The 72,089-nt window shown below is 34.1% G+C and overlaps 4 protein-coding genes and 2 pseudogenes across 4 annotated transcripts; 5 read left to right on the top strand and 1 right to left on the bottom strand.

Annotated features, from left to right (window-relative positions):
* Positions 1 to 6,732: 6,732 nt before the first annotated feature.
* LOC116556813 (olfactory receptor 6C6-like) lies at positions 6,733 to 7,677 on the bottom strand. The gene is given in 1 exon segment (XM_032286198.1): positions 6,733 to 7,677. A coding segment is annotated over 1 exon segment (945 nt).
* A 10,473-nt stretch (positions 7,678 to 18,150) lies between these two features.
* On the top strand, positions 18,151 to 19,222 carry LOC116527538 (annotated as a pseudogene).
* Positions 19,223 to 27,446: 8,224 nt separating this feature from the next.
* LOC116556806 (olfactory receptor 6C1) lies at positions 27,447 to 28,433 on the top strand. The gene has a single exon (XM_032286194.1). It carries the CDS (start codon positions 27,478 to 27,480, stop codon positions 28,414 to 28,416), a length of 939 nt encoding a protein of 312 aa, XP_032142085.1. The 5' UTR covers positions 27,447 to 27,477; the 3' UTR covers positions 28,417 to 28,433.
* Positions 28,434 to 34,433: 6,000 nt separating this feature from the next.
* On the top strand, positions 34,434 to 35,369 carry LOC116556804 (olfactory receptor 6C3). The gene has a single exon (XM_032286179.1). It carries the CDS (start codon positions 34,434 to 34,436, stop codon positions 35,367 to 35,369), a length of 936 nt encoding a protein of 311 aa, XP_032142070.1.
* Positions 35,370 to 50,360: 14,991 nt separating this feature from the next.
* On the top strand, positions 50,361 to 51,590 carry LOC116527528 (annotated as a pseudogene).
* A 16,710-nt stretch (positions 51,591 to 68,300) lies between these two features.
* On the top strand, positions 68,301 to 69,239 carry LOC116556792 (olfactory receptor 6C75). The gene has a single exon (XM_032286170.1). The coding sequence runs from the start codon at positions 68,301 to 68,303 to the stop codon at positions 69,237 to 69,239; it is 939 nt and encodes a 312-aa protein (XP_032142061.1).
* The last annotated feature ends 2,850 nt before the right edge of the window (positions 69,240 to 72,089 follow it).

Genomic DNA, 72,089 nt, shown 5'->3' with positions numbered 1-72,089 from the left:
GCCTTACAACTATGAGCCATGGTACCCAGCCTGGAATTTCTTATAAAAGAGAGCATATTGTGTGAACTTTATGTATGGCTGCTTTGCTCCACATAATGTTTTTTTTAGTTTCATTCATGCTATTGCATGCATACATAGTTAATTCCTTTTTGCTGATATAATTTAGCAGAATATCTAGCTTCCCTTTGTGATAGCTAGCATTTTCTCCCTTATTCCAATACTTTGGTATTTTTATTCTCTGAAGAATATCTTCACATGACTGAACCATGTAGTTTGATCAGTGTGAAAACTAATTACATTCCATATTTTGGATTGCCAATCCCTGAAGACCTTTATCCTCCTATAATGTCTTTTAGAAATAAGCTGATCCAACCAATTGGAATTAATGGAAGGAGTCTTTGCCCCATGTCTTGGTGACTCCTCAATCCCTATTCTCCAAGGCAGTGGAGCTTCAAAAGTTGTTTCTAAAAAAAAAAGAAAGAAAAGAAAAAGGATACACATGGAGGATCTCCATTTCTCATTTCAGTGGCCCATTTCAGCTCCAAATTAACTTATACTCTTTTGTATACAGTAGGCTCCAAGATTCAACCTTCTTCTGAAGATCAGGAGGGAAGCAAAATTCTGAGCACCAGAGATAGAGAAGTAGGAAACTAAAACTAGAGATTTCAGGTCAAAGCTTTACAGAGAATGATTCAGGAAAGCTCAGTGGGAAATGGCAGTGACTTTCAGTAATTTCTGAGAAAGTTCTAATCAGTAGTCTTAGCAGTAAATTATGAAGTTTTTAAACAGTGAGAAGTTACTGAGGCTCTCACCTTGCTCTCCAGTTTGACTATAATACCTCTGAAAAATAATGGCCTCTGCTTCTCTTACAACTTCCAAATTTTAAGCAAAGTACTCTCACTGAAAAACTTTACGTTAGAACTAGACTGATAAGCGGCTTCTGGAAAATGGCCTCCCAGTATCTCTCCTGCATTTACAGAACACTTAATAAGGTAAAATATGGGAATACTATGCAATCATTAAAAAAAGAATTAAATCATGTCTTTTGCAGCCACACAGACTCAGCTGGAGGCTGTTATCCTAAATAAACTAATGCAGGAACAGAAAACCAAATACTGTATGTTATCACCTACAAGTGAGAGGTAAACATTGGGTACACATGGACCTAAAGATGAGGACAATAGCCACTGGGGACTACTAGAGAGGGAAGGGGGAAAAAGGAGTGAGGGTTGAAAAATGACCCCTGAGATACTATGCTCTCTACCTGAGTGATATGATTATTTGTACCCCAAACCTCAGCAACATGCAATTTACTCAGGTAACAAACCTGCACATATACCCCCTAAAACTAAAATTAAAGTTGAAAGAAAAAGGCATATGTGGTATTGAGTTGGCAATACACAATTCAAAGCAGGTTCTTTGAAAAGAACCAAGGTCATAGTCTCAGAAATTGTATTCCATGGTATATATGAACCACGTTTTCTTTATCCAGTCTATCACTGATGGGCATTTAGATTGGTTCCATGCCTTTGCTATTGTGAATAGTGCTTCAGTGAACATACACGTGCATGTATCTTTACAATAGAATGATTTGTATTTTGGGGGGTATATACCCAGTGATGAGATTGCTGGGTCAACTGGTATTTCTGCCTCTAGGTATTCGAGGAATCACCACACTGTCTTCCACAATGGTTGAACTAATTTACACTCCCACCAACTGTGTATAAGTGTTCCTTTTTTCTCCACAACCTTGCCAGCATCTGTTATTTTTTGACTTTTTAGTAATAGCCATTCTGACTGGTGAAAGATGGTGTCTCATTGTGGTTTTTATTTGCATTTTTCTAATGCTTGTTGGCTGCATATATTCTTCTTCTGAGAAGTGTCTATTCATGTCCTTTGCCCACTTTTGCTTCTTTTCCATTTGATATTTTATTTGGTAAATTTACTACTTAAATATTTGCCCATGTTTATGTTTTTAAAAATGGTTACTGTTTTTTGACACTTTTTTTTTTTTTTTTTTTTTTGGAGACGGAGTTTCACTCTTGTTACCCAGGCTGGAGTGCAATGGCGCGATCTCGGCTCACCGCAACCTCCGCCTCCTGGGTTCAGGCAATTCTCCCGCCTCAGCCTCCTGAGTAGCCGGGACTACAGGCACGCGCCACCATGCCCAGCTAATTTTTTGTATTTTTAGTAGAGACGGGGTTTCACCATGTTGACCAGGATGGTCTTGATCTCTTGACCTTGTGATCCACCCGCCTCGGCCTCCCAAAGTGCTGGGATTACAGGCTTGAGCCACCGCGCCCGGCGGAGCAGATGGATTTTTATAAATCATGCTTTTCACCTTGCCCAAGGTCAGAAGTACTGTGTTATTTCTTTTTCTGGGTTATTTATACCTGTATGTTTATTTGAATATCTATGACTCACTTGGGTTATGTTTTATATCTAGTATGGGATATGAATGGTGCTTGATAATTTTGTACACAGTCTTTTTTTTTGTCAGCATCACTAGTTGAAAGACAGCAAATAAAACAAGGAAACACCCATACCATTAGGATGAGAAACTTCAATCTACACACTAGGTTTTTCAGCTAAAAGCATTTTCAAACTTATACAAGCATGTAATCTGTAGAGCCCCTAAAGCCTTGGTTGTCTTTCAACTAGAATATTCTATCTGAGCATTTGCAAGGTCTAATATAAATCAAAACTACCTCATGCATCACCAAGGATAGAGAGACAGAGTTACAGATCTGCTATTAACGCTTTCATTCTCAGCAATTATGATATTGTACAATGATCATTCCCTTTCAAAACTGATAATTTGTTATATGGAAAAGTTATATTTGGAATCATTAGAAACATTGCAATTGAACATTTAATTTTTTCTTTAATTTTCAAGATGCCAGTTTGATTCTGTAATTGAAACAGAACCATAAAAATACTGTATTAAATGTCATCATCTATATGATAAAGATGTTATCATAACTATCCCTTCATAATTTGATAGCAATGCATTATTAAATCTGAGTGGTAGAATAAATGAATTGAACATAAATTAAGATTTAATATAGTATTGTGGTAAACAGGAATAGCTTTTGTTTGCTTTTGTCTACATACATGAAACCAAAGAATGAATAAACATGATAACAACATTTTTATGTCAATAAGAAACATAAATCAGTTCTGTTCACACATTTGAATGTCTTAGTTATGAGATCACAGCAATGATGACAATGACAAAGAAGATGAAGATGGTGATGAAAATGAAGACACAATGATGGTCCTGGGGATGAAAGTCTTACGTCATTAACCAATTACATCATCTGAGGAAAGTGATCTGAGATCATGAGGGCTGAGTTTCCTTGGAGATAAATGAATACACGAAAGGATATTTTCATACTGAAAATCAAAGATACTATGATTTTATATTATGAAGATATAGGGTTTCAGAAAGTGGAGATGAGATTTGTTTAAAGAATGAGAAGAATTAATGCCTGTTAGAATTAGGCTGTTTCAGAATTTCTGGAAAAAATCTCATTTAGCTGGGATCAAATTTCTCTCTCTCTCTCCCTCAGTGTGTGTCTCTCTCTCACTATCTTCCTCTTTCTCTCCCTCCTTATCTCTCCCTACACTTTTTTATCCAGATACATGAATGTAATAATAAGATTAAAACTTGTGGGCAAATTGTTTCTCTGGAGGACATGAAAGGATTCTCTCAATTCAAAAGCAAAATGCAATTGTCAGAATTTCTATATACTGTGGAGTGAAATGACAAAGGTCAAAGTTATGATTGATCTGAGATCTCATGCAATTCTCTTTTGATATTTGGAATATGGTGTTGCTAAGTCCACTTGAAAATGTACAGTGGTGAGCAAATTTATGGAGAACATGAAAATATAACTCTCCTAATCAATTTAACCAGGGAATACTCCTTGATAGAGTTACTGGGAACGTAAGTGGATGAAATCCTAGGGCCTGAGATATGAGAACAACAGCATTCAAGGTTCTCACTTAAACAGAGTAAAGGTTCTATGTTGCAGAGAAAGACTTTAAAGATTTGAGGACTGAGAGGCAGGAAGCTCTGATTATTATGTTACAGTAGTCAATAAAATGTTTTAAAATAAAAATCTGGAACATTTATAATTAATTACTAGTTACAGACCTGTGGCACAATTCCCAATGCTTATATAAAATAACATGTGAAATAAAATATGAAATCAGGTAAATATTTTAAAGGCTTGCATCCATATAGATTTTTTTTAACATTAAACCAGCACCCCAGAAAACTTCACTGATAGGAGGGGAGAAAGTCTGTAAGGAAGAGGGAATATGAGAGGTTGAGGGGAAAATATGACATTGGAACATCTTCCTATGGGATAAGTGGATGACTTAAGAAACTGTAAAAAATAAAAAAGAAATTAAATTAAATCTAAGCCATATCGGTCAAGCCAGACATGCAGCAGATAATAATTACAACAATAATAAATCGTCCTAAAATATCTGTGTCTTGTTTCATCTTGATTCAACTAGACTCTCTATTTGTTTGTGAAATCTTGTTCTTTGGATAACTATTCATTTCAGTGATTTCTGTGTGCCTGAAAATTTTTATTAGATGATTATAGAACACTTCCTTAAAATCATTTACCGTATATGTGCTGGGAGTAAAGCTGGAAAATTAAGCCCAATCTCACGCATTCAATTATTCTTACAACTCAAAAATTTATTATAATCTCTTCTTTCTTCTAAATATCTTTGACTCTTTACCTGTATTCTAGACCCACTGCCACATTTATACACTAAGATTTAAAATTTATAAATAGTTTAAAGCAAAGAGTCCCCTCACCTGCACCCTGATAATAACACAGCCTATATTCCTTATCATTTCCAAGAGTAATCTCCCTAAAGACAAAATGTTAACATTAAATTTTTCATCTTAAATACATTTTCAATGATTTCTCTCTAGTTGGAAATGTCAATGAGATTGTAGTCTTTGCTTGACATTTAACAGAGAGATTATCTACAATAACCTGGGATTCATATTAAACATGGGCTACATTAACTCTATCTCAAAAATATTGACTCAGAAGCAGTAAGAATGATAACTCAAAATTACATTTACAAAACTATCTAGGTCAAACTTGTCCAACACACAGCCATGGGCCATATTTGGCACAGGACAGCTTTGAATGTGGCCCTACACCAATTCGTAAACTTTCTTAGAATATTATGAGATGGTTTTGCGATTTTTTTAAACTTCATCAGCTATCATTAGTGTCAGTGTGTTTTATGTGTGGCCCAAGACAATTCTTCTTCTTCTAGTGTGGCCCAGGGATGTCAAGAGATTGGACACCCCTGATCTGGGTGATTCTTGAAAAACCGTACCTTTGAAAATTACTGATATGATAGATTTAAGTCCAAAATACTATTCTGGCAAATAGGGCCCTTTATGCTTTCACCCTTCAACCTCCCCAAACTTATTATTGACTTTACTTTCATCAGCACATCAAAAATATTAGTTGTACCATATTCTTGAATTGTTCAAAAATGTAAGTGCTATCTTTTATTGAATGGTAAATAGTTCTAATAGCATATATTCACTGAGCAATGAAGTATGGGCTTCATTTTTCCCACTTTACATATGAAGAAACTAAGGCATAAAAAGTGTGCATGATCTGCACAGTGTTCCAGAGTGTGTAGCAAAGCTTTTACTGAACTTAAATGAATAACTTGAGGTATTTTCTAATAATGAGATATACTAATTCTCCAAATGCATGTGGTTATCTAATACTTCTGTGTTATTTACATATATTTGTTTCTCAGTCATCTTTCCTTATGCATATTTTTAGTCTTAGAATAATTATTACTTTCTCCTGAAAGGCCTCCCTTATCTCCAAATTCCATGGAAGGCATCCTTTCTGTCCCATAAATGCTTTTGTAGCCCTTTATTACAACACTAATTCCACGCTGTATGTCAATACAGTCATGTGCCACATAATAACATTTTGGTCAATGACAGACCGCATGTACAACGATGGCCCCATAATATTATAATACCATATTTTTACTGTACCTTTTCTGTATTTAGGTATGTTTAAATGTATAAATACCATTGTGTTCAATTGCCTACAGTATTTAATACAGTAACATGCTGTACAGATTTGCAGCCTAGAAACAATGTGCTATAATATATGGCATAGGTGTGTAGTAAGCTACACCACCTAGGTTTCTGTAAGTACCCTTGGATGTTTGTACAACAGAATTGCCTAGCGATACATTTCTCAAAGTATCCCCATTGTTAAGCAATGCATGATTGTATTTTGTTTATGTGTTTGTGTCCTTTAAAACATCAAAACTTCTTAAAGGTAATGACTGAACCCTTCTCAATGTCTGTAATAACATAGATTACAATAAATATATGGTGAATAGTTATCGAATTACATATGCCAAATCACATTTATACAAGTCATATTTTATTCAAAATCATGGTTTCTGGAAACTGATATGCTATAAAGAGATGTTATTTAAAAGTTGGATTAAAGAATGAAAGAAAGTTATTGTAGTAATGTGAAGCATTTCATGAGAAAGAATATAATGTAAGAGTGGAACTGAGCTATCAAGTTCTTCAAAAGACTATCCTATATGAGATAACTGATAAGGCAGGAAAACATGATCAAAATAAATGTATAAAACATGTTTTCCAGTTTTTATGGTAAAGTTGTAACTTGTAGCAGATTCTTAAAATGGTCTTTTAGAAAAACACAAATTCTTTTGTAATGTATCCCAGAAGACGTCTTTTACCTGCTGGTTTCTGAGAGTATAAATGAAGGGATTTAGTAAAGGGGTAATTGAGGTATACAACAAAGCTATGCCTTTGGATACGGTCACTCTTTCTTTTGCAGATGGTTTAATATACATAAAGATACAGCTACCATATGTCATGGAGACAACAATCATGTGGGAAGTGCAGGTGGAAAACGCTTTGCTCCTTTGCTGCGCAGAAGAGAATTTCAGAATGGTCTTAATGATGCAAGTGTAAGAGAGAATCACTAATACCAACGTGATCACAAGTGTCACCACAGCTAAGATAAAAGACATCAATTCTAGGACATGTGTATCTGTGCAGGAGATCTGAAGAATAGGAGAAGTTTCACACATAAAATGGTCAATAGTTTTGGAAGCACAGAAATCCAGCTTGAGTCCCATGACCAATGGGGGAAATATGATTAAGAATCAAGTTATCCAACAGCTGAGTACAAGTTGGTAGCACACTTTGCTGCTCATAATGATTGGATAATGCAGTGGTTTGCAGATGGCAACATAGCGGTCATAGGACATGGCAGCCAGGAGGTAAAACTCAGTAACTCCTGGTAAAAGAATAAAAAATAATTGAGTTGCACAATTATTATAAGAAATGGTTTTGTCTCTAGTCACAATGGTTATCAAGAATCTAGGAATGCACACTGTTGTGAATATTATTTCCAAAAAGGAGAAATTACGAAGAAAGAAATACATTGGAGTCTTGAGCCGAGGATCCAGCAGGGTGAGGATGATGATGACTAAGTTCCCTATCAGGCTCAAGGTGTAGTTGAGAAATAGAAACAGGAAGATCACAATTTGCAACTGTGGGTTATCTGTCAGTCCTAAAAGAACGAACTCTATTTCCATCGATTGGTTCTTCATTTCTTTATTGTAATCCTTATCAAATCTTCATAGAAAGGGAAAAACAAAATTTATACATATAGATACATATATGTATTCCTAAAGCAAAATTATATATATATATATTTAATTTATCCATGTGCAAATGGTTTCTCCAGCCTGAAGTTGCAGATGACATACATGCCATAGGTAAATTAAAAATTTGTTGTAATCTACTAGATCTCTTTATAATATTCCTCACAAATTTTCTTCCATAACTTGAATAATATATCCTTTTGGTAAATATGAATTTTAGCTTGTTACTGTCAGACAAACTCTACTCACCATGTGTAATTTAAACAACATCGTATTAACATTTTAAAATTTATTTCTCTGTCTATCATATCTGTACAAGTTATAGTAAGTTGGTTTGTATTTTTATAATGAGTATGAGGGTAATGAATCAAAACCGAAATTTATGCTTACATTACAATTCGTGTGCTGATCAATGATCCAATAAATAGTTAAAGATCCTCATTTCATTAGTTTTGAAATTTTCTTCGCCCTGAGAATATACCATATTATTAACAGTTTTTTTAATTGGCCCTTTTCTACATTCAAATGAACAGTTGTTTACCAGCTTATGGGACAAATAAGTAAAAACATGATAAAAATAAACAAGTTATATATTTTAATTAAAAAATTGTGTTTTCTTTTCAATTACCCTTTTTGAAATGTCATTTTATTAGTGTGGCTGCATAGTTTTGGCTATTTTTTTTACTCCCTCCATATTCTTTATAAAATCCCTTTCTATCATTTCTATATATAAGAATTCTATTTAGTCCCAGTTTGTACTATTTTTCTGTTATCTTAAATGTATCAGTCTACTTCATTATACTGATGCAACAGTATATGAATAAAATAGATTATTACTAGTATATAACTATGAAATTAATGTACTATTAAAACACATTTATAAAGCCTGAAATTTCAGTAGCCAAATTTAATTACCTGAATTGTACTTACTGTGCATTTGCCTTAATTTCTGATATTAGGCTAAGTTAAAATTACAGTTGACTTACCTTTTCGGATCTATCATTTATTTCTTTCTGTGTGCATGGAACAGATACCTGCTAGCATAATTAATGACAATTTTACTCATTTATGACAATATTTTATTATCCAATAGGCAGATTTATTGCCAATGATTTTTGTGGGGAGAGGCAATGTGTACACATTGCGTTTCTGTAGAGAATTTCCACATTTCCTCAAGTTCATCCTCACTATGAAGATTGAGACTTAGGTATTAATAATTTTAATGGACTTCTGTCTTTCATTCCATATAAGTTAAACTTGCAAAATTGTGCCATTGCAATTGAGATTGCCATCACTTGAAGCCTCAAACTAGTTAGATATATATTCTTTAAAATAAAATAAAATTGGGAAATGAAAATAAAAATCAAGAAATTATTTGATGAAAGATAACTCTTATAAGAAATAGATATTGTATTACCAATTGTACATTTATAAAATGCTGCAGTTTTATTGTTTTTTACTTACTACAGACTCAAGGGCATCTACTGAAATAAAACAAAGACAAATTTTTCTCTAGGGATCAGTGTTACAAAAGCACTAATTATTGGCAATAAAAGGCACCACTCTCGGCTACTTTAAATAAAAACTGAAGAGAAGGTATCCCAGAGGAGTATTGTAAGTGATTTCGGAAAATCAATGAGATATTTAACAGTAAGATCAGCAATTCACTGTCCAGGGCAATATCAGACAATCTCAAACTGATTTACACATATAATGAAATAAACTACTGTTACATAAAAAACACAAATCTTAAAAATGGTATGCTAAGTGGAAGAAGCAGATACAAATGATTTATAATCATACAAAAGTACTATATGGTTTCATTTATATGATTCTGGAAGAGACTAAACTACAGGAACAGATATTTGATCAGTAGTTCCAGAGGCAGAAAATACAAAGAGATTAGCTGTAAAAGTGTCCTAAGGGATCTTTTTAAGATAACGAAAATTTTTTATATCTTGATTGTGGTAGAATTGCATGACTGTATATATTTGGCAAAGTGCATCAAATGATGTACTCACAAAAGATGAACTTTTTCATTAAATCCAACCTCAATCATTAACCATTAAAATTATTTTGATATTATTTGTCTCTTTTTTAACAGGCTATTTAGAAGACTACTTAGGTCTACGCTGGCCCGTAAGATAGATATAGATTAGGTATAAATATGTAGATATAGCTATATGGAGAGACAGAGAAAGAAGAGAGTGAATTTTATACATGCTATATAAACAATGATGCAATGAACATGAGAGTGCAGCTATCAATTTGAGATCCTGGTTTCAATTCTTTTGGATGTATACCTAGAAGTGGGACTGCTGGATCTTATGATAGCTCCATTTTATTGTTTTTCCCCATGGCTGCACTGTTTTACAGTCCTACCAAGAGTGTACAAGAGTTCTAATATCTACACATTCTCATGAACAATATGTTTTATTTTATTAAAAATTTTATTTAGGTTCAGAGGTACATCTGCAGGTTTGTTATACAGGCAAATTGCATATTATGGAAGTTTGGTGTACAGACTCTTTTGTCACCCAGGTAATAAACACAATACTCAGTAGGCAGTTTCTCAATTCTCACTCTGCTCCCACCCTTCACCCTCCAGTAGGCCTTGGCGTCTGTTGTTCCCCTCTTTGTGTCCATGTGTACTCAATGTTTAACTACCACTTATAAGTGAGAACATATGGTATTTGGTTTTCTGTTCCTGCATTAGTTCGCTTAGGATAATGACCTCCACCCGTATTGCTGTAAAGGACATGATCTTGCTATGTTTTTATGGCTGCGTAGTATACCATGGTGTATATGTACCACGTTTTCTTCATCCAGTCTACGTTAATGGGAATTTGGATTGATTCTGATATTTGCTATCAGAAATAATGCTACAATGAGCATGCACATGCATATGTCTTTATGGTTAAAAAAAAAAAAAAAAAAAAAAAAAAAACAGTTTGTATTCCTTTGGGTATTTACCCAATAATGGGAATGTTGGATCGGTGCTGGGATAACTGGCTAGTCATATGCAGATGGAAACCAGATCCCTTCCTTACATTGTATACTAAAAACAACTCAAGATGGATTAAAGACTTAAATGTAAAACCTAAAACTATAAAAATCTGGAGGATAACCAAGGAAATAACGCTTTGGACATAGACCCTGGCAAAGAATTAATGATGAAAACACCAAAAGCAATTGCAACAAAAACAAAAGTTGACAAGTGGGACATAATGAAATTAAACAGCTTTTGCATAGCAAAAAAAAAAAAAAAAAAAAAAAAAAAACCTCTCTTGCTCTTTAATAATAGCCATTCTAACAGATGTGAGGTGATTATCTCATTGTTGCTTGGATCTGCATTTCCTGATGACTATGATGCTGAAGATACTTTCAAATATTTCTTGGTTATTTGCGTGTTTTCTTTGGAGAAATGTACAGTCAAGACCTTTGCCCATTTTTAATTGAGTTTTTTTTTGTTTGTTTTCTACTATTCAATTGTAGAAGTTTCATATATTTTTTGAAGATTAATCTTTTATCAGGGTTTTACAATTCACAAATAGTTTCTCCAATTCCATAGGTTGCCTTTCCACCTTGTAGATTATTTTGCTGCTCAGAAGATTTTTATTTTGGTGTAATTCCACTTGTCTATTTTTTTATTTTAGTACCTGTGCTTTTGGTGTCATATCTAAGAAATTATTACCAAGACCAATATCACAAGCTGTCTTCCATGTTTTCTTCTAAAAGTTTCTTCTAAAAGATTCAGGTTTTATGTTTACATATTTAATTTATTTTGAGATGATTTTTGTGTATGGTGTAATATATAACTAAGTTCATTTATTTCTATGTGGATATTCACTTTTCCTAACACAATTTTTTGAAGAAGCTATCCTTTCCACATTGTGTGTTTTTGGCACACTTGTCAAACATTGACTGTATTGTGTGGATTTAGATCTGGGCTCTCTATTCTGTTCCATTGTCTACATGTCTCATGTCTGTTTTTATGCCAGTCCAGTACTCTTTTAATCACTGTAACTTTGTAACATATTTTAAAATCAAGAAGTGTGATGTCTTCAGCTTTGTTTCTTTTTCTCAACAGTGTCATGACTATTTGGGGTCCTTTGTGGTTCTATATAAATTTGAGAATTGTTTTTCCTATTTCTGCAAAAACTGTCCTTGAAACTTTGATAGAATTTGTTTAAAATGTATAAATAATTTTGCATTAGTATAAATCATTTGATGAAATTGTCCAGTGAAGTTATCAGGCCCTGACTTTTTTTCATTGGAAGGGTTTTGAATACTGATTGGATCTCCTCAATCATTACTGTTCTGGTCAGGTTTTCAATTTACACTAAAAACTATGATGAAATTTACATGGGCAATAAGCACCTGAAAAGATGCTCAAAATCATTAGTCATTAGGGAAATGCAAATCAAAACCACAATAACATACATACCACTTTACAGCTACTAGAATGGCTACTACACACACACACACACACACACACACACACACACCCAAACACACACACTCATATATATATATATAATGTCTTGTGTGTGTACATATATATATATACAATTTCTCCACCAACAATGTATTTCTCTACATCACAAATGCATGCACACACACAAATCTATTTCTCTACATCACCAATGCATGCACACACACAAATATATCCAAATATTTATTACATAGATGATTATATATATATGTTTAGCCATATAATATATGAACATATATATATGATTATATGTACCTGTGTGTGTGCATGCATTTGTGATGTAGAGAAATTGGGACCCTCATACATTGCTGGTGGGAATGTAAAATGGTGTCAATGTTATGGAAAACTGTTTGACACCTTCTTAAAAAGTTAAATATAAGGGTCGGGCATAGTGACTCACACCTGTATTCGCAGCACTTTAGGAGGACAAGGCAGGAGGACTACTTGAGCACAGGATCTCAAGACTGGCCTGGGCAACATAGCAAGACCCCCATCTCTACAAAAAATAAAAATAATTAGCCAGGAACAGTAACACGAACCTGTAGACTGTTACTCAGAAGGCTGGAATGGGAAGATCCCTTGAGCCAAAAAGCTTGAAGTTGCCAGGAGCTGTGATCACTGCACTCCAGCCTGGGTGACAAAGTGAGACTCTGTCTCAAAACAGAAAAACAAACAAAAAGTTAAATGTAAACTTACCTATATCCCACAAATTATATTTCTAGAAATTGAAAACATAACGTAGGTTCACACAAACATTTGTACATAAGTATCAATATTAGTATTGTACATAATGGCCAGAAAGTGGGAACACATATCAAGTGATGAATGAATAAAAATTCTGGTGTGTGTATATGTATAGATATATATTCATGCATATACGCACAATGGAATAGTTTTTACCCATCAAAGGAAATGAAGTACTCATACATGCTATACACATGCTTCATGTAGGAATAAGGTTCATACATACATGAACCTTGAAAATATAATGCTAATGAAGAAAGATGGAGGTAAAAATTCATATATTGTGTAATTTCATTTCTGTGAAATGTCCATAAAAGGCGAGTCTGTGGAGATAGGCAACAGATTAGTGGGCCTGAGCTGGGAAGAGAAGAATGGTTGTTTACTGGGCATGGGGTTGCTTTTTGAAGTGATGGAAATGTTCCGGATTTATATAGTAGTAATGATTACACAATATTGTGAATATACTAAAAACCACATATTTTACATTTGAAAATAATCAAATGCTGAATTTTATGTCACATAAATTTTATCTCAGTTAAAACAAAAAGCACTGCCAAAGGGAAATAATCAAGCTTCCTCTATACTATGGTATTTCCAAGCAAGTATTTCAGGACATTGATACAAAACAACAAACAGAAGAATATACATTAAAAATATTTCTTGCTTCGTTCAGGAGAATTTTTAGCCATAAATGGGTTTTCAGTGTACAACTTTCTTGTTTATTACACTCTACAAAACTCATCTCATTCTCTCTTTTAATGGTGTTAAGTTTAGCCTAGATTTAAATCCTTAATACATCTTGAGTTGGCTTTTGTATAAGGTGAGAGATGAGGATTCAGTTTCATTTTCCTACATGTGGCTAGCCAATTATCTCAGCACCATTTGTTGAAAAGGGTGTCCTTTTCCCACTTTTTTTTGTTTGCTTTGTCAAAAATCAGTTGGCTGTATTTGGGTTTATTTCTGGGTTCTCTATTCTGTTCCATTGGTCTATGTGCCTGTTTTTATACCAGTCCCACACTGTTTTGGTGACTATGGCCTTACAGTACAGTTTGAAATCAGGTAGTGTGATGCCACCAGATTTGATCTTTTTGCTTAGTCTTGCTTTGGCTATGTGGGCTCTTTTTTGGTTCCACGTGATTTTAGAATTGTTTTTTCTAATTCTGTGAATAATGATGGTGATATTTTGATGGAGATTGCATTGAATTCGTAGAATGCTTTTTGGCAATATGGCCATTTTCACAATATTGATTCTACCCAACCATGATCATGGCATGTATTTTCATTTGTTTGTGTCATCTATGATTTCCTTCAGCAGTTTTTGTAGTTTTCCTTGTAGAGGTCTTTTGACTCCTTGGTTAGCCATCTTCCTAAGTATTTTTTGCAGCTATTATAAAAGGGATAAAGTTCCTGACTTGATTCTCTGCTTGGTTGCTCTCGGTGCATAGGAGAGCTACTGGTTTGTGTATGTTAACCTTGTATCCAGAAACTTTGCTGAATTCTCTTATTAATTCTAGGAGCTTTCTGGAGGAGTCTCTAGGGTTTTCAAGGTAAACAATCATATCGTCAGCAAACAGTGACAGTTTGACTTACTCTTTTCCTATTTGGATGCCCTTTATTTCTTTCTCTTGTCTGATTTCCCTGGCTAGAACTTCCAGTACTATGTTGAAGAGGATTTGAGAGTGGGCATCCTTGTCTTGTTCCAGTTCTCAGAGAAAATGCTTTCAACTTAAATCTAAGGCCTGAAACTATAAAAATTCTAGATGATAACAGAGGAATGGTGAGAATGGGCATCCTTGTCTTGTTCCAGTTCTCAGAGGAAATGCTTTCAACTTAAATCTAAGACCTGAAACTATAAAAATTCTAGACGGTAACATTGGAAAAATCCTTCTAGACATTGGCTTAGGCAAGGATTTCATGACCAAGAACCCAAAAGCAAATGCAATAAAAACAAAGATAAATAGTTGGAACTTAATTAAACTAAAGAGATTTAGTTTAATTAAGCAAAAGGACCAGTCAGCAGAGTGAGCAGACAACCCACAGAGTTGGAGAAAATCTTCACAATCTGGACATGTAACAAAAGACTAATAGCCAGAATCTACAACAAACTCAAACAGTAAGAAAAAAATCCAATCAAAAAGTAGGTTAAGGACATGAATAGACAATTCTCAAAAGAAGATATACAAATGGCCAACAAACATGAAAAAAATGCCCATCAATGATGGACTGGATAAAGAAAATGTGGCGCATACCCACCATGGAATATCATGCAGCTATAAAAAAGGATGAGTTCATGCCCTTTGCAGGGACATGGATGAAAATGGGAACCATCATTCTCAGCAAACTGACACACGAACAGAAAACTAAATACCATATGTTCTGACTCATAAGTGGGTGTTGAACAATGAGAACACATGGACACAGGGAGGGGAATATCACATACTAGGTCCTGAGGGGTGGCGGGCCAGGGGAGGAATAGCAGGGGGTCAGGGAATTGGGAAGGGCTGGCATTAGGAGAAATACCTAATGTAGATAATGGGGTGATGGATGCAGCAAACCACCACCATAGTACATGTATACCTGTGTAACAAACCTGCATGATCTGCACATGTGCCCCAGAACTTAAAGTATAATAAATAATTTTTAAAAAACACTGTGCTCAAATAAGGCAAAAGTTGACTGTAACCAATCCAGCTGTTTCTGTACCCTGCTTCTATTTTCTGTGCATCACTTTCCTTTTTCTGTCCATTAATTTTATTTGACCACCCAGAAGTGCTCTGAACTTATTCTCATTCTGGGGTCTACCAAATATTCAAGTTGTTCTTTGCTTAATAAATGCTGTTAAATTCAATTAATGTAAAGGTTGTTTTAAAAATACTAGAAACCATTGGCCATTTTAAGCCATGCCATTTTTTCCTTCACTAAATGTTGCTATACATTTGGACATGGTCACCTTAGCTCCTTCCTTGCTTGATGACCCAAATAAAACTAATTTTTTTCATATTTTGGTCATAGTAATTAATGGATAAAGTCACAAGGAAGTTATAAAGTTTAGAAAGTATATTTCATTTGTTATGAGAAATATCTGTCAGGTCATCCTGAGATTGCCAGTTAAAATCTCTGTGCCTCTTTTTCTTCATCTCTTTAGTGGGAATAAGTGATAAAATTACCAAGTTCATGGGGTTTTATTCATGTCACTTAGAAAAGTGCCTGGTGCATATAAATATGAAGAAAATATGTAGAATATAAATATAGTTTTCACAATGTTTGGCACATTGTCAGTGGTTACTAAATGGGAGAAACATATGTTGCTATAATCTATCTCTTTCTTAATTGACATAAATCTTGAAATGTCTTCTCTCATGAAGAAAGTAACAGAAATTTAAAAATAATTTTATTTGACCATTTTTTATTATTCCCCATGATACGATGATTCTCTATAATGATTTGTATGTATGAAAATAATAATCTTCGCTTTTTATTAAAAATAGCATTCAGGGTGGATTATTTTTATCTGAAATATAATTTCCCGTGTTCTTACTCTGGTAAATACTTAATTTTCTTTTAAACCTGTATGACACTCTAAAACACAGTAACTAAATCCTTCCCCTGGTGTCTAATTAATTATATACCATATCTGTATATAAATGTCAAATGTAATTTATTTACTGTAAAATTAAGTGATCTATACAATTGTTAAGATGATCTTCTTACTTGTATTTACCCCATTGTACACTTGGGCATCTTGCAGAGTATATATATTATTTATCATTTAATAATTCAGCATAGTTTATTATCATATTAATAAAGTAATAAAATGAAACCACAAATCTATGAATACACTTACTACCAAATAAAAATATAGTGGAATTAATCAATGATTAAATGAATCTTTACTACCTTTTAGTCTATCAGCCTAAACATTTCCACTGATGTGACATAGGTAATGTTCCCAGAAAATAATTTAGTTAAAATACATATGGAGATAATTAATAATAAATTATAATACCCAATTATCATAAAATATTATAATTAAGTAATATTACAATTACTTATCATAAAAATATGTTATAATTAATGTAATATTACTTAATTATATGATATCATAGTTAAGCAACCAGTAACACGTGCTTCAGTGTTTAAATTAGTTTGAAATAAGGTGCTATTAAAGTTGTTTAACACTTTTAGGCAAAATGACCAAGAAATTAGTGAAATTTGGGATTAATTAAAATGCTTAGCCATTACCAGTAGAATAGAATAAAATCAGAGTGAAGGGAAAGTAACAAAGTTCTTTATTCATTTCATGCACTATATGACTTTATGATAAAAAATGTATATGTGTTTTTACATGTGTATATAAGAGATACTGATGTTAAGTTTATTATATAGTGAATGGGGATCAAATAAGTTTGAAATTAGAGACTATCAAGATTTGCATGATTTTACATGTTATATTTTGAATAAAGTTGGAACTCTTCATAAGGGCAAAAAAATAAATTATCTTAGTCAATAATTCCTATGCAAAACAGGAAAGGGGCTGGTCAAAGAAGAAAAGTATTTTCTATTTTGTATAAAGACGGCTATATATACTAAATTCTTATGGGTTTTGATAGTAAATAAATAATCAAGGATGAAATATTTGATAATGAAATTGTAATGATAAGAAGAATGTGTCAGCTGTCTCTGTGTATTTTGAGAAATTTTAGAACTTTAGTCATTGTGGGACGGGCGCGGTGGCTCAAGCCTGTAATCCCAGCACTTTGGGAGGCCGAGGCGGGTGGATCACGAGGTCAAGAGATCGAGACCATCCTGGTCAACATGGTGAAACCCCGTCTCTACTAAAAATACAAAAAATCAGCTGAGCATGGTGGCGCGTGCCTGTAATCCCAGCTACTCAGGAGGTTGAGGCAGGAGAATTGCCTGAACCCAGGAGGCGGAGGTTGCGGTGAGCCGAGATCGTGCCATTGCACCCCAGCCTGGGCAACATGAGTGAAACTCCGTCTCAAAAAAAAAAAAAAAAAAAAAAAAAAAGAACTTTAGTCATTGTGAATTTAGGAATATGATTCTACACAATTCCATCATGAACAGATAACCCTGTTGTGAACAATACAAAGAGAAATGTACATCTTCCCATTTCACTAAAATGTTTGATTGTAATAAAAACAACCCTAGACTTTCAGTCAATGAACTCGGTTAAACATGTTGATTCCCAAAATTCTGGGGGGCAATTATTACTAAAGTTAAGACCATTTCCTAACAATTATTTAGCTCAATTATTTTTCTTCATCTTCGTGGGTGCATCGGAATTTTTTCTTCTAGCTTCCATGTCTTATGATCGTTATGTGGCCATCTGCAATCCTCTCCATTACACCACCATCATGAACCAGAAAATTTTCACCCTGACTGTCTTTAGTTCGTGGCTGGGAGGATTTCTGACCATTTTCCCATCACTCATGCTTATCCTCAGATTAGGTTTTTGTGTTTCCAGTGTCATTGATCACTTCTCTGGTGGTGACTATTTCCCCATTTTGTTAATTTATTTTTTATATATATTTTATTGCATGTTAGGTTTTGGGGTACATATGAAGAACATGCAAAATTGTTGCATAGATATATACATGGCAATGTGGTTTGCTGCCTTCCTCCCCGTCACCTATATCTGGCATTTCTCCCCATGTTATTTCTTCCCAACTCACCACCCCATGCTGTCCCTCCCCTAGTTCACCCCCACAGACACCAGTGTGTGATGCTCCCCTCCCTGTGTCCATGTGTTCTCATTGTTTAACACCTGCCTATGAGTGAAAACATGCGGTGTTTGATTTTCTGTTCTTGTGTCAGTTTGCTGAGAATGATGGTCCCCATTTTACAACTCTCATGCTCAGACACGTGGCTTTTAGAGATTACTGTTTTTTACTTTGCCTTTGTTACTCTGCTGTTCACCTTGGCATTAGTAATTCTGTCCTATGTATGCATCGTTTGAGCCATTGTGAGAATCCGGTCTGCCAGGCAGAGAAAAAGGGCTTTCTCCACTTGCTCCTCTCATATGACTGTCATCTCCATCTCTTAAGGGAGCTGCATATTCATGTATGCCAAGCCTTCAGCAAAAGAAAGAGCATCATTGACCAAGGAGTAGCTATTCTCAACACTTCAATCACCCCCATGCTGAACCCTTTTATTTACACCCTGAGAAACCAGCAAGTAAAAAAAGCTTTTAAAGATTTGGCCCACAAAGTAGCGTTCTATAGAAACAAATGAAAGTATTTACTAACATGAATGAATGTCATCATGAAGATACAATAAAGGAAAAATAAAATTTTAACTTGTCCACTATCCTCCTATACCCATCTCACAAGTACCTGCAATGCTGAGTTCATTTGCCTCAGTTTTCTTTCTTACTTGAAAGTGACTATGTTGTGTCTTCCTCTAAAACTCTATAGGTTTCTTGTAATCATTGATTTCCAATTTTGGTTAAAAAACCAGTGGCTATAGAACATAAATCACCTTGTTGATTATTCTGAATAATAAAAATGGTTTATACCTTAATGACTTAAAGAAGTAAACAGTTTTAATCAACTTACTCTTAAAATTTCTCTTCTTGGTTACTAATATAACAGTTTCTATATATATGATACATGAAATGATATGTGAAATAAATTAAATATCTGCAAGAAACTTTTTTTGCATGCAGTATCTGTCCAATTCTTCCCACTCATCTGATGGACTTAAGTACATATTTTCCTACTCACAAATAATTTGAGGTTCATAATATTTTCTGTTTTCTAATTATGCTGAAGGTATGCACTATGTCTAGTTTATATGTTCTCCTTATTCATCATGTTTTTGTTTTTGAAAATGTATAAAAAGATAAATATTTAGGCAGCCATCATTGCTCTTAGGCACTCTGAGAGTCTGATAGAAATTTCCTAAATAGTAATAGCTCCTCTATAGAGAGTACTTATTCTGTTCCATATGCTGGGGTAGGTATGTTCTATCCTGTATCTTATTTAATCTTTATAGCTACCTGGCAAAATAGACATTGTTATCTGCTTTGTACAATTGTATAAATTGATGCTCAGAAAAGTTGTATAATTTGCCTAAGGTAACAGTTACAGTAGATAACATAGTAGCCTATTTTAAGAAACAAACCAAAAAACTAGTCTTTGCTCTATATTTACACATAATGGAAACTCCACTAGGGTCTGAAAATTTTGCATAGCTTTTCCTAAGAATATACACAATTTTATTTCCTTTTTCAGTAGCATTATCTCATCTGGGCATGATTATACTATTATAGTCTAGAAAGACACCAACTTCTAAAAACATATTTGGTATATAAATTGTAATATTAATCAATCAGTGCAGGAAACTCTTCAACTGCCCTTGCTGGTGAGCAATACAGTGAGCAGAGGAAAAATAGTGTAAAGCATGAGCAGTATTACAGTAGTAAACGTTATTAGAAGACAGATTAAAAATAATGCGGGTAATGAACGTGTTTAGGACAATGTAGTAGTTTCCCAGTTTTAAAAATGGCATAGACTATTGAGTAGAGATCTGCATTAGGAATTAAAAGATATTTGATTGCTATCTCTATATGACAAATAATGTCAAGGGGAAAAATCTTCAAACTTAGTATTATTTGTTTGTTGTTATTTTCTTTTCTGTCTCATTGGACACTGTCCCCCAAGCTTCTTTTTCCACTTCAAATACTAATGTGTATTATGTTTCATATTCCTTAGTGTTTTGCGTGTATTTTTCTTCCAACAATTTCGATTCATGGAATTGGTCCCCTTGAGCCAGTGGCAGAGAGACTAGATAAAACATAAAGTACCTTGTGCCATCTAACATCAACGTAGAAACCATCCAGACAGTCCTAAAACACTTTCAGATACTTTCTCTATTTTATATTTTTGCTCCTTTCTCACCCTCTACTATCAAAGAAACATATCCCCTCTGGATAAAATGGGAAAATGAAGGCAAAAACATTGAAAATAGGAAGAAAATATGTTCAGTGAGAAAGTTAATGTTTTCAGACATCCTGGTTTTAGTGGATAGCAATGGCATTTGCTAACATTTTTACTAATCCAGCCATTCTGAATGTTAGTGAAACTATATGAAAATCAGAGGTAAGTAAAATTTTCATGGAAGTCTCTCAAATCATAGCACTGAATCATTACTTAACAGCTCAACTTTTAATAAAGGTAAATAGGTGTTATGCTTTGAAGTTTGACATATTAAAATGTCTAAAAAGGATTAGCACGTCCTATTATATCAGTTTATTCGTTCTCTAATAATTAAAAGCAGGATATTACTATCTCTGTCTCTGTGTGTGTGTGGTTTTTTTTGTTTTTTTGAGACGGAGTTTCGCTTTTGTTACCCAGGCTGGAGTGCAATGGCGCGATCTCGGCTCACCGCAACCTCCGCCTCCTGGGTTCAGGCAATTCTCCTGCCTCAGCCTCCTGAGTAGCTGGGATTACAGGCACGCGCCACCATGCCCAGCTAATTTTTTGTAGTTTTAGTAGAGACGGGGTTTCACCATGTTGACCAGGATGGTCTCAATCTCTTGACCTCATGATCCACCCGCCTCGGCCTCCCAAAGTGCTGGGATTACAAGCGTGAGCCACCGCACCCGGCCTTGTCTCTGTGTTTTTAATCAAATATAGCTATATAGTACTGTGCTTAAGAGAACAGATTTTAAGCCTAAGTAGTCTGAGATTATATTTAATGTTTGCTAGCCACGTGTATTAAGTTACATAATTTCTTTGAGCCTCAGCTCTTCATTTGGGAAGAAGGATAAAAACTTAACAAGTATGTTACAAAGGCTAAATGAAATAAAGAAAAGAAGTCTCTAGTTTAGAATAGACAGTGCCTGTAATAAATCACAACTACTATGAATATTTTCCCCAAATTAATTTCTAGTAAAGGAAAAATAAATAATATAGCTATTCCTAGAGACTACTAAATGATGCATGATTTATGGAACACTTATTTATAGTATTTCAATTAATTCTCAAAAACACTCTTGAAATTTCAACTCTGTTTTAAACAGAGAAAGCTGAAGTTTAAAGAAATTAAGTAGCTAATCCAAAGCCACAAATCCATTAAATGTCTCATTTGTGTCTGTCTAATGTTAAAGCCAATATTCTTTCTGTGATAATAAATTGGCTTTATATGTCATAAATAAGAAATTAATAGTGTGTTAATATCACAATTTTCTGTTAATTTATTTCCTTTTCCTAGCTTGTTTAAATTATAAATGGGCTAGTTAATGAACTGAAGGCATGAGCTTTTATTTTTTTTTATGTTTATTTTCCAGAAACCTTTGCAGAAATCAGTGTTACTATTTATGAATTATTATTAAGTGTGATTTGGCGACATCTCTTTTCCTTTAATTTGCTTCTATACACACTTGTATGAAGGTTGAAAATTAAAGCTGTCCATCATTATTGAAATGAAGAAATATAAATTATTCATATTTCTCCAAGGAAACGGTTGTCTATACTTATTATAAAAACAGTAAAAAACAAATCTAATAAAATAATTATTTTAGCCACTCGATGAATTTTCCTGAAGAACTTCTGTTTTATTCAGGCCTAGAGAAGTTCTCAAAGTAACCCTTGTGCCATGGCCCACAGGCTGGAATGACTGAATAGTACCAAAGTGTATTTTAGTATAATTATAAAACTGAGCTATATATTGCCCACAACATTGAACTAGACAATTTTCTTTTTCATTAGTATATAAACCTAAACTCTAAAAAAATCTTAAAATTTATAAAGTTTAAAAAAACCAGGATAATACTATTAATATAGTTTTTGATGATACACTGGGAAATTTTTGCAGTTATCTCTATTAAGGTGAAGAAGAAAGAACTGAGTAAACATAGAAAATTCTAAAAAATAGATTTTCAAAGTATTTGCATTACTAAGGGAGGTCTGAACTCGGTGTAACAATACATTATTAAAAAGTACACAGACACGCAGACACGCACGCACACACACACACGTACACACAGAGAGAGAAATAAAATGGAACCAGTCAGTCTCTTATCTCAGTCTCTTAAAGGCATATTCCTAGATTCTTCAAACTGATTTACTCTCTAATAGTCCCTTTCTTACCAGGTACATCAAATAATTGCCAATATTTAACCTAGTTTATTTAAAGGGTCATCATTAATATTTACTTGATGGCAGGGCAAGTTATGTGGTTATTTTAAAAAGCTCTGAAGATGCTTTGTAGCCATTTTATTTAATAAATATTAAACATCACTGTCAATTTTCATTTTAAATGGCTCAAAGAATCTGTTGCAGGAATCTTTAGAAGACAAATAAGTAATTTTGTTGAAATGGTGGAAGGAAATAAAAACTTAACAACCTAAGCCATATTCTCCCAGGAGAAAATATGGATTTGTATTCAGATATAAAAGTCCAAGATGAGTTAAATGCTTGGAGCTATTCCTCATTATCTGTATAATATGTCCTGAGATCTTTAGATTCTCTAGGATCGATTGCAACTGGTTAAACATTGAGGTTCAATCCTCTCAAAGGACTATGGATACTGATAAATTTTACCAAGCTTATTTTATGTTGGCAAATGAATACAATTCATTAAAGTTTCATAACATTTCTACATAAAAGCATAATATACCACACCCAGTTCTTATTATTGAATCACATACTACTAGAGTTTCTTTAAGCCTATTTCCATTGTCTTTGAAGACCAGCAATAGAAGTGTCTATTTTTTTGTGAAGTCCCTCATGAACCCTTTAAGTAACAAATTATACCCTCCCTCACAGCTTTTCCTACGTTTCCTCACAGCTTTCATCTGAAGCAAAAGACTGAGTCATCGTATTGTTATTGACTAAAGAGTTAAAAATTAGCAGAGAATTTAAGAGAAAAAATAGATATACAAAAAAAGTTGAAATAAGGTGAATAACACAGTGCATTGATACATCATTCACTGTGTACCAGTAAAAATATAATACATATTTTTAAAAGCCTGAGTCTCTCATGTCAGTAAGTTGCTGAATAAACTTCAATCTTCAGATTGAATCCAAATCTTGTATATTTGATATGAATGTATTTTGTGACTTCAAAGTATTACAAAAAACTCATATTTTTAATAAAAAATAAACCCTGATGAAATAAGAGTGATGTTGCTGGAGCTGGAGTAAAGTAAATTGAAATGATTAATAGTAAAAAAATTTAAAGACGGAAATACAGAAATACTGATTCATGAAGTTTTCTTTAAACTTATGTATCAATGAAGTGTTGTTCCCTTGACATATCTTAGGTTTAAAATTTAGTCAATACAGGAAATTTAATCCAAATATGTAAACGGTAAAATATGAAAGAAAATACATCTTGTAAAACAAAGATAAAAAACTAAGTAACATCCAGGCTAGAATATCAGCATAAAATAGCAAACTGCACTGACGGCAGCATATGTTGCAATAACAAACTCAATATTAATTAATTAACTGGGTGAGTATTTCCTTTAAACCTACAAAACTATACTAAATACTGGATTATGTTGAAGTAGCTTTGAAGATAAGATACTCTTCTAACTCTCAAGAATGCATAGAGTAATGGAGGACTTAACAGGAGATTTCAGCCTGTTGTAACTGTGATGAGTAGGGAAGAATGAGCATAGATTCTCATGGAATGCAACAATGGGTATTAAACCTAGTGTTGTAGAAATAAGGACGGAGGTAATTTGGGATGTCATTACAATATATTACCCACAATGCTAGTGTGCTAGTATGTTTATTTATGTAAATATGTATATATATACACACACACATACACACATAAATACACATGCACATTTATACATAATATATATGCACATATAATTAACTGCAGGCTCCAATCACTTTCAGGAGGGTTATTACTAATGAAGAGCAGGGAAAATAACTGGCTATGAGTAGCAACGTTGACAAGCGATGAACATCACAATGATCAAATCCTGGTTGAAGATAAGGGAAGTGGAGCGTGTGTGTATATGTGTTTGTGTGCATGTGCAATGTGTGTGTTTGGTGGTGGTTATGTGGTAGAAGAGGCAGATACACCATGGTGGGAGAGGTCAGCACCATGTAGACAAAGAAGAGCAAAGATTTACTTGCCTAGAATGCCTGACAGGTACTGTGCAACCCAGTGACTTTTTTCCTTTTTTTGTTGTTGTTGTTGTTATTGTTCTTATGTGACTCTCTTGGTGCCAAATATAATTATTACTATATATTTTAGACATAACCTTTTGGACAGGACACCATCCCATTCCCAAGGATTTTCAGCTCAATGGTTAGGAAATACTTTCTCCATAGAACAAAGCCTCACACTGCTTTCACCTTAGCATTTAGAAAAATTATAAGTAAGTTTATATATTAAATTACATAAAAGTTATTAAGTTAATATCTATGAACTTAATGCTCAAAATAACTCTATGAGATAGACTTGTATACAGTGGAAGAAACTATTTATAGGTGAGGGTACTGAGACACAGCAGCATTAAGTGGTTTTCAGACGTAGTAAATAGATTGGATTCAAAACTAGATAACCTCACTCTTTTCTATAGAAATGTTTATGATAATGTCATTTGAGCTTTATTTTTAAAAAGAAATAATTAAAACTTACTATTTCAAAGTATGAATAAATAAATCTTCTTGGAGAATACTTATCTATCATCTCTTTAACTGATGGCATCCTTCTCAAGTTAATATTATTTTATTATTTATTTATTTCAACTAGAAAGCAAAATGGCTTCTACAGAAATAAAAGTCATAAAATGACACATAGATAGGCTGAAGTATCGTGAAATATTGCAAGGGATTCACATGCAATAAACTTCAGTTTTGGGCTCTTTCAGCTTACATTATTCTATATTTCTTCCTTTCCTCTATTCCAAACATCTGAAGTTGTTCATGGCAACGGCTTAAGTATTTCTGACTTCTAATAAATTGGACATGGAAGTTGGAAAATCTGAAAATTGACAGAAGTTAATTGATGGCATTAAGGTTAAATAAAATATGAAGACAAATCTCTAAAATTTTAAAACATCTTAGTTGGTAAGCAAAATCTTCAACTCAAGGCATACACACAGGCCGAGTGGTTTTTCAGTATTTCCAAAGAACAAATAGAAGGTTAGAAGTTGTTTACGGGAGCTGGCAAGTTTTGACTTGTAAGTGAAGGCATGAGTAAAACTATCCGTAGGATCACAGCAGGTGATTTCAGCAGCTATTAGATAACACTGATTTCAGGTTATAGCAGGCAACTTCAGCAGTCAGGCTTACACAGAATTACATTCTTAGGGCAATATTGTGTGCTCTGTGTGCTTTTTTGCCCCTGGCATCTTGACCCTGTGTTAGTTGGGTATGACAAAAATGACTCAACCCAATCCATACAATCAACTTTCACATTGGCTAAGGACAAAGCACTCATTTTAAAAAAGAAAACTAGTCCAGGCTTGGGGGCTCACACCTGTAATTCCAGCACTTCGGGATGGGTGGATCACCCGAGGTCAAGAGTTTGAGACCATCCAGGCCAACATGGCGACACCCCGTCTCCACTAAAAATACAAAATTTAGCCAGGCATGGTGGAAGACACATGTAATCCCAGCTACTCAGGAGACTGAGGCAAGAGAATAGCTTGAACCCACGAGATGGAGGTTGCAGTAAGCCAAGATTGTGCCACTGCACTCCAGCCTGGACGACAGACTCCACCTCAAAAAAAATAAAACAACTAAAGTATCTTCCCCACATTGAGAACTATCAAGGTAATCAAACTTTTACATAAACAGAAACCTTATATAGGGATTGGTGTAAGGACACAAAGGTGGTTCTGATTAGGAAGGAAACTTGTAGGCATGTCTCTGAAAGATAGCAGGTATTACATGGAGTCAGAAAAGTCTGGCGTCAGACTCCTCCTTACCACTTCCAACTGTGACAGCAAGTTTTTTTTTATTTTTTTATTTTATTTATTTATTTATTTATTTTGAGAAGGAGTTCCACTCTTGTTACCCAGGCTGGAGTGCAATGGCGGGATCTCGGCTCACCGCAACCTTCGCCTCCTGGGTTCAAGCAATTCTCCTGCCTCAGCCTCCCAAGTAGCTGGGACTACAGGCACGTGCCACCAAGGCCAGCTAATTTTTGTATTTTTAGTAGAGACGGGGTTTTATCATGTTGACCAGGATGGTCTCGATCTCTTGACCTTGTGATCCACCCACCTCGGCCTCCCAAAGTGCTGGGATTATAGGCATGAGCCACCGTGCCCAACCTCAAGCTTTTATTTTTAATCTGCCTAATGTGAAGAGTTTTCACCTGTATAAGGGTGGAAATTAAAGGACCACTGTTATCATCAGGTGGCATTAAATTTCCCCTTGAAGTAGAAAGGGCATACTATATCAGCCAAACTCCAGCTCCGTATTTGGATATTTGTTCATCCACAACTCTTCAAGTTTGTTCTTTGTGCTTTCTCCTATAGGTCTGGTAGGAAAGAAGTAATAAGCATCTGAAGAATGAGAAACCATACAGAAATAACAGAGTTCATTCTTCTGGGGTTGACAGATGACCCAAAGTTCCAGGTTGTGATCTTTGTCTTTCTGTTCATCACCTATATGCTCAGCATCACTGGGAACCTGACCATTATCACACTCACCCTGCTGGATTCCCACCTGCAGACCCCCATGTATTTCTTCCTCAGAAATTTCTCCATATTAGAAATTTCATTCACGACTGTCAGTATACCCAAGTTTCTGGGTAACATTATTTCAGGAGATAAAACCATTTCCTTCAATAATTGCATAGCTCAGTTATTTTTTTTCATTCTCTTGGGAGTCACAGAGTTTTATCTTCTGGCTGCCATGTCCTATGACCGCTATGTGGCCATCTGTAAACCTCTGTATTACTTGAACATCATGAATCAAAGAGTCTGCACACTGCTTGTTTTTACTTCTTGGCTGGTTTCATTCTTAATCATATTCCCAGCACTCATGTTGCTTTTAAAGCTTGATTACTGTCGGTCTAATATTATTGACCATTTTACCTGTGATTATTTTCCCATGCTGCAACTTGCTTGTTCAGACACAAAATTCCTAGAGGTGATGGGATTTTCTTGTGCTGTGTTTACTCTAATGTTCACATTGGCATTAATATTTCTGTCCTACATATACATCATCAGAACAATTTTGAGAATTCCTTCTACTAGTCAGAGGACAAAGGCCTTTTCCACATGTTCTTCCCACATGATTGTCATCTCCATCTCCTATGGCAGCTGCATTTTTATGTACATCAAATCCTCAGCAAAAGATAGAGTGTCCTTGAGCAAGGGAGTGGCGATACTAAACACCTCAGTAGCCCCCATGCTGAATCCCTTTATTTACAGCCTGAGAAATCAGCAAGTCAAGCAAGCTTTCATTAACATGGCAAGGAAGACTGTATTTTTCATAAGCACATGAAATGGTATGTAGTGATGAATTAGTCAATAAAAAACTGAAAATTATTATTTTTAAAAATCCAGTTACATTTCAAGATGTGTAATTAGTTTTGATTATTTGACTTTGGGCAAATATTGGTATTTCATCATTACCAATGCATTAATTGTTTTAAAATTCCTGAAAAATGAAACGTAAGTGAATTTAATATAATAAACTGTGTGTTAAGTTGGTGAAGTAGCCACCTGAACAGAATTATTCCAATTGGTTTTAAATACATCAATTGGTCTGTACTTCCATGTGGGATTTAATCTAAGGGCACAAAGAGAAGAGCTGAAAAAAAATCTGAAACTGTTCTCAGGAATGACATTATGGGTGGCAGTGGCATCACTGTTATTCTAATACTGTTGTGTGTGCGATGTGAGGAAAAGAAAAAAATGAAAATTTATGTGATAGCCAGGATTCTCACTATGAGAGAAAGAAGACACAAATGGATGAAAGATAGAAGGGATTATGTAAAAATCATGTAGTCCTAAATTTGAAAATATTAACATGTTTTTGTGACACAGGACCTAGAAAGAAATTATTTAGGTAGTAGGGGTAAAAGAGTCCCTGGCAAGGTTTCCCTTTTAATAAAAAGCAGCCCCCGAGTCATTTCTTTTCTCACAAAGAGCAGCCTGAAAGATCAAGCTGCAGACATAGAAACTCAGGCTCCATGCCTGAACAGTTGAATGCCAGCCACTGTGCCAATGGGAAAAGGCTACCTGGGGACCAGGCATATTCAACATGGCAGCCCCATCTTCCCTTTTGTTTGTCAACCACATGTACAGTAAAGAAGCAGGCAACATGGCCAGATAGAGAAGCCATCTGCATAATAAAAGATTAGGGTGAGGAGACCAGCTTCTTTGTGTGCTATGCAAATGACACGTGTGGTCTGACCAATTTCTCATCCTCTATGTAAATCAGACACTGCTTCCTCAGGCTCATCTGTAAAACCCTGTGCATTTCACCATGAGGCCAGAAGATGCATTCAGGAGCCCCTCTCTCTGCAGGAGGGGGAGATTTTCTCTTTCACCTATTAAACCTCCACTCTTAATCTCATGCCTTGTGTGTCCACATCCTTGATTTCCTTGATATGAGGCAGCAAACCTCTGGTATTACCCCAGACAAATAATGTTGTTTCATTAGTATGCACTTGTAAAGATTTTTTAAACAACCTGTTGTCCAAAGAATATTGTATGTTAAAAAAATAAGTGTGCTTGTCCTTTCCACTGAAAATACCTAGAAAAGATGATCAACTTCATGGCAGTTATTATAACTAGTGCTCAGATTCTTATCTTGATTTAATATTTTCCAATCAATGCAAAGAGGACTTTTTGGAGAAATGGTTGATTCCAGATGTAATACAGGAACATATAAGTAACATGAGCCTGTAAAAATATATTGCTTAAGAAGGAAGCAATCTAAAAGTATAATGTCCATTAGAGTCAGAAGCCAACTTGAAGACTTTCTCCCTGGCTAAATAACTCCAAAGAGGTAGGGATGTTAATTTAAATCTTCCTTGAAATGCATATGTCAAACACTAACATGACCTAAAGCTAATACAAAATTGTGATTCTGACCGGGTGCGGTGGCTCATTCTGGTAATCCCAGAACTTTGGGAGGCTGAGGCGGGTGGATTGTGAGGTCAGGAGATCGAGACCATCCTGGCCAACATGGTGAAACTCCACCTTTACTAAAAAAAAAAAAAAAATACAAAAATTAGGTGAGTGTAGTGGTGCATGCCTATAACCCCAGCTACCCGGGAGGCTGAGGTAGGAGAATTGTTTGAACCTGGGAGATGGAGATTGAAGTGAACCAAGATTGTGCCACTGCACTCCAGCCTGGTGACAGAGTGAGGTTCCTTCTCAATAATAATAATAATAATGATTCTATGAGTTTATAATGATATCAACAAAAAGATACTAGAGAATCAATTTGGAATACTGAATGAAGAGCAAAGTAAGCTTTTATCTGAGATTTTCTATACAATTGTAACAATGTACAAGGAAATGGTAAATGTTAGATTAAGAAGATAATCATTTTGTAGCACATAGTGAACAAATGAATCCAGCCATTGGTCACCAATTAAACCACCACTGCAAGATTATAACTGAGACAGTGAAGGGGATCTGACCTAGCCAATTCCATCTTGCTTTTAACCTCCAGGCTGTCCTTGTTCATTCTGGGCGACTCAACTGACTTTGGGAGGAACTTTGTTTTCCAGAGCAGACCTTCTGCTTGCCTGGGGACTAGACTGCCTTTGTAGAACTTACGAATTAGCCACAAGATTCGCAATTATGTTTAGGAGTCATGGAGCTGGAGGCTACAGGATTGGACGCTCTCTAAACTACTCCTAAGATAGTGCTTGAGATATTTTGCAGACCCTGCACTTGATAGATCAGCTGGCACCACCCAGATCTATAAAGTGGCTCATCTGATCTTGTGGTCCCTACCCAGAAACTGACTCAGTGTAAGAAAACAGCTTCCACTCCCTGTGATTTCACCTTGGTCCTGACCATTCAGCACTCCCAGCTCACTAGCTTTTCCCCACCCACTTAGTTATCCTTAAAAGCTGATTCCGCACCTTGGGAGGCCAAGGCAGGGGGATCACCTGAGGCCAGGAGTTTGAGACCTGCCTGGCCAAAATGCTGAGACTCCGTGTCTACTACAAATGCAAAAATTAGCCTGACGCGGTGGTGCACGCCCGTAGTCCCAGCTGCTTGGGAGGCTGAAGCAGGAAAATTGCTTGAACCCTGGAGGCAGGAGGTTGCAATGACCTGAGATCCTGCCCCTGCACTCCAGCCTGGGTGACAGAGGGAGCCTCTGTCCCAAACAACAGCAATAACAACAACAAAAAACTCTGATCCCTGAATCCTCAGGGAGACTAATTTGAGTAATAATAAAACTCCAGTCTCCTGCACTGCCAGCTCTGCGTGAATTACAGAATTTATTCTTTGGCTATTGCAGTTCTTCTGCCTTGATACATCGACTCTGTCTAGACAGCAGCAGGTGAACCCATTGGGTGGTTACGCTAATAGCTGCTAATGATTTTGGATTAGTTTTGAAAGGGAAAAAAAGCCTAAACCTAAACGTCAATTAAGCCTTTAAATCTGAATAGCAACAACAGAATATTAATAGGACAAGGATGCCATCAAGCGAGGCATTACTGCATGTTTCCCTCCATGACTAATGATGAAATTTCCTGCGTATTATTGAGCTTTTATAATAAAAACATAACATCATTTTTACAATAGTGACAAGTGATCAATAAAAATTAAGTGGTTAAGGGTAATACTCCCTATGATGTGGAAACATATCTGCCAAAATGTTCTTAGGGATGTGCCTTTATAATAGTAAAATAATTCACAAATTTGCATCCCAGCTGTGATTGATATAGTTCTGTATTGGCTAGTGTATTATTTTTTAATGCAAAAAAAAGTATATCAAAAATCACATTATATGTCTTAAGTATATAGTGTTTTTGATTTCTTAATTATATCCCAATAAAGATGAAAAAGATAAAACCATTTAATCATATAAATTTATTATTGTGTTTGTATACATTAAATATACATTTTATAACTCTATTAAAACATATAATGCTTATTTTGTGTTAAATAATCTGTATTATATAATATACATTGTTAATTTAAATTATATATTAAATATATGGCTTATCTGATTACATGTTTTTATGCCAAAATATTTGGGAAACATAAAGAACATTAAAGAGAATAATTAGTTATAATTTACTGACCAGAATTTCACATAGATAAGAGCATATTTTGTGGTATTTCTTATTAGAACATTGAAGGGATAATCAATATATAGGCCAAGATGAACAGTAAGATGGACAAATTGACACCGAAATTAAATGTTGCAATTTATAATGAAAATTGAATTCGTTAACCTGATAGCATTTTTTAAAAACTTGTGAGCCCAATACTTGCATTATAATAGTTATTTTTTACTTAGCATTATGAAATAACCTTTCGCTTCTTTATGCCCTAACACTTAATAAAGCCTAAAGATAAAAAACAAAACCTATATAACAAACCTGCACATTCTGTACATGTACCCCAGCACTTAAAGTATAATTTTAAAAATTTAAAAAAATGGGATATGTAGAGAACTTTCTATATTGATGATTAAATACCAATTAGATTGAGCTCTAGTTTTGTTAAGAAAGTAGATGTCATAGCTATTTTTATTACTCATGAAATATTAAGTATGCATAAAATATTGATTACAATAATGGAAGTAAATATTTCACAGAAGACAGTATTTGAGGTCTCCTGTGGGCTAAAAGACGAACCTAATCACTCTCAAGGGAGATCAACTATAGATAAGAGTTAGGAGGCTACTGAGAAATCCAAAGGCAGCTTCCAGAAATCTCTCATGGTCTACAACACAGCAGAGATGTGGCCTGGACTTTGCTTTGTTCCCAGGAGATCAAATCTTTCAAGTTCAAAACAAAAAACTTGAAATATTTTAGATATAAGTACAACCAGAGGAAAGCCAGATACCACAATCTAACTCATAATACTCAATGTGTCATATATTTACCTGTTTTCTCTTTAGATGTTATTTTTTGAACTTCTAGCTCAACATTATTGCAGAGGAATAGAATGTATTTCCACAACTTCCAAAGGTTTTCAGCATTCCACTTTTATTTTTCGAAATATTTCCCTTAAAAAACAAATAAAATAGAATTTGATTAGTGTGAATTTTGGTAGTGTTCAGAGGAGAAGCAATAATTTTATATTCTATCCTTTATAGTAGAAATTTGATTATCTAAAATATGGAGGACAACTTTCAGGATTTTAGCAGAACCCATCTGTAGAATAGAATATCCAGCAATGTTTGAATAGCTGGAAATTGACTGGGTAGAATGAGAGAGGATTTCCTATACAATTCTGGATATCCTTACGAACAAATGATTGCATAAGGATGAATGGTCTTATGTGGGACAAAATTTACTAGAAAATAAAACTTTTTTTCATAAAGCATAATAGCTCAGGAAGGAAGATTTTTCAAACAGAAGCTGCACTAAGCTATAATCCAAGTGAGAGAGCTGCCGAGATCTAAGGCAAGTAGTTACTTTTCCAATTTATGCTTCAGAGCAAAATGAAAAATAGATAAATACCACGTTTCCTTAAGCTCAAAATTAAAAATGTCTGTATATATGATATATATATGTACATATATGTACACACACATTTCTTATGAGTCATAGAAAACACCAAACGTTAAAGAGTTTGATGGAATTATGAGACAAACCAATAAGTAAGTGAATATGTTCCCTATTTGTTAAGTGAAATAGTTATATTATTTAATCTATCTTACAGTAAATATACATCATATATATAGGATATTCTTATATTATCTTGACAGACCAAAATATTAATATTAAAAATAAAATAACATTATTAAAATAAAACTATTTTATTTGCTAAAAATCTTTGTTTCTTATAAAAAGAATAATGGGTTATTAACAATGTTCTAATTTTCACTTTTACCTTTTGATGCAATTAAGAGCACCCATTTTGTTTTTAGGTGGTAATATCCTTTAATGTATAGATGATGGAAAAAAAGAAAAACGTATGTTTCATGTGATTGTTTCAACAAAAATGATAATGATATTTTGCGTTAATGGGACATGAAGCAGGAATTATACATTTTATTAGCTGTTTCTTAATGATGTGGCTTATTGTATAAAGATATCCTAACTTCTGCTAGATTTAAAGTAAGAGAACTAGAAAATAGGCTGGATTTAGAAAAAAATGCTAAAACATAGTTCAAACAAGGTAGTCAAAATGAAACAGTCATTGTAGAAGATTTTTAGAATTGTATTAATGATGATTATATGGGTCAGGATGATCATATGGATCGGGATGAATTATGTCTTTTATCTGTTTTTCTTAATTACCTTTCCACCAAAATATCTTTAAAAGAAGAAAAAAGGAGCGTGGAAGAGGGAGAGAGAGAAAGGAAAAGGCATGAACCACACAATGGTCACAGAGTTTGTTCTCCTGGGCCTTTCTGATGATCCTGACCTTCAGGTTGTGATTTTTCTCTTTTTATTTATCACATATATACTAAGTGTTAGTGGAAACATGACTATCATCACCCTAACCTTTGTGGATTCCCATCTGCAGACACCTATGTATTTCTTCCTCCGGAACTTCTCTTTCTTAGAAATCTCATTTACAACTGTATGCATCCCCAGATTTCTGGGGGCAATTGTAACCAGGAATAAGACTATTTCCTACAACAACTGTGCAGCCCAACTCTTTTTCTTTATCTTCATGGGGGTGACTGAATTTTACATTCTCACTGCCATGTCCTATGACTGCTATGTTGCTATCTGCAAGCCCCTTCATTACACAACCATCATGAACGGGAAACTCTGCACCCTACTCGTGCTGTGTGCCTGGCTAAGTGGGTTTCTGACCATTTTCCCACCCCTTATGCTTCTCCTCCAGCTGGATTACTGTGCTTCCAATGTCATTGATCACTTTGCATGTGACTATTTTCCCCTCTTACGGCTGTCTTGTTCAGATACATGGCTCCTGGAAGTAATTGGTTTTTACTTTGCTTTGGTTACTTTGCTGTTCACTTTGGCATTAGTGATTTTATCTTACACGTGCATTATCAGGACCATTTTGAGAATTCCATCCGCCAGTCAAAGAAGGAAGGCTTTCTCTACTTGTTCCTCTCACATGACTGTCATTTCCATTTCTTATGGAAGCTGTATATTCATGTATGCTAATCCATCTGCAAAAGAAAAGGCATCATTGACAAAAGGAGTAGCTATTCTCAATACATCTGTTGCCCCCATGCTGAACCCTTTCATTTACACTCTGAGAAACCAGCAAGTAAAACAAGCCTTCAAAAATGTGGTCCATAAAGTTGTGTTTTATGCAAATAAATGAATTTTTTGGTCAAAAATAAATAACACTATTAAAAAGCAATTAAGTAAAATTTTGAAATTTCTGAATATCTCTGTAAGTATCCTTGGTCTCCTAGATTCTGTATATGCTGCGTTATAGTTAATTTTATATTTTACCAGTCCATTCTTCCACTTCTATACAAGTTTCTCCACTGCTTTGTTTATTGACTTACTTAAAAATAAAGTAAAATTTATTTTCTTTACAAAACTGTCTGGAAATTATATATATATTTATTTAAAACTGAATTTGTGTATAATTTTATAGTAATTTTACTATAGTAAAGTAATTTTAATTCTGTATATTAGTTCCTAAAAGACATATCATCATGTTAGGTATACTTCAAATGTAGTTTCAAACTTTAATTTCTTCTATATTTTCAAGATAAATATCAGTAATGTCATGACACTTTTAGACTCTACGTGCTTTCTGTCACTGTTCATTAAATTCAGTCCCTAGAGGTATTATGCTCTATTTCATTGTACTTTAAATGTAGAGCTTTACTTCGTGAAATTTGGTGCATTCCACTTTTATTTTCTTTGTAAATTAAGTTCCTTATTTAAAATACAAGAATAAATTTAAGAAGCACTAAAATTATTTTATTTATACAATTATCTATTCAACTATTAATCATTTGGCTTGAGGTATAAGTCACTGATTAATGGCTGTACTATAGCGGAATTGCATCTTCAAATGTTAATTTTACTTTCATATTCTCCCAAATAATGTTGATAAGAAAATTTTAGGTAGCACATTTTATTTGTAAATTTGTATACTGCTGTAGCTTACAAAGTAAAATGTAAAAAGAAAAAGATTTCAAATATTTGTAAAATAATGAAAACTTCAATTTGACAGATTTTAATATATTTCAAATAATGTTTAGTCTTTTACTGCTCAATGATTTGCTGGTAAGATCTGGAAACCAAAACCTTCCAATATGAGCAATTAACATGGAGGCATCTCTGAGGAACTTAATCTTTAGGAATCTGTGCTACTTTAGAAGTTAACCTGTGCCTATGTTTAAATAATTTTAAATACCTTTCACATGTGCCTTTTTTTTGTTTATTCATTTATTTATTTATAAATGTATCTACTACAGAAATGATTCAATGATTGAAAAGATTTGTTCTTGCTTTTACACAGATCTCGTAAGAGAAAAAAATATAAGCAAATGGATGATCACACTGTAATTTTATTTGTTATGTCTCTGTGAAGAATATGTTGTATAGATATGTACGTATGTTGAAATCTAAATGATAATAGACTTACAACATTAGTGATATTAATAATTTAAAAGACATACTAATAAGTAAGTTAGAATAATTGTTATTTTTATTTCTTACATGAGTATAGCCATGATGAAGATAACAGGTAAAGAAAAAATACAGTATCAAAAAGCCTCAGATAAATAAATATACCACGCATCTAACAGTTATTACTTACAATGTCAGACGTATTACAAAGTGCATAAACTTAATTATTTCTTTACACCCTTATGGCATATATAGTCCTATTTTTTTCAGTTACTAAATGACTTGATCAATGTTGTCACATCAATGATATGAATAGATTTTATTCTTTTAAACTCTCCTGGCTTATCCAAACAAAAGCTGGGATTCTGATCAACTTCATTACATTACAATATTTTTACAAGTGTAATATTTGGTCTGTGCAACTCTAGCAAAAGGAAAAAAATAATATTTATATATGCATATTTTGGTGCCATCAAAATACTGGATTTTAATATTGTGGATTCATATCGATAATTACTCAAGGAATTATAACCAATGAGAAACATGTTTCTCATTGGTTAAATGAGTTGAGGACCGTTTGTTGAATTTTTGAGTTATGAGGATTGACCTTCAATTTGCCATCAGTAAGAATTTAAGAAAATTAGACATGCTAGCTTTTTGAAGCTAATACTTTTTGAAGCTAACACTTCAGTTTTGATATTACTTTCTAATTGTGAGATAAATTACAAAATACATGGGAACTATTTTATTTTTACTAAGAACTGTTATTCGAATGCACCATTAGTATCTGAAGAGCCTCTGATAGGAGCCTCTTAGATTTTGTTGCAAGTCCATGGCTTTGTCTGGCTGTCAGGAAGGTGGAACTGCCTCTCTAACAGGTAGAGACAGTACTCCTTGCAAGCAGTCATCAATCAAGTTGCCGATGAAATTTTTGGATAAAATAAATATTAACAGTAAAGAGAATAGTGCCAATTAAATTCATATTGAAACAATGTGTCTTCTTTCCCACTTATTTGGGTATATCCCAAAGTAATTTGCCACTCAACAAGGAATTGAGACTAGACAGATTCACTGTGAAAATGATGCCTTCACTCTCACGGTGTGTGGGTGTTTTACGTTAACATGTCAAGTTACTCCTGTAGTAAGAATTTTGACTATCAGGAAAAACTCTGTCTCCTTGAGAAAGTTACTTCCTGTGTCTCGTTTTAGTCATAAACTTATGAATGTTTCATGGCCTAATACAATATAGGAAGCTTCCCCCTTATATGCAAGGCAGCGTGGTTTTTCTGTTATTATCGGTTTTTTGCGGGTTGTTTTTTGTCAGGATCTGACTCGGTCCCCCAGGCTGGAGTGCAGTGGCACGACCTCGGCTCACTGCAACCCACGCCTCCCCAGCAGAAGCGATCCTCTCACGTCAGCCTCCAGAGTAGCTGGGAATACAAGTCTGCCCGAGCCACCACAACCGGCTAATTTTCGTTTTTTGTTTTTTTTTTTATAGAGACCGGGTTTTGCCATGTTGCCCAGTCTGGTTTTGAACTCCTGGCTCAAGGGATCCACCTGCCTCGGCCTCCCAAAGTGCTGCGATTATAGGCGTGCGCCACCGCACAGAGCCTCAACTTTCAGTCCTTTCTAAAACGAGAGTAAAGAGAATCTGAATTTTAAATTCTTGCTAATTTCGTGGATTTTATGCTATCTGTAATTACTGAAATAAATCCAATATACCAATCAAATAAAAAGAAACCTTCTTGAAAGTAGATCCTTTTCAAAAATTAGCACCATTACTGTTATGGGCAAATAACTTCAAATGATTCTTGAAAAAGATTAAAGTGTTCAGTGGCTACTTAATAAAAATATTCTCATAACTTTCAATAGGAATTCACTGAGTAATGAACTCTATCTCATTCCGGTTTTTATTGCTGTATAATCAGTGCTTTTGAATAATTGTTTAGTATATAATAGTTTAGTCACTTTTATGAAAACATTTTTTGTGTGTGTGGTGAAGGAAAATGTAATGGTTACATATAAAAGAAAATCATCCAGTATTTTACTCAGAAAAAAAAAAAAAAATCAGCCAAAAAAAAAAAAAAATGTCTATTCTTCCCAGAAATACTGATTTAGGAAATTCAGGAACCCTCTCCTAAAACCTATTCACATTTAGACTTTTTAAAATTTGGGAGTGTATGAATCTTCTTTACCCTCCTGACCTACCTCCTTTCTACAGCTTTGGACGTTGTCCCGCAAGTTTCCTGTTCCAATTTTGGTACAAATGTTGACAACGTTTTTGTAAACCTTAGTATCTTTTTCTCTGAGCCCTTGGTGGCATGTTTGTTTTCCATGTGAACCTTAGGTATATAGTATAGATAAAATGGCATGTGGCTTATGCTGGTTAAAATCAATGTAGAAACCAAGCCTAGAAAGATCCAAAGAGACTCTTGCTTCTCTTCACTATTTTCCAAAGGATATCTGATACTAACAGGTCTCTAAGAAAAAAAAGTTAAACTTCAAAATATGTATCCAAACTAATTCTTCTATTTAATGAATGTTGAGAGATTGCTCATGTATTAATTTCCTGTGGCGCCTTCACAAATTACCATAAACTTGGTTTAAAACAGCAGAGATGTAGTCTCTCACAGTTCCAGAGCCTGTAAATTCAAAATAAAAATGTGAGCAGGGCCCTGTCTCCCCTGACAGCTCTAGCAGAGAATTCTTCTCTCATTAATGGGCAATTATGTTGATTCCAAGTCTTTGCTATTGTATATAATGCTGCAGAGAACATATGCATGCATGGGTCTTTATAGTAGAATGATTTATATTCCTTTGGGTATATATCCAGTAATGGGATTGATGGGTTGAATGGTATTTCTGTTTTTATGTTTTTGAGGAGTCACCACACGGTCTTCCACAATGGCTGAATTAACTTACACTCCCACCAACATTGTATAAGCATTCTTTTTTTTCCACAACCTTGCCAGTATCTGTTACTTTTTTTACTTTCAATAATAGCCATTCTGACAGGTGTGAGATGGTATTTCATTGTGCGTTTGATTTGCATTTCTCTAATGATCAGTGATGTTGATTTTTTTTAATGATTGTTGGCTGCATGTGTGTTTTCTTTAGAGAAGTGTCTGTTCATGTCCTTTGCCTACTTTTTAATGGGGTGAGTTGTTTGTACATTTTTTAAGTTCCTTACAGATGCTGAATATTAAGCCTTAGTTGCATGCATAGTTTGCAAAAATTTTCTCTCATTCTGTGGGTTGTCTACTCATTTCGTTGATAGTTTCCTTTCTTGTACAGAAGCTCTTTAGTTTAATTAGATCCTATTTGTCAATTTTCGCTTTTGTTGCAATTGCTTTTGGCATCTTGGTCATGAAACTTTTGACCATTCCTGAATGATATTGCCTAGGTTGTCTTTCAGGGTTTTCATAGTTTTAGGTTTTACACTTAAGTTTTTAATTCATCTTGAGTTAACTTTTGCATATAGTGTAAGAAAGGGGTCTAGTTTCAGACTTCTGCATATGGCTAGACAGCTAACCCAGCACCATTTATTTGACAGGGAATCCTTTCCCCATTGCTTGTTTTTGTCAGGTTTGTCAAAGATTAGATAGTTGTAGGTATGAAGTCTTATTTCTGGATTCTCTATTCTGTTCCGTTGGTCTATGTATCTGTTTTTGTACCAGTAGCATGTTGTTTTGGTTATTGCAGCCCTGTAGCATAGTTTGAAGTTGGGTAGAGATGTCTCTAGCTTTGTTCTTTTTGCTTAGATTTGTCTTGGCTATTTAGGCTCTTTTTTGTTTTATATGAATTTTTGAATAGCATTTTCTAATTCTTTAAGGAATATCAATGGTAGTTTAATAGGAATGGCATTGAATCTATAAATTGCTTAAATTGCTTTGAGCAGTATGGCCGTTTTTATAATACTGGTTCTTCCTAACCATTAGCATGGAAAGTTTTTCCATTTGCTTGTGTCATCTCCAATTTTTTTGATCAGTTGTTTGTAGTTCTCCTTGTAGAAATCTTTTACCTCCCTGGTTAACTGTCTTTAGGCATTTTATTCTTTTTATAGCAATTGTGAAAGGGATTGCATTCCAGATTTGGCTCTTGACTTGGCTGTTGTTGGTGTACAGGAATGCTAGTGATTTTTGCACATTGGTTTTGTATCCCGAGGACATGCTGATGTTGTTTATCACCTTAATGATATTTTGGTCTGAGACCACGGGATTTTCTAGATACAGCATTATGTCATCTGCAAGCAGGGATATTTTGACTTCCTCTCTTTGTATTTGGACGCCCTTTATTTCTTTTTCTTGCCTGATTGCCCTGGCCAAGACTTCCAATACTATGTTGAATAGGAGTGTGGGAGAGACCATCCTCGTCTTGTGCCAGTTTTCAAGGAGAATGTTTCCACCTTTTGCCCATTCAGCATGATGTTGGCTGTGGGTTTGTCATAGATGGCTCTTATTATTTTAAGATATGTTCCTTCAATACCTAGTTTATTGAGAATTTTTAACATGAAGTGTGTTGAATTTTATCAAAAGGCTTTTCTGCATCTATTGATAGAATCATGTGGTTTTTCTCTTCGTTCTGTTTATGTGATGAAACACATGATATGTGTATGTTGAACCAACCTTGCATCCCAGTGATAAAGCCTACTTGATTGTGGTGGATTAGCTTTTTGATGTGCTGCTGGATTTGGTTTGCCTGTATTTTGTCGACGATTTTTGCATTGATGTACATCAAAAATATTGGCCAGAAGTTTTCTCTTTTTTGCTGTGTGTCTGCCAGGTTTTGGTATCAGGATGATGCTAGCCTCACAGAATGAGTTAGGGAGGAGTCCATCCTCCTGAATTTTTAAAAATAGTTTTGGGAGGAATGGTACCAGCTCTTCCTTGTACATCTGGTAGAATTCAGTTGTGAATCCCCCTGGTCCTGGGCTTTTTTCATTGATAGGCTATTTGTTACTCACTCAATTTCAGAGTTTGTTATTAGTCATTTGAGGGATTCAATTTTTTCCTGATCCAGTCTTAGGATGGCATATGTGTCCAAAAATGCATCCACTTCTTCCAGGTTTTCTAGTTTATATGCATAGAGGTATTCATAATATTTTCTGATGGTTTCTATTTCTGTGGGTTAGTGGTAGCATCCTCTTTGTCATTTCTAATTATGTTATTTGAATCCTCTTCCTTTTCTTCATTAGTCTAACTAGTGGTCTATTTTATTAATTTTCCCATGAAAACGTCTCCTGGATTTGTTAATCTTTTAAATGGTTTTTCATGTCTCAATCTCCTTCAGGTCAGATCTGATTTTGGTTATTTCTTGTCTTCTTCTAGCTTTGGAATTTGTTTGCTCTTGGTTCTCTAATTCTTTTAGTTGTGATATTAGGTAGTTAATTTGAAATCTTCTAATTTCAAATTAGAAGATGTGGACATTTAGTGCTACAAATTTTCCCATTAACACTGTCATAACTGTGTCCCAGAGATTCTGATATGTTGTATCTTTGTTCTCATTCATTTCACGGAACTTCTTGATTTCTACCTTATCTTCATTATTTACCCAAACATTATTTAGAAGCAGGTTATTGAATTTCCATGTAATTGTATGCTTTTGAATGAATTTCTTAGTCCTGATTTCTTATTTTATTGCACTGTAGCCTGAGAGATTGTTATGATTTCAGTTCTTTTGCATTTACTGAGGAGTATTTTATGTCTGTAGTTAATTTTAAAAGTGATTAATTTTAGAGTATTTGCCATATTCTGTTGTTTGGGGGTAGAGAGTACTATAGATATTTATCAGGTACATTTGATCCACTGCTGAGTCCAGGTTCTGAATATCTTTGTTAACTTTTTGTCTTTCTGATCTGTCTAATACTGTCAGTGGCATGTTAAAGTCTCCCACTGTTTTTGCATGGGAGTCTCTCTTTGAAGACCTTTAAAATCCTGTTTTATGAACTGAGTGCTTCTGTGTTGGGAGCATATATATTTAGGATAGTTAGATCTTCTTGTTTACCATTATATAGTGGTACCTCTACTATTACCTTTTGTCTTTTTTTTAATCTTTGTTGATTTAAAATCTGTTTTTTCCGAAACTAGGATTGCAGCCCCTGCTTCTTGGTTTTCCATGTGCTTGGCAGATTTTTCTCCATCACTTTATTTTGAGACCATGTATGTCACTGCAGTATTAATCCTTCTGCCATTTGCCTTAGTTTCTTTCATTTTTCATATCACAGAATGGTTCATGTCTTAAAATAAGTCAATAGAATTATTGAATAATCAGAACCCTTCTGCCAGATTGTCTAATGTCAATTTGTTTTCAGGCACTGCTTCTTCTATATCTTCTTCCTCATCATCTGGCACTGGTTTGGCAGTGTTTATCTCCATTGAGTTATCGGCTGTTTTCTCCTTTAGTATGGTGTCTATTAGCTTTTGAGTTCTCCAAGATTCATATCTGGAAATCTTTTACCTGCCTCCTTTTTTTTTTTTTTTTTTTTTTTTTTTTTTTTTTCGTATCCACAGTCCCTTCCATGATTTTCTTGTTTGGTTCTGTCTTAAAGCCTGTAAAGTCATGCACAACATCTGGACATAGTTTTCCCCAGCACAATTTTCTTGCTTTGGGCTTGATGGCTTTTCCAGCTCTTTCTGTAACAATAATGGCATCTTAAATGGTTTAGTCTTTTCAGACTTGAATGATGTTCTCTCAGAGTTCTCCTCTATACTATTGATAATCCTTTCCATAGAGTACCATGAATAATGACCCTTTATGGCCCCTAATCTAGAGGCTGAATTGGAGACTTGTGTTTGGGGTCAAGTAGACTGCAATGCCTTCTGCACTGAACTTACAGGGTGTTGGTGGCCAAGGGCATTGTCCAATATCAAAAGAACTATAAAAGACTATTACTGGCAAGGTACCTCCTGACTTCAGAGACAAAGCACTGACAAAACCGATCTAGAAAAGGGGTTCTTGTTCACTCCTTCTTGTACAACCAAGACTGGCAGCTGGTGTTTATCTTTTTCCTTCAAGGATCAGGGATTGGAGGTTTTATAAATAAGAGCAGTTCTGATCATAAATCACACTGGATTTGCACAAAAATTAGAGTTATCCTTCTTGCCTTAAATCCTTTTTCTTATTTCTCTTCCTAATAAATGCCTTTTGTGAATTTTTTTTCCTGAATAGTGCACTTTGGTCTGCATTAAGAAACTATAAAGGCAGCCAGGCGTGGTGGCTCACTCCTATAATCCCAGCACTTTGGGACACTGAGGCGAGCAGATCATGAGGCCAGGAGATCGAGACCATCCTGGCCAACATGGTGAAACCCCTTCTCTATTGAAAATACAAAAATTAGCTGGGCATGGTGGCGTGAACCTGTAGTCACAGCTACTTGGGAGGCTGAGGCAGAAGAATCGCTTGAACCCAGGAGGCGGAGGTTGCAGTGATCTAAGTTCAAACCACTGCACTCCAACCTGGAGACAGAGCGAGACTCCATCTCAAAAATACAAACACACAGAAGAGGAGAGGAGAGGAGAGGAGAGGAGAGGAGAGGAAGAAGGAAGGAAGGAAGGAAGGAAGGAAAAGAAAGAAAGAAAGAGAAAGAAAGGAAAGAAAGAAAGAAAACAAACTGCAGGGGCACATGTCTTTTCTCCTCAATGATTTTCTTAATAGTGTCTGGGAACTCGTCTTTGGCATCTTGGTCAGCAGAAACTGCTTCTTCTGTTGATTTCTTTTTTTTTTTTTTTTTTTAATATGTACCTTACATTGGATTCATTTATTTTGACTAGTGGGCCGCCACAGTGCAGACTCCAATCTCTGGTACATATTAAGCAATTCAAATTTTTCTTGTAATGTCATGATTTACTTCTACTTTTTGGGAGCACTTCCACCATCACTAGTGATACTTCTCATGGGTCTCATGGTGTTATTCAAGCTTTACAGTATTGCACTAAACATGTTGAAAAATAATGAGAACTGCAAGAGATCACTTTTCTCTGTAATGGGCAATTTACCGGAGAGAAAAAATGCTCACACAGAGATGGTTAGAATCAGCTGGCATTTTAAGGAGATACTTCCAGCATTTTTTAGCTCACAGCAATAATAAGAGGTGGTAGCTACAAAATTAATACAGTAGTACAATATTAACTACAGTTAATTTTATACAGTTATTATTTAATACTGAATCTTTACATTTGTTTACATTTCTCTCAACTGGTAATAATAACATGTATGGTTTGTGTTTGTAAGTTTGATAAATTTTAACTCTTTATAGTAGATTTGTATGTATTTCATGGTAGTAAATGGTAAAACAGAATATCTACATGTATTTTATGCATTCATAATATGCCTAATTTTTTCCATGTTTCTAGGCCACATAGATTATCTGCAAGTTTTTTTTAATTGTTGCAAATTTCTAAAAGTTTTACCAATATAGTTACTGAAAAGAAGTTCATTTAGAAGTAGACCTGTGTGATATTGGCTGTGGGTTTGTCAGAAATAGTTCTCAGTATTTTGAGATACATTCCATCAATACCTAGTTTATTGAGAGCTTTTAGCATAAAGGGTTGTTGAATTTTGTCAAAGACCTTCTTGGCATCTATTAAGCTAATCATGTGGTTTTTGTGTTTGGTTCTGTTTATGTGATGGATTACTTTAATAGATTTGCACATGTTGAACCAGCCTTGCATCCCAGGGATGAGGAGAATTTGATCATGATAGAGAGAAGCTTTTTGATGTGCTGTTGGATTTGGTTGGCCAGTATTTTATTAAGGATTTTTGCATCAAAAATATTCATCATGGATATTGGCTTGAAATTTTCTTTATTCATTGTATCTCTGCCAGATTTTGGTATCAGGACAATGTTGGTCTCATAAAATGAGTTAGGGAGGATTCCCTCTTTTTGTATTGTTCAGAATAGTTTCAGAAGGAATGGCACCAGTTCTTCTTTGTACCTCTGGTAGAATTCAGCTGTGAACCCATCTGGTCCTGGACTTTTTTTGGTTGATAGGCTATAAATTGCTACCTCAATCAGATCTTGTTATTGGTCTATTCAAGGATTCAACTGGCGCAAGACAAGGATGCCCTTTTGCACCACTCTTATTCAACATAATATTGGAAGTTCTGGCCAGAGCAATCAGCAAAGAAAAAGAATAGGGTATTAAATTAGGAAGAGAGGAAGTCAAATTGTCTCCGTTTGCAGACGACATGATTGTATATTTAGAAGACCCCATCGTCTCAGCCCAAAATCTCCTTAAGCTGATAAGCAACTTTAGCAAAGTCTCAGGATACAAAATTAAAACCCATGTTGTTCAAGGACAAACCATACTATAAAATTATATATAATTTATTTTTACTTTAGATTTAAAATTTTCCTCACAATAACACCATGAAATATGATTTTGATTTAAAGAAATGAAAAAAATTAAAATTCAGAAAGATTAAACAATTTATTCAAAGTCACAATATTGTATGTGGCTAAATTACATTTATTAATCCAAAACACATAGGTTGCTCCATTAGTCCGACAAACTATAAATTGATATTGTCATGGTTTTCATAAGAACATCTTAATGTCCTACTTTTCTTTTTTTTTTTTTTTTGAGACGGAGTTTCACTCATGTTACCCAGGCTGGAGTGCAATGGCGCCATCTCGGCTCACCGCAACCTCCGCCTCCTGGGTTCAGGCAATTCTCCTGCCTCAGCCTCCTGAGTAGCTGGGATTACAGGCACGTGCCACCATGCCCAGCTGATTTTTTGTATTTTTAGTAGAGACGGGGTTTCACCATGTTGACCAGGATGGTCTCGATCTCTTGACCTCGTGATCCACCCGCCTCGGCCTCCCAAAGTGCTGGGATTACAGGCTTGAGCCACCGCGCCCGGCCCCCCCTACTTTTCAAAATAACTTCTTTTTAAGTAAAAAATCATCTTCAACTATAGATAACTAGTTAACAAATTGAGACAGTTGAAATATAAATAGAATATATCTGAAAACCTACAGATTTTGAGAGTAATTTGGATGATTACTAATTTTCCTTTATTGTTCTCATTCATACTTGTCAATGCTTTGATCTGACTTGGGATTCAAAGTCACCAATTTCTGTTAGGAAAAAAAATTAAAAGTAATTTCTCCCCCCTGAGGACTCCAAGGAAACAGTTCTGGACTAATTATAGGAATGTCATAAGACAATTCCAAAGTAATAATCTGTAAGGTAAAATTTTTTTAAAAGTTTAAAATGATTCTTTTTATGAACATTTTTGCTTAAGTCAGATTTTATTATTACACTCTGTATGTTTGTGTGTACCCACTGTTTAACTTCCACTGATAAATGAGAACATATGGTGTTTGACTTTCTGCTTCTAAGTTATGTTACTTAGGAGAATGGCCTCCAGTTCTATCCATGTTGCTGCAAAAGAGATGATTTTATTCTTTTTATGGCTGAATAGTATTCCATGGTATATTTTATATGTATATATATATACTATATAATATATATGTTTATATGTAAAATATATATATTTTACATATACATATTTTACGTATATGTAAAATATACATATACATAAATATATACATATACATATGTATATATATGTACATACACATATACATATATGTATATGTATATATATGTGTATATTATATATATATTTTATTGTATGTATATACACAATTATATATACACTATATATATATACAATTATATATATTTTTATTGTGTGTATATATATATATACACACACACGGACATATGCACACATATATACATATATGTAATATTTATCAATCATCTGTTGATGGACACTTACATTGATTCCATGACTCTGCTATTTTAAATAGTGTTCTGACGAACAAATAATGCAAACATCTTTTTGTTTAATGATTTTGTTTGTGTAGATACTCAAAAGTGGGATTGCTGGATCAAATAGTAGCTCTATTTTTAGTTCATTGATAAATCTTCATATTGTTTTCCATAGGGGTTGCACTAATTTACATCCCCACCACAGTTAATAAGCATTCCCTTTTCTCCCCATCCTTGCCAATATCTGGGGTTTGTTTTGTTTTGTTTTGTTGGTTTTTGGTTTTTTTGTTTTCATGTTTTAATAATAGTTATAAAATGCAACTTTTAGCAAATATTGCTCTGTGTTGGCCATGGGACTTGGGAAGGGTTTCCCTAAATTCAAAGGACCAATACAGGGACAAAATTCCTTATAGGTCCTTAATATTGTGCATTTCAGAAGACAATTAAGTCATACTGGAAGTCCAAAGTCATGTTTTCTACCATCTCATGGTGAAATAGAAAAGTATCTTTTCTGGGTTGCCAAAATTCAAGAGATATACTTATGTAAGTATGCTAATCCTCCTGAAGATAAGTCCAGTTTTTCTGGAGGAAATGTATGGATTAGTACAATTGCAGAAGAATCAAATAATTAAAGTTTCATACATTCATTATCACATGTGGTTTATATATTTGCCTCATTTGCATCAATAATTATGTTCTTATACTTACTTATCAATATTGATAAAACGATTAATACCAATGACTCATCTGTAGTTTTTACTGATGCCTCACCTTGGCACACTTTGCTTACATAATGAATTCCCCTGAGCCAACAAGAAAGACACATAAAATAAGTCTAACTCCGTTTGTATAGCATACATAGACAGGGACATTCCTTATTTTTTATTGTTCAAATCAGCATTTTCAGGAAAATGTAACATTCTCTGAAGCCTAAGGGAAGTATTAATTAGATTTTATGAATATATAAGGTTTTAAAATATTATTTAAAATGTTCTCATAAATTCAAAAAAGAATGTTTTAAAAAGTGTTTGTGTATTACATGGAAAGGAGAAAATGGAAGACTGCTTTACTAGTCAATCCGGGTATAACTATGTTTATAAATGGATCTTGAGTGAGAGAGGAACAGCAGGAATTTATTTTAATATAATACAATGTTCCAACTATTTTATAATCTCAGGAAATAAGGATATTGTGGGTCAAATATTACTAGTCTAGAATCAGGAGAACTATAATTTCTAAAATCCATGAGAAAGTTAAATAACCACATATGTTCTACAAGAGAAACCACATAAATTGATAAATCAGTTTTCCAGCTCTGAAATTATATGGTTATTTAAGAAAGCTAGATGGTAGAATTTAAGACAAAATTATTGAGAAAAACCAAGAAGTAAGTTTGTTACTTTTACATTCAATACACATTATTCCACTTTACTTACATGTTTTAAAAGATTATTTGCACATATGATTGTGGGCTTACAACCCTTCTAATAGCAAAAGTTGTATAATTGTTTACTACTGAGAAAACTATACATGGAGTCAAAGCAGAAACACAGCAGTAACTTTTAGTTTGCTTATTTTTCTAAACAAGTTTAGATATTATGCTGTGTTAAAAATAGCATTTTTTGAAAGGCATTTGCTATTTGAAATACCTGTTTCCCAGTAAGTGTTAGTTTGACCATCATTTGTTTCTTTGCTATAGCAATATTGTTTAAAAAAGAAAAAAAAACTACAAAACAAAAATACCAAATTGTGTATTATATGAATTAAAATGTTTTTAGGCAATTATTTGTTTTAGCAACAGAAGTTTTCCTTTATTGTTCTTCTTTTTTTTTGAGACGGAGTTTCGCTCTTTTTACCCAGGCTGGAGTGCAATAGCGCAATCTCGGCTCACGGCAACCTCCGTCTGCTGGGTTCAGGCAATTCTCCTGCCTCAGCCTCCTGAGTAGCTGGGATTACAGGCACGCGCCACCATGCCCAGCTAATTTTTTGTATTTTTAGTAGAGACGGGGTTTCACCGTGTTAACCAGGATGGTCTCGATCTCTTGACCTCGTGATCCACCCGCCTCGGCCTCCCAAAGTGCTGGGATTACAGGCTTGAGCCACCGCGCCCGGCCCTGTTCTTCTTATCTTTTTGTTAAAACAGAAAAAAAAAAAAAGTGGATCAGGGAAGGTGATAGCATCAATCAATATGTAAGTAATACCAGGAGACAATGCCAGCAAAGCATTCCCATGAGTAGACATGCATTATTTTTCTAAAGTGGGATGGTTTACTATGGTGACTCAAGTTTCCTAACCTAGGTAAGACTGAGTTTCTCAAAGTATAACATTTCAAGATAGAACTAAATAATATCTGTAAATTTTAAACTCTATATTTACATTATACTACAATCCAGGTTGATTTTCCATAATATTGAGAAAAGAAAAAGATAATTAAAATATTTTCAAATGTTTTGCCAAAGGAGCTAAATGTTTTTTAAAGTAACTGGATGATTCGTTTTGAAGAAATATTAGAAGAAGTGGCTTCTGTTTAAACGTTAGCATCATAATTTTTCATTCCTGGCCAAAAATAATATATTTTTAATGAACAAAGACTGATATTTAACTTCTTATAATATTTGTTACTTGAATGAAAGGTAAACTGGAAACCACAGTGGATTGTTAATGTGGAACTGTGGTTAAAATTTTATAGATTATTCATTTTTATATATTTAAAAAATATTATGTCCTATCTCCAACAGCTTTAATTTTTTTAATATTCTACAGGAGGAACATACATTTTCCCTTCTAAAGGGGGAAGATAAAGATCAGCAATGAAAAACCACACAGTACCCACAGAATTCATTCTTCTAGGGCTATCAGATGACCCAGAGTTTCAGATTGTGATTTTTCTCTTTTTAATTATTATGTATATATTAAGTTTCACTGGAAACTTGACCATCATCATGCTCACCTTGGTGGACTCTCATCTACAGACTCCTATGTACTTCTTCCTCAGGAACTTTTCTGTATTAGAAATAACCTTTAAATGCGGCACATATACACCATGGAATATTATGCAGCCATCAAAAACGATGAGTTTAGGTCCTTTGTAGGGACATGGATGAACCTGGAAACCATCATTCTCAGCAAACTGACAGAAGAGCAGAAGATCAAACACCGCATGTTCTCACTCATAGGCGGGTATGGAACAATGAAAACACATGGACACAGGGAGGGGAGCACTACACACTGGGGTCAGCTGGGGGGAAATAGGGGAGGAACAGTAGGGGGTGGGGAGCTGGGGAGAGATAGCAAGGGGAGAAATGCCAGATGTAGGTGATGGGGAGGAAGGCAGCAAATCACACTGCCACGTACCTATGCAACAATTTTGCATGTTCTTCACATGTACCCCAAAACCTAAAATGCAATAAAATAAATAAAGGGGGAAAAAAAACAGAAATAACCTTTACCACTGTCTGTATCACTAGATTTCTGGCCACTATTATCACCAGAGACAAAACTATTTCACACAACAGCTGTACAGCTCAGTTGTTTTTCTTCATCTTTATGGGTATAACTGAATTTTACCTTCTAACAGCCATGTCGTATGATCGTTATGTAGCCATCTGCAAGCCCCTGCATTATATGGCCATCATGAGCAAGAGAGTCTGCATATTGCTCGTCTTTTGTGCGTGGTTAGCAGGGTTCTTAAATATCTTCCCACCAGTTATTCTTTTTCTCCAGTTAGATTACTGTGGCTCCAATGTCATTGACCACTTTGCTTGTGACTATTTCCCCCTATTGCAATTATCCTGTTCAGACACATGGCTTCTAGAAGTGATTGGCTTTTACTCTGCAATAGTAATTCTGCTTTTCACTTTGGCATTATTCATTCTATCGTACATGTTCATCATTAGGACAATTTTGAAACTTCCTTCTGCTAATCAGTGAAAAAAGGCATTTCTACATGTTCCTCTCACATGATTGTCATTTCCATTTCCTATGGAAGCTGCATATTCATGTATGCTAATCCTTCTGCAAAAGAAAGCGCATCACTGACCAAAGGAGTAGCTATTCTCAATACTTCTGTTGCTCCTATGATGAATCCATTTATATACACCCTGAGGAATCAGCAAGTGAAGCAAGTCTTCAAGGACACCATTCAAAAGGCTATGTTTTTCTCTGGCAAATGAAAGTATTAATAAGGTTTTAAAAAATCAAGTTACAGTAAATGCTTTCTGTTATATATATCCTCTCAATACTCTCTTTCCTTCATTATAGTTACACATGCATTTTTTAATTTCTATATCAAAATTTCCACCTCATTGTATTCAACACATTTGATAAAGCTGAATATTGCTTCATAGTTTTCTGAAAATTAAAGCATTTTATTCATGTGTATTTGGATGAAGTAGAAAATCTGAGTGAATGAATATGATTTTGAATGGGAGTGGCTAGCTTTGGAAGAGACTACGCATTTACTTTGATGATGTAAGTGTCAGGATGGAGGGGGACATGGGAACTATTCATTCTTACCAGGTATTAGATATGAATGTTCTTAGGAAATGTGATTCTACTTGGCATTTCTGTTAAATCAAATGTTCACAATCACCAAGAGTTTGAGAATAAAATGTAAATATCCACGTAAATTTTTTAAAATACTAGAAATTCATATGTATACAGCATTTTTATGATATTAATGATAAGTATGGTAATAATGAGGAGAAGTAATAAGAGGAGGAGAGAAAAGATGGACTAAAGTTTTTAGCAATTACTATATTGCAGGCCTATTCTAATTGTTTTCTGTGTATTGGCTCATTTAATTCTGCCAACCACTTTATGAGGTACCTACTATTATTATTATCTCTTCTTGTTGAGAGGTATTTTTAGATAGATTACATAACTCTAAAATTAATAACAGAAACCAGAGAACAGAAAATAAAAATAATATCAGGAAAATGCATGAATTATGGTAATCTGGTGAGAGATCAACTTGTATAGAACTGAGTTTTAATCCGAAGGTCTAAAAATAACTTTGGAGTTTCTGGACCGGAAGTAGAGAAGTGAAATGTAATCTGCTGTGATAATGTCCTAAAATTCTACTTTGTACTACACAAATCATAAGCAATAGCATTATACAAAACCCCACAGAGAATATTATACACTGACTTCCATTTGTAATAACTAATAGTTCATCTTAAACTGTTAAAGGACTTTCTAATGTACGATTAATTCATTCAGGTTATACTTAAGTATCTTATGACACACATTGGGGATATAGAGATGAAAAAAGATGACTCTTACCCTAAGTTTTCTAAAGTTCTAGTGAGAAAAACAACACATAATTAAAATTTAATTTGATAAATGCAACAATTTGGATCTAAACTGCCTATAGTCAAGTAATGTTACCATGATTACAGAACGTCAGTTTTCCTGGCTTTTCTCTGAGCAGAATTATTTTCAATTTCACAATAATTGGTAAATATGGGTTCATTTTAACTCTAAAATCACAAGCATATGAAAAATCTTTGGCTGTCACCTTATTTTTCACTTATTATCTTTCTTGATTATTTTGTGTGCTATAAAGAATGGCATTGTTTCCTGATTTTTAAGTTACTAAGAATGAGATTATGATGGTCTCCAAGCAGTGACAAAACTCTCCCTAGTAGCTCTTTGTGGCTCTGATCAGTATCATTAATCATGAATACATCTACTCAGCTTGACATGTGTACCTTGCCATATCTATTATGCTCTAAGCCTATTTTAAAGAAGTTATATATATACAACCATGCCCTAGATTTCTAGAAGATGCCAAACTGTTTCAAGCACTTTTATTTTGCATCCAGAAAATACTGAGGTTTATATCTCGTCTTAAATCCATGAGCAAACAAACAGAAAAACCATAAAAATTAATACATATTGAATATTCTAAGATAATATCTGGTAAAAAACAAAATAAGTTATTATGTATACACTATTTGTTTCTAACTCAATATCTGCATGTGAACATTGTTTTCTGTAAACAGAATAAGAATCTCCCAAATGTAAATTCTTCCTAATTCTTATACGATTATGAAAATCTATATATATATATATATATATATATATATATATATATAATTCTAAAAATATTTTTTAAAGCAACTAGATTGCAAGTATGTGCTAGCCATTTTGGGTTAGTAGAATAATACTATCTTCACCTGATGGGATTTCAGATGACAGTTAAAAAGGTAGATATTTACATATAGAAAAATGTTTTCATAAAAACATATACTACATCCTATATCAATGTAAAAGATGGGGTTGCTCACAACACCTGCGTTATCCAAGAAAGACTTCCAGTAAATATAAGAAATATAATTATATGAATATTCTGGGCAAAAAGAATCATGATTGCAAATTACATAGAGTTGTAAAAGTGAAAGAAGTATATGGTGAATTATGATGAAATAGCAACAAATAGCAATTGATTCCTTTTGTATGCTTTTCATGAAAGAGCTAATTTTATTAGTCCAATTTATTATGTAAAGGAACATAATGCTATAAAACAGTTGCCCAATTATGTCATGAGAATACCATGTTCTAAACTCTATTAAATTCTTTATCTATCCCTCTAAGATTTTAACAGTCACTTTAAGCAGATTTGCTTTTCTCCTCTTTCTAAAGAATGAAGCATGAAGAGTCATAAGAAATAAGTAATCACGTATGGCCAATACATGTCAGAACAGTGATTCAAAATAGGGCTATGTCCCAGCAAATAAGACACTGTAGCAACTCCTGGCGGAGGGGAAAAACCTTGCAAAATAAAAATATCCAAGGGAATCTTAGAATTTCAGAGTAAGTACTATGATATCATTTATTCCTTCATAAAAGTACTAAGTGAGCCATCAAAATTGCCAAGCTTGGTTTATGGGGATTTATTTCCAAATTATCATACTCCGAAAATTACACATTCAAGAAGCAATTACTTTTTTGGAATTAAACTTACATCTCTTGGACAACAAAGAAAACACTTTGGCCAAGGACACTCAGAGTCCTCCAACTCTTCTATTTCTAATTTCATATATAACATATACCTGCGTGACACCCGTGGTGTACTTTTTGTGTATCCTATTTTCTTTAGTGTTCTTTGAGCAAGACTCTATTATTTTTTTATTGAACACCGAATTATCCACACCACCAACATCAACCATAGCTATAGAATTTGTGATTGGTAATTTATTATCTCACTCATAGACATTACTTATTCTCCATCCAACTGATTTAGGTCACAGTAAACCTTTGCATCCTCAAATAATTAAAGGATTATGTTCATCACGTCCTACCTCTCTTTCTGATGTTAGGTCTCTTGTGCTAAATTTCCAAAGCTCAAGTTGCTTTATTTTATTTTTTATTTTTTGCGCCTTTATATAATTGGATTTTTATTGCTATATTTTATGGTCACATATGATCACATAAGCATCTTGGAATGGAGAAGTGTGCCTATCCATATGATAGCAATTTTCACAATGTGCTAGAACTTTCTTTTTCTTGGCGATCTCTACTAATAACTCATAAACATTCTCTAAGCAAAGGGAACATTTTATTCATTATTGCTTACTAAAGGGTTTATTGTAGTGTATCAATTCAGTAAAATATTTGTTAAATTAATCAACAAATGTATGGAAGCCTCAAAATATCTACTTTCTATTTACACTATCAATATATATTGCCTTTAAATTGTCATTGCCCTGCTCTGACATCTTTTTGGAACAAGTTTTTACATCAGGGCTTTCTAGGACTTCTTGCTTTTCAGAACTGTGGATACAAATCACTATATCCCATCAAGAATGCTGACCACCTCTTAAACTCCTTATTCATCCAACTGAAACTCTCACTGATTTTAGGTCTACTTCCCAGGATCTCCACTGTGGACACATCTGGGGCAAAACGCTGTCTCTTACTCATTAAGCTACTAGATAGACTTCTGTGATCAGATATCCATGGCTACTACACTTTTGGAGTTTTCTTAACTTCAAATGTTTTCATATACACAACAGTGAAATAGTACAGTAATACTCAACAATATTATTAACTTAGGGAAGTTCTGTATCACTCCTTGATAACAATGACTTCTATGAAGTGGAGTTATTCAAGTATGAGTAGCAGTTTCTGTACTCCCTCATTCACTCTATATAATCTCAGAAATCACAGTCTATTTGTGTGACCTTGGGAAAATTAGGGAAACTCTCAATGACTCAATTTCCTTATATGAAAATTAAGAGAATAAAAGTAATCCTCTCAGAGTATTCATGAATATTTATTAAAACAACACTTAAAAAATTCTCACAAACATGTCTGATACCTTCCAAACATTTAATAAAGTGTGACTATTACTATTATTATAACGCTAATTTTAGTTTAACAACATACAATCATCCACATACAATTTATTCAAAAATAATTCAGCTTTATGCAGCACAAGAATGTCAATAGGACAACTGCTTTGTACAGTATATTATGTGGAATTCCCTTAATCACAACTAAAGCATCCCAGTTTTCTCATCTGTAAATTGAGCATTACAGCAAATTTTAGTTAATTTACTGATATAAATTATTTAAATTTCTCTTCTGGAAATTATTACTCTAAAAATGTTATATATTTGCTCATTTGGCATCTTTCAAATACCGTCAAATATGCCTATCTATGTGCAGAGACTGTAAGCACCACATTTTCAGTTGCAATGTGATTTCGTTCTACCAATCCGACACATTTATAAAAGAACTTTTAACTCAGTTAGTCATCTATATTGCTGATGTAGGTGACCCTAAAGCTTGCAGCAATAGTGCTAAATTCCTGAGGAGCCATTCTCATGGAGGCTCATGACGTATTCATTAGGCTATGCTTCCAAATGCGTTAAAGAGCTAAGAGAATGAAAATGTAACTTTAATGTTTCAATTATCTCATAACTGTAGAGATGACATAGCCAATATTAAATCCTGATCCTAAGTTTCCTTAATTATAAAGTTGATTTAATTCATAACATCTGCACCTATGTAAATGTAAGCGTATTGACTGGGAAAGAGTTGGGATTGGGAATTGGAATAAAAGACTAGTTTCAGAAGATTTTGAGTACCTGAATTTGAAAGCACCACCAGTTTCCCTTGTCAATACAAGGATCCATATTTCTCTGACTCATGAAGCTGGCTACACATTGTTGAGAAGCCTTGTAATTACCTGACCTGTAGGTGTTAGTTTTAAAATTTATCCTTAGGTCTGTATTCACCATTCTTGGACTATCTCCAGACTCATAACATGTATCAGAGTCAGATATTATCTGAGAGCTGATAAGGCATACAAACTCAGAAGGGAAAGTCTTACAAATTAAAGTTTTACACAGTTTTGCTAGTTTACCTTAACATAAATATAGCTAATTATATCGAGATGAATACTTCATGAGACATGTTTAAGGAAGTAGAAATTTTAAAGTGAGCTGAATTTATTGAAATGAGCAGAAATTCTGAATTTGTTATGCTACCTTAGTATGTGGAAGAGACTCTACCGGAATCACAAATGATTAATACACTGATGACTCAAAGATAACTTGTAACAAAATAAGTTGAAATACTAAAAATTCCTTAATATAAAGTTGAGTTTTGAATTAATAGATTGATGATATAGGTATGTTGGAATTCATTCATTAAGTTCAAGCTATTCGTTAACTTTCCAGTTATATGCTTACAACAAATAGAAGTATCTTTTAAAAGTATTTTTTAAAAGCTGAGGAAAAGGAGAAATGAGGCTGATGATTAAAGCAGAAGGTGCTGCTATTGAAAAATCTTAAATCTCAAAATGATAAAAATCAAGCCACACTGCAACTCCCAGGAGCAAAGTTATACTATTAATACAACCTCCGGAAGTACGTCAAAGGGTAATAAAAATGATAATCCACCAAGATTTTCCATTGTTATAGTAAGTTAACCATGAAAATCTAGGAAATAATAAATGGGCAGCACACTGTGGTAATTCTTATTCAATAATAATAATATTAGTAGGTCTTAGAAACTGAAGCCTACTTGAGTGATCATGATCAGTCAGACTTTAATCCAATCCATATTCAAATCAGATTCCAGAACAAGAGCACCTTTTGTGAAGCAGAAAGTATCCTGTTACCACTTAGACAACACTTGGTAGTTTCACCTCCTGCATACAGTGAATCTCATGGGCAGTTTGCAAAGAACTGAAACTGGTATCAGATAATTCTGCATCTTATATTACAACTAGCTACATATGGTCTACTAAATCATTACATACCAACCCAGGAATGGCCCTAAATCACAGTTAGAATAAAATATTTTTTTCAGTGGAAGAAATTCAACCAATATGTCTAGTTGTCTTTGTGGCCAAGAGCTTATAGCTGGCTGAATATAAAGATTTTAAACTGAATTATGGATATTAGTTACTGATATGTTGGGTAACTAGGGGCTTAGAGAGAAAGATTGAAGTATCTGTATTAAAGAGTTTAGGAGAATGGTACTTGAATACGTGTCATTCAGTGAAACAAGAATATTTAGGTGTTTGCTTTTCATGTAACCTTTACCAAAATAACCACCTGTAGAGGAGATTTATAATAACCAGGAAGATAAGATTACCCATTTTGTGAAAGGCTTTTCATTTCCTCGAATCATTTACATAAATATTTGATTAATAGACTCATAAAAAATGTTGCTGTGTGGGCAAGGATTAAATTTATCTATGAGTTACCTGGATACCAAACCTGCCAATAGCAGACACCAGTGCTAAGCTCTTGTTATAATTCGTATGCTAGAGAGAGAAACCAAAAATCAGCTTCCTGGCAATAAATCATTAATTGCTAATTTCACATCCTCTTTTTTATGTAGCGGTGATGTAGTTTGGATGTTTGTTCCTCCCAATCTCATGTTGAAATGTGATTCCCAATGTTGGAGGTGGTGCCTGGTGGGAGTGGACAGTTTCATGGGTAGTGGATCACTCATGAATGGCTTAGCACCATCTAGGTGATAAGCGAGTTCTTGCTCAGTTCATAAGAGATCTGGTTGTTTAAAAGTGTGTGGCACTGGGTCAGGCGCGGTGGTTCACTCCTGTAATCCCAGCACTTTGGAAGGCTGAGGCGGGTGGATCACAAGGTCAGGAGATCGAGACCATCCTGGCCAACATGGTGAAATCCTGTCTCTACTAAAATTACAAAAATTAGCTGGGTGTGGTGGTGCATGCCTGTAGTCCCCTCTACTCGGGAGACTGAGGGAGGAGAATAGCTTGAACCAGGGAGTCGGAGGTTGCAGTGAGCCCAGATCGAGCTACTGCACTCCAGCCTGGTGACAGAACAAGACTCCATCTCAAAAAAGAAAAAAGAAAGTGTGTGATACCTCTTCCCTCTCTTGCTCCTGCTCTCATCATGTGACATGGTAGCTCCACATCACCCTCCAACATAAATGCAAACTTCTTGAGGCTGTCATCAGAAGAAGCACCATGCTTCTGGCTACCCAACATATCATTAACTAAAAAAAAAAAAAAAAAAAAGAGTTATTCATCTTGCAAACTCCCTGTTGAAATTTAAACTAGACAATGCTCTGTCCTTCTGTTTCAGCCCCCATTCCTTTAAGAAGTGCCCTTCTCATGGTCTATTCAGTGCCACATTTTTGTAGGTGTTTTTAAATTGGTGATTTCACTGCTTCAAATGTCCACCAAGCAAAGTACTAAAATGCTAAGTTTCTTAAAAGCAAGAGAAAATGCATGTTAGATAGGCTTTCTTGAGGCATGAATTATAAGATTGTTGGCCATGAGTTCAATGTTAATGAATGAATAATACTGCATATCCAGAAAAAGGACAGAAAATTAATCAATCTGCCTGTGATGCCTCTGTTAAAAGTGCTAAAGTGACATCTTTAGTATGTGCAGAAGCTATGGAATAGATGAAAAGCAATTAAATTTGTGACTTCATGAGATGAAAATTATTTTTTAAGAAAAGCATAGGGACAGCATTGTTGTAAGGCTGAAAACCAAGGAAATTTATGATTATGTTAACTAAGGTTAGGAAAATGCTAAACTCTTTGCAGCTAGTGCTTATTGGCTTACATGTTTCAAAAAGTGATAAAGGTGTAAAAATTGCAGGTGACCATTTAAAAGTGGGCAAAAGACATGAACGGACATTTCTCAAAATAAGACATACATGTGGCCAACAAGCATATGAATAAAAGTTCAATATCAGTGATCATTAGAAAAATGCAAATCAAAACCACAATGAGATACTATCCCACACCAGTCAGAATGGCTATTATCAGAAGGTCAAAAAATAATAGATGCTGGCAAGGTTGTGGAGAAAAAGGAAGCTTATACACTCTTGGTGTGAGTATCAATTAGTTAAATCATTGTAGAAAGCAGTATAGGGATTTTTTTAAAGAGCTAAAAGCAGAGCTACCATTTGACTCAGCAATCCCATTCCTGGGTGTATACCCAGAGGGATATAAATTATTCTATCATGAAGATACATGCACACAAATGTTCATTGCAACACTGTTCATAATGGCAAAGACATGAAATCAAACTAATGCCCATCAATGACAGAATGAATAAAGAAAATGTGGTACATATATGTCATGGAATACTATGCAGTCATAAAAAAGAATGATACCATGTCTTTTGCAGGAACATGGATGGAGCTGAGGCTATTATATTTAGCAAAGTTAACACAGGAACAGAAAACCAAATATTGCTTGTTCTCACTTATAAGTGGAAGCTAAATGATAAGAACTCATGAACACAAAGAAGAGAACAACAGACACTGGTCTACTTGATGGAGGACGGTAAAGGAGGGAGGGGAGCAGAAAGAAAACTATTGAGTATTGGGCTCAATAACTGGGTAAGGTAATAATATGTACAACAAATCCCCATGGTGTATGTTTACCTATGTTACAAACCTTCACATGTACCCCCAAACCGAAAATAAAAGTTTAAAAAAATAATAATAAAAACTGCAAGTGAGTCAGGTTCTACAGATGAGGAGGCTATGGAATATTTTTCTTAAATACCTGCTATGTGTCATATAAGAAAAGGGTTATATAGAAGAGCAGGTTTTCAACCCTGAGGAGATTGAACTCTTTCATAAGGATGTTGGTAAACTAACCTATGTAACTTAAATTAGAAATGATCTATATAACAACAAATGGTTTGATTGATGAAAATGCTGTGACCAGAGGCTTGCAGAAATCTGACCCTCTGTTTCTTCTAGTAGCAAAAGTTCAGTGTTTGTGGAGAATATTTCAGTGTTTGTGAAGAATATTTGTTGTAATTATGTTCCACATATGTACACATATGGAGAGTGTCGATTCTCATTATTTGTTGTAATTATGTTCCACTTATGTAATAATTCCAATTATGTAATTATGTGCTGTTCCACATAATTACAACAAATAATGAGAATCGACACTCTCCATATGTGTACATATATGTATGTATACATAAAAATATTGATACATAAATGCATATATGTATGTATTAGTGTGTATACATAGATTTCCCATCTCTGTCCACGGACAGGTCCTAAGAACACCTCAAAAAAAAAAAGTAGAGTCAGATTGAAAGGACTTGAGAGCCAACCTGAAAGAGCAGCCAATGCTCTTTCAAACTGGAGAATTTGAAAAGTGAAATAAATCATATAATAAACTAAAAAATTAATATTTATTAATGCATAGTTATAAATAAATGATTGAATAATTAAATAAACAGTGGAAAGGGGATAATTCTTTCTCATCAAAAAATATCAATTAATAGATACAAAATAAATGAGGGAAATACAAAAACACCATATAAAAAACAGTAATGATTTCTTCAGGCAAGATTATTGTAGCATGTTAAAATTCGTGGGTGGAAGCTTAAAAAGAAAGTGTATATTTGCATACTACCAAAGTATTTCCCTCAAAGACTTAGAAACATTTACAGATTGAAAAAAAAACTAAGGAACATGGTATTTAAATGTAATATAGATTTGGGATTTGATCCACAGATATATAAAGAGAGTAATAGAAAAAATGATGAAATTCAAATAAAGTCTGTGGTTCAGCTAGTAGCATTATTTCAAAGTTAATTTCTTAGTTTGACAATTATACTATGATTACATAAGATTTTTTATTTAGTGGAAGTTGAACAAAATGTTTACAGGAATTCCCTGTACTATTTTTTGCAACTGACCTATGTTTAAAACTATTGCAAAATAAAACGTTTTAAACAAAACCTGACGCTTAATTTTATCTTCCTAAATGCAATAAACCATCCTGGTAACCACGAATGACTTCATAAAATGACGCACTCTATGGCTATACCATTTCCCTCTTATTCAGATATGTCCATTGGCTGCTTGTATATAAAAAATGATTTAACTTACACAGATATCGTCATCACTTGATTTCTGATCAGCTCATAGTTTTAACACAGCTTTGCAGTGGCATCATTCAGTAATACTCATCTTACAGAAACCAAGAGCAATTTTACATAATAGGGTCTAGAGGAATACTTCTTTTGTAGGACTAACAATAAGGCTGTCTCATAAACATACCTTGCAGAATCAATTTTACAAGTCAAGCTGAGCCAAGATTTCAAACTACAGATTTTAGTCACTAAAGTAGTCTGCCTTTTTAGGTTATAATTACTTTTCAATAAGTATAAACACAGAGCAGTCAAACTATAGAATAAATCTGTAAATATACAATATATCTCTTTAAGTTTTTCATATATATAAATATGTATATATATAATCATAGTTTTTAAATTTCTTTGTAAATATTTTATTGCATGAGAAAATCCTCTATAAATTCTGAATATTTATCTCCTTAAAATTCTGTGGAGGTTGGACACGGTGGCATACACCTATAATCCCAGCACTTTGGGAGGCCAAGGCAGGTGGATCACCTGAGGCCAGGCGTTTGAGACCAGCCTGACCAATATGGTAAAACCCTGTCTCTACTAAAAATACAACAATTAGCTGGGTGTGGTGGCAGGCACCTGTAATCCCAGCTACTTGGGGAGCTGAGACAGGAGAATCACTTGAACCTGGGAGGTGGAGGTTGCAGCGAGCTAAGATTGCTTCACTGCTCCACTGCACTCCAGCCTGTGTAACAGAGTGCTCCAACTCAAAAAAAAAAAAAAAAAAAAAAAAAAAACTATGGATTTTTAGATTAATTATCTCATCAGTAATATAAACATAGATAAAAATATCATATTACATTTCTTGGAAATTTTCTATTTCCACCCAGATAATTAACTTTGTGTCCTTCAAATAGAGGTATGTGAGAAATGCAACCATACTAAGAGAAAATATTTTATAAGCCATTATGCTCATATCAGTTTAGCAGACAAGCCAATGGAATACTAAGGAATGTTGCTTTGTTTACTATAGAAGATTAAAATTACATAAATTAGATACACAAAAGAGAAAAAATATATTAATATTCTATAGATAAATTTTATTTACCAATTTTTTTATTTCTCCCTTATTTCTTTTTTTTTAGTTTTACATATTTATTTAATTAGGTTTTACTGTCTTTTGTATAACAAAGACAAATACTAAATAGTCATATATTTTATTTCCTTTACTATGCTTATCAGATATTAACTGATAAATAGTACCACTTTAACCAGTGGAGAAAAATATAATCCCAGGTGTGAATTTTGAAGTCAACTAAAACTAAAATACTAACAAATAGATTTTATTACTAGTAAACTCTATGTCTAGCAAACTATGACATATCATAGCTTTAAGATAATCTTCAGTCTTCAATATATTTGTGTTTACAAAAATGTTTTTTGAAAAGTAATTTCTTAATTTATTAAATTTTAATTTAACAGATTTAATTACTTATATTTTAACAGTCTATACATTGATCTACAATACATTACTGAAAATATTGATATAAATGGACATATTGTAAAAATTTTTAAATACTTTTGTTGTACTCACTGGAGATATATGCCATTGTTTAAAATTGTTATTAAAAATACTTGTTTTGGGTAGAGAACTAGATTGATAATGCTTTTCAAAAATTCATGTTCACCTGGAATCTGTGGATATGACCTCATTTGAAAATAGGGTCTTTGCAGATATGATCAAGTTAAGATGAGGACATATACATTAAAGCGCTTTCCCACTTGTCTTTATTTTAATAGCAGGTTCTTCATAATATATAATTTCAAGTAATATTTTTGGCTTATAGAGAAGAATCATATAAACATGGTTGCAATAATGTAATTAAACATGAGCATGTTTGTGGCATATTACTCAAGTTTTTTCTTTAATAATTGATCAATTAATATACTTTGAGTTTAAAATGACTGTTATCCTTTAATAGTTTTTTCTTCAACATGCATTCAGTATTGCTTAATCCTTTCTTTATTGTAGTAATTTTATACTTTGTGTAATTTTATACTTTGTGTAACTTTGTTTTCCAAGGAAACAGTAAAAATTATCTTAATATATTTGTTCAGAAAGTGTCCACCTTCTTAAGACCCTTAAATTCCAATCTCCATTTAGTTTGAGCTATTTGTATGGTTTAAAGAACTCCTAAATTAAATACCAACTAAATATAGGCTTCAAAATAATAATATAAAGAGTCTGTTATAAATGTCTTTTCAGATCAAAGTGGTGAATAATAAGTTGACATATGTAGGAGAATATTGCTTCCATTGGACTTGAAGAAGTTTTACTAAAACTCCATGGGATTAGTCTAGGTCCTGCTGCCAATTGCACAGAAAGCCAATCACTGAGACAACAAGACTTGTCAAGGGAGAGGGCTTATTCAAGTGCTGCAGCCAAGAAGACGGGAGATCAGTCTCAAATTCATCCTCCCATGCTTTGAAATTAAGAGGTTTATATGGCAGAGAGGAAATGTAACCATGTGTGGGAAAACTGGAATTAGGGAAGGGTAAGGAAGAGGAGTTGAATAACAGAAAGCAGGGGTGGTTGGTGAGGCAATCATGATGGGTGAGGAATCTGGCATCTCATTGTCCAGATGCAGTCTTCTGGCAAGTTTCAGTTCCTTGGTACTATTGGGAGAACTGATGGTTGATTTTCTGAGAAAGGAACTCAGATAAGACTATTGGAACCTTCTCAAGTTTTAAGACTAGGAGGGTCAATTTCTATGTTTATTCCAAAGAAATCATAAATATCAATTCTATAAAACAATAGGGCTGATTTCAAAGGGACTCTGAAGCTTCAAAAATAATGTAGAATTTTCACACTTTTCTGCAATAAGTAAAAATTATGCAAAGAGCTATCTTTATCATCTCTGCATTCTCACAACCTAAGGCAGAGTCCAACACATAACAAGTTTTAAAAGGTAAATATTGAATAAATAAATGTTAGTGATTATAATCACAATCTGGTTTTCTATATTATTAGTCAATGGGAAAATTTAAAGCCTTAAACACAAGTCTGACACCTTTTATGATGTGAAATAATGGAGACCACTGGCCCATTCTAAAACATCAGAATAAATTCTTAACTTTTCCCTAAAATAGAAAACCAACTCATTCACAGCTTAGTAGTTTACCATTTAAAGATTACTGATCTTTTTTTATTTTTACTTCATTGTTCATTTTTTTATATTACTGATGTCTTAGATTATTATAAAAATATAAATTATTTTATACATTTTCTGCTCTAATTTCAGGATATTCTATCACCTAAATATTTTCTTCTAAATTGTATACCAATTTGGACTATTATTTAGTGGTTGTCATCATGAGAACACCAATCTTAATGGTGCCTTTTATTTATTCATTTAGCTAATCCCCCGAGTCCATTGTAACTAGAGCAGATAAAATCATGGCTAGCTTGAATAACCTTGCTTCTGCACAGAAGATTATGTCTTCTTATCCATCAAGTTTGGAAAGAAACTACATTAGCCTTCATTTCAACTAAAATTTATATCAAGATAATACTTTTTGAAGTGGCAATAGGTAGGATATACTGAGACCTCAGATCCTTGGTGAAATTTGGGTTGATGTATAAAAATGTGTTTATGTATGCCCACCTTGTAAATGTTATAAGGATGCTCTTGAAATTGTTCTTTATCATCAATAGTTTGGATATTTTGTTACAAATACAAGATGATAGAGGAAAAACAGATTGCAAAGCTCTTGAAAAATCCAACAGCATTTATGTGAAAGCAATGAATAAGATAAGATACACCGAACCATTCATATTTACCAAAAAAGTAAGTATGTTTTTTCAGGAATATAATTTTGCTTTAATATCTTATATTTATGTTTTATATAATTTCAGTTTTCACATCATGTGTAAATAAAATTAAACCACACAATTTAAATGAAATATATAAAGAGAAGACAATGTAAAGAATATGCTACATCAAAAGTTTCATGCAATATTTTTGCCCATTATAGTGTAAGTATTTTTTGATGGATAGGACTACATGATTTTTTGTATTCTTATCTAGAGATCTGGTAATAATGATTTGTAATACAACCAATATCAGAAAACATGAGATCATTTTTGTACACAATTCAAGATAATTTATTTCATGTGCTTTCATAGTGAGCAGATATACTTTGTTTTGCGGTTTTGCACAATGTAAATATTATACATAGCCAAGATTAGCACCCATCATATAAAAGCAAAAGACAAAAAGCTGCATATCCTATGACCACAAAAAGATTAGGTAATGGAAAATGGGGTTACATTCCTCCCAGAAATTTTATGAATAAAAATTTTGGGTAAATTTATTCACATGTTAAATTAGTTGGCTAATTCAGATAAATTGTTAATCAATTCAATAGCTCTGATACCTATGAATAATATAGAAAACAAGTGAGGTATAACAGATTTAGATAATGGCATATTTAGCAAATAATAACTTTTAACATGAACAAACAAGCAAACAAATTTTGTATTACGTCGCGAGTGATATCAGCAGTTAAGATTGGGAAGAAAGAAAAAAATAATAATTTTTGCCTCCTAAAATATACCTTGGATGTTAAACTATGCCACTCATGATTCCTCAGGGAGAATACTGGCAATGTTGTGGAAAAACACCATATCATTCTAGAAATAAGAGAAATATGGGCACTTACAGTTTACAAATAAAATGAGCACTTTTTCTTTAAGTGCTGTTTTATATATCAAAGAGTAGACTCATGATAGGTGTGTAGTAAATAGAAATATATTCAGGAAGAATATGTTTACAAGAGACCATTATATCAGATTGGTCATTAAAACTACAATGTCTTGCAGTAAAAACATTAATATTAGACTGAGTCTACTCTTCTGTCCACTAACCATTCTGTATACTATTATCAGAGACGTCTCTGGATGACTGAGTTGTCTTTGTAGATTATAAAAATTTGAATGACAGAGGAGAAAGAGATCCTTATTCAAAATAGAAAAAGAACAAACAGATGAAGAAGAAAACAACAACAAAAATTTTCAAAGAGTACCATAGTATGCTGGCCATGAATTCTCAAGGGCTTCATTTGAAAATGTCTTAATCTTCTGTCAGTTTGCTGAGAAGAGCAGAAGATCAAATACCGCATGTTCTCACTCATAGGCGGGTGTTGAACAATGAGAACACATAGACACAGGGAGGGGAGCACTACACACTGGGGTCAGTTGGGGGGAAATAGGGGAGGGACGGTGTGGGGTGGGGAGCTGGGGAGAGATAGCAAGGGGAGAAATGCCAGATGTAGGTGATGGGGAGGAAGGCAGCAAATCACACTGCCACGTGTGTACCTATGCAACAATTTTGCATGTTCTTCACATATACCCCAAAACCTAAAATGCAATAAAATAAATAAATGGGAAAAAAAAAAAAGAAAATGTCTTAATCTCAGAAGTTTTAATTTCTTTTTTCTTGTTTTCAGGGAATATGATGAAACATTTAGAAGACAGAGATTTATTCTTAAGTGTATAAAAATATAATGAAGGAAATACAGAAATAATTAATTTATGAGGTAACAAATAACAGAGTTTTAAAAATGTGTTTGGTATCTATATACTACAAAACTGTTTTTCTCTATAAGCAAAAAGCAACAATTTGGTTTTTTAACGCTCTTTTATTTACAGTTAGGTTTTGTTTTTTGGTTTTTGGCTTTTTTTTTTTTTTTTTTTTTAGTTGGAGTTTCACTCTTGTTGCCCAGGCTGGAATGCCTTGATGCAATCTCAGCTCACTGCAATCTCTGCCTCCAGGGTTCAAGCAATTCTCCTGCCTCAGCCTCCAGAGAGCTGGGATTACAAGCGCCCACTACTATGCTCCACTGATTTTTTGTATTTTTAGTAAAGACATGGTTTCACCATGTTGACCAGGCTGGTCTCGAACTCCTGACCTCAGGTGATCCACCTGCCTCAGCCTCCCAAAGTGCTGGGATTACAAGCAGGAGCCTCTGTGCCCAGCCTACAGTTAATTTCATTGTATATATTTAAGGTATATAACATAATATTTATATGTATAAATATATATTTTATATATAAAGGATTACTACATCCAAGCAAAATTATTTTATCACATCCCATAGTTATTTTCTTATACAATACATTATTAACTGTAGCCTTTGTGCTATACATTAGCTCTCTAGATTTATTCATCATAAATAACTACTCATTTAAACCCTTTGAAGATATTAGAATATACACATATGCATTAAACAGATAGATGCATAGGTGGATAGCTAGATACAATGGAATGTTATCCAGCCATATAAAAGAAGAAGATACTGCCACACTGCCATTTGTGACATCATGGATGAACCTGAAAGGCATTATGGCAAATGGAAAGATCCAGACAGAAAAAAATTACTCATTTTCTTTACTGATGTCATAGATTTCTGGTTTCTTCGCCTATTTTACAGCTAAAATACAGAATACTTTTCTAAAGAAAAAAAAATGAGAAATTCAACAGCAGTAACAGACTTTATTCTTCTTGGATTGACAAGTGACCCACAGTGGCAGCTTGTGCTTTTCATATTTCTTCTTGTTACCTACATGTTAAGTGTGACTGGGAACCTGATCATTATTACCCTCACCCTTACAGATCTCCATCTACAGACTCCCATGTATTTCTTCCTTCGGAACTTCTCATTCCTGGAAATTTCATTCACATCCGTCTGCATTCCCAGATTCCTTGTGACCATTGTGACAGGAGACAGAACCATATCTTATAATGGGTGTGTGGCTCAGCTATTTTTTTTCATCTTCTTGGGAGTGACAGAATTTTACCTTCTGGCTGCCATGTCCTATGACCGCTGCGTGGCCATTTGCAAACCTCTTCATTACACAACCATCATGAGCACCAGGGTTTGTATTCTTCTTGTCTTTAGCTCCTGGCTTGCAGGGTTTCTGATCATCTTTCCACCAGTAATGCTTCTGCTGCAGTTGAATTTCTGTGCGTCCAATATAATTGATCATTTTATTTGTGACTCTTCTCCAATTCTGCAGCTTTCTTGCACAAACACTCATTTTCTAGAACTCATGGCATTTTTTTTAGCTGTGATAACATTGATGGTCACCTTGACATTAGTTATTCTCTCCTACACAAACATCATCCGGACAATTTTGAGAATTCCTTCTGTGAGTCAAAGGAAAAAAGCCTTTTCCACTTGCTCCTCCCATATGATAGTTGTCTCCATCTCTTACGGTAGCTGCATCTTCATGTACATTAAGACTTCTGCCAGAGAAAGGGTGACTTTAAGCAAAGGAGTAGCTGTGCTCAATACCTCAGTGGCTCCTCTCTTGAATCCCTTCATATACACACTAAGAAATCAGCAAGTGAAGCAAGCCTTCAAAAGCATGATCCAGAAGATGATCTTTTCTTTAAATAAATGAATGTGATTATATAAAAAATGTACACCAGAAGGCAAAGCTGAATGAAAAACTCTCTAGCCTTATCTACATAAACTCTTTCTCAACACATTATTTCATTCCTTTATTTAGATATAGTTACATATCATCAACACTTCTTTATGTAATTAGCCTAAAAATCAAGATTTAACTCTTTTAAACTATATAGAAAGTGTTTGATCTCTCACCTATGTAACTAAATTTTAGGTAAATTAATAATCACTATTGTTTATTATATAAAGGCAAAATAGATTATAAATTCATTTGTAACATACAGATAGCTATAAATCAAGATGCTTTCTAAAAACTACATTCAACTATGAAATGAATTTTATATGAAATATATAGATGATGTATTCTAATTAATATATTTAAAATTTTTTCTTCAGTGTCACCACGAAAAACATGTTATAAAACTAAAAGCATTATTAAAATGTCTCCTTGTATTTGTCAATAAAATGTGGTTAAAATATGTGTAAACATTAAATAGAAGTGTAAGATAAATGTGCAGAGATATTATCTCTGCTGTTTGAATTAACACTGTATTACGTTTTGTCTTAGCTTTCCTAGAAAAAAAGAGCAAAGCGCAATCAAACAGTTGATATTATTTATATTTTCCTTCAGCAATATTTCCTTAAAATAAATTATTTAACAGAGAACTTTTCTGTTTCTGCCAATATTTTAAAAGAAAGGCCATGGTCTATAAGGCAATTCATATTTGTGTTCAGATTCCTTAAACTAATGCAAAATTGCCTTTCTACTGACAGGATGAAGAAAATGACAAACCAAGAGTCTACAATAGTGTGATACTGCCTTTTTATAAGGTATTTGGCAAATGATGACATGTGAATTGTTAATGTTTTGGTTTTCTCTTACAAGAAAACCTATTATTGTCTTTCCATTGTCTCTTTCACAGGTTTTACTCCTCTCACCTATATCCAAGAAAATGACTTTTAGAGGTATTTGAGAACTGTAAAAAATGTGTTTAATCCCAGTTGCTATAGTTAATGAGTCCCTCAACTCCCATGTATCATTAAGAAAATTGGTTGTTGAATCCAGCAGCACATCCAAAAGATAATTCACGACCATCAAGTGGGCTTTATACTTGGATGCAAGGATGGTTCAACATACACAAATCAATAAATGTGATTCACCACATAAACAGAATTAAAAATAAAAACCCTATTATCATCTCAATAGACACAGAAAAAACAGTTAATAAATCCAACATCCCTTCCTGACAAAAATAGTCAACAAGCTAGGCATTGAAGGAACATAGCTCAAAATAATAACAGCCGTCTGTGACAAACCCACAGCTAATATCATACTAAACTAGGAAAAGTTGTATGCATTCCCCTAAAAACTGGAACAAGACAAGGATGTCCCCTCTCAGCACTCCTATTCAACATAGTACTGGAATCCCCAGCCAGAGCAATGAAGCAAGAAAGAGAAATGAAAGACATCCAAAAAGAAAAAGAGGAAGTCCAATTATCGCTGTTTACTGAAAATATAATCCTGAATCTAGAAAACTTTAAAATTCCTCCAGAAGACTCCTAGGCCTGATAAATGACTTGAGTAAAATTTCAGGTATAAAATCAGCATAGAAAAATCAGTAGCATTTCTATACACCAATAACATTCAAGCTGAAAATAAAATCAAAATGCAATCTTGGCTTGGTGTGGTGGTGGTTTATGCCTGAAATCCCAGCACTTTGGGAGGCAAATGGCTTGATCTTGTCTCACTGAAACCTCTGCCTCCCGGGTTCTCCTGCCTCAGCCTCACAAGTAGCTGGGATTACAAGCATGCGCCCCCACACCCAGCTAATTTTGTAGTTTTAGTAGAGATGGTGTTTTGCCATGTTGGTCAGGCTGGTCTCAAACTCCTGACCGCAGGTGATCCATCCGCCTCAGCCTCCCAAAGTGCTGGGATTACAGGTGTAAGCGACCCAATAGTGAGATTATTGGATCATATGATAGTTCCAGTTTTAATTTTTTGAGGAGCCTCCACACTGTTTTTCATAATGGTTGTGCTAATTTATATTATCACCAACAATATGCAAGAGTTTTCTTTTCTCAAAATCCTTCACAAAACTTTTCTTTTGCCTTTTTCATAGTAGTTATTTTAATAGGTGGAAGGTGACAACTTATTGTGGCTTTAAGTTGCATTTCTCTAATAATTAGTGATGTTGAGTACCTTTTTAGATTCCACTTGCATGTCTCTTCAGAAATGTCTATTCAGGTCATTTTTTAAATGTTTTCATGAGGTTGCTTTCTTGCTCTTGAGTTGTTTGAGTTCCTTTTATATTTTACCTATGAACCCTGTATCGAATATACAGCTTGCAAATATTTTCTTCCATTCTATAGGTTATTTCTTTATTTTGTCAATTGTTTATTTTGCTCTGCAGAAGCTTTTTGGTTTTATATAATCCCATTTGTCTACATTTGCTTTTGTTGCCTGTGTTGTTGGGGCTATATCCAAAGACCAGCGTCATGAAGCTTTCTCCTTGCATTTTTCTATTTATTTATTTTGTATTTTTCGATAGATTATTGGAGTACAGGTAGCATTTGGTTACATGAGTAAGTTCTTTAGTGGTGATTTGTGAGATTTTGGTGCACCCATCACTCGAGCAGTATACACTGCACCATATTTGCAGTCTTTTATCCCTTGCCCCTTCCAAATCTTCCCCCAAGATCCCAAAGTCCATTGTATTATTTTTATGCCTTTGCATCTTCATAGTTTAGCTCCCACATATCAGTGAGGACACACAATGTTTGGTTTTCCATTCCTGAGTTCCTTCTCTTAGAACAGTAGTCTTCAATCTCATGTGATTAGGAC

Source organism: Sapajus apella, unplaced genomic scaffold, assembly GCF_009761245.1.
Source record: "Sapajus apella isolate SASKATOON/1434 unplaced genomic scaffold, GSC_monkey_1.0 scaffold2, whole genome shotgun sequence".
NCBI classification, from domain to species: Eukaryota; Metazoa; Chordata; class Mammalia; order Primates; family Cebidae; genus Sapajus; species Sapajus apella.
The sequence above is the reverse complement of the archived record's forward strand: the minus strand, read 5'-3'. Positions and strand labels throughout refer to the sequence as shown.

What these genes read in the sequence shown, in the direction of transcription:
- LOC116556806 (XM_032286194.1), top strand. Translation starts at nt 27,478, where the DNA reads ATGAGAAACCATACAGAAATAACAGAGTTCATTCTTCTGGGGTTGACA.
- LOC116556804 (XM_032286179.1), top strand. Translation starts at nt 34,434, where the DNA reads ATGAACCACACAATGGTCACAGAGTTTGTTCTCCTGGGCCTTTCTGAT.
- LOC116556792 (XM_032286170.1), top strand. Translation starts at nt 68,301, where the DNA reads ATGAGAAATTCAACAGCAGTAACAGACTTTATTCTTCTTGGATTGACA.